The sequence below is a fragment of the Geotrypetes seraphini genome, chromosome 3 (genome assembly GCF_902459505.1).
Source record: "Geotrypetes seraphini chromosome 3, aGeoSer1.1, whole genome shotgun sequence".
Classification (NCBI taxonomy): domain Eukaryota; kingdom Metazoa; phylum Chordata; class Amphibia; order Gymnophiona; family Dermophiidae; genus Geotrypetes; species Geotrypetes seraphini.
The window spans coordinates 177591501-177663589 of record NC_047086.1 but is presented as its reverse complement, the minus strand read 5'-3'; the positions used below and the strand labels follow the sequence as shown (position 1 = coordinate 177663589).

The following is a 72089-nucleotide window of genomic DNA, read 5'->3' as shown; positions in this document are numbered from 1 at the left end:
GCAAGTACTACAGGAAGGACGGACTGCACCTCAACGAGGAAAGAGCAAGAGTATTGGCAGGCAACATGAAGAAGGCCATTGAGAAGGCTTTAAACTAAAGGACAGGGGAAAGCTGACAGTCGACCACCAGTCGATGGTCCAGGTGACAGGATGTCCCGAAGAAGAAACTACGGACAACTATTCAGACACAGGAGGGGACAACCACAAAGCATATAAGAGAGGCAACACAGGAAAAGAAAAGGATACTGTGAAAGAACCAGGGGACACTGCTAAGCTTAAAGAGTCCAAGAAGGTAACACAAAGGGAACTCAAATGTATGTATAGAATGCTAGAAGTTTGACAAACAGAATGGGAGAATTAGAAGCAATAGCGAAAAACGACGAACTGGAAATCATTGGCATAACAGAAACCTGGTGGAATGATGAAAACAAATGGGATACAGTACTACAGGGATACAAACTGTACAAAAGAGATAGAGTGGGGCAGAAAGGTGGAGGTATTGCCCTATATGTTCGTGAAGGAATAGAATCTGTGAGAGAGACTATGACGGAAGAGAAAGAGAAGCTGGAATCCCTCTGGATAAAGATTCCCAGACACAACAGTGCTGACACAAAGATTGGCCTTTACTACCAATCGCCAGGACAGGGGGAGGAAACAGACTCGGAAATGATAGAAGAAATTAAACACAAATGTAAGACAGGTAATGTCATAATCTTGGGGGATTTCAATTTTCCGGGGATAGACTGGGTCCTGGGAACCTCAAATTGTGGCAAGGAGGCAATGTTCCTGGAAGTCCTAGGGGATTGCTTCCTGGAACAATTGGTGGGAGAGCCGACAAGAGGAAACGTTACCTTGGACTTGGTCCTAAACGGCATTACCGGGCTGGCAAAGAAAGTAGAAGTCATGGTCCTGCTGGGGACGAGCGACCACAACATGATCAACTTCAAACTCAATGTCGGGAAGGGGAAAGGTACTAAAACCTCAACCTCGACTTTAAACTTTAAAAGGGGAAGATACGATAGCATGAGAGCCATGGTGAAACAACGGATCAAGAAAAAAATGGGCAAAGTCAAAACGGTAGAACAGGCATGGTCCCTCCTGAAAAATACTATCACGGAAGCACAAAGCCTCTACATTCCGCGGATGTCCAAGGCAAAGAAACCAAAGGCAAAAGAGAGCCGGCGTGGCTTACTAAAGAGGTAAAGGAAGCCATAAAAGAAAAGAAGGACTCCTTTAAAGCATGGAAACGCACGAAAGCAACCGAAACTTGGAGCAAACACAAGGATGATCAGAAGTGTCACAGGGCGGTAAGGGATGCCAAAAAGGACTATGAGGAGAAAATAGCGCAGGAGGCCAAAAACTTCAAGCCCTTCTTCAGGTATGTGAAAGGGAAAAAACCCGCAAAAGAGGCAGTGGGACCGCTGGATGACCAGGGAAGGAAATGATACATCATATAAGAACATAAGAACATAAGCAATGCCTCTGCTGGGTCAGACCTGAGGTCCATCATGCCCAGCAGTCCGCTCACGCGGCGGCCCAACAGGTCCAGGACCTGTGCAGTAATCCTCTATTTATACCCCTCTATCCCCTTTTCCAGCAGGAAATTGTCCAATCCTTTCTTAAACCCCTGTACTGTACCCTGCCCTATTACTCCCTCTGGAAGCGCATTCCAGGTATCCACCACTCGTTGGGTAAAGAAGAACTTCCTAGCATTCGTTTTAAATCTGTCCCCTTTCAACTTTTCCAAGTGTCCTCTTGTTCTTTTATTTTTCGAAAGTTTGAAGAATCTGTCCTTCTCTACTCTCTCTATGCCCTTCATGATCTTATAAGTCTCTATCATATCCCCTCTAAGTCTCCTCTTCTCCAGGGAAAAGAGACCCAGTTTCTCCAATCTCTCAGCGTATGAGAGGTTTTTCATCCCTTTTATCAAGCGTGTCGCTCTCCTCTGAACCCTCTCGAGTAACGCCATATCCTTCCTAAGGTACGGGGACCAATATTGGACACAGTATTCCAGATGCGGGCGCACCATCGCCCGATACAATGGCAGGATAACTTCTTTTGTCCTTGTTGTAATACCCTTCTTGATTATGCCTAGCATTCTATTTGCTTTTTTAGCGGCTGTTGCACACTGTGCCGTCGGCTTCATTGTCATGTCCACCATTACCCCCAAGTCCCTTTCTTGGTTGCTCTCATTCAATAATATCCCTCCCATCGTATAGTTGTACCTCGGGTTTCTGATTCCAACATGCAATACTTTACATTTCTCAACGTTGAACTTCATCTGCCATCTCGCCGCCCATTCCCCCAATTTGTTCAAGTCCCTTTGCAATTCTTCGCATTCCTCTTTAGTCCCAGCTCCACTAAATAGTTTTGTATCGTCCGCAAATTTTATTATCTCACACTTCGTGCCTGTTTCTAGATCATTTATGAATATATTAAATAGCAGCGGCCCGAGCACTGAGCCCTGCGGAACACCACTCGTGACCCCCATCCAGTCTGAGTAGTGGCCCTTCACCCCTACCCTCTGTTTCCTACCCGCCAACCAGTTTCTGATCCATCTATGTACGTCTCCGTCCACTCCATGGTTCTTCAGTTTCCGGAGTAGACGTTCGTGAGGCACCTTGTCAAAGGCTTTTTGGAAATCAAGGTATATGATGTCTATGGGGTCTCCTCTGTCCATCCGTTTGTTAATTCCTTCAAAGAAGTGCAATAAGTTCGTTAGGCACGATCTCCCCCTGCAGAAACCATGTTGGGTTGTTTTCAAAAGTTCGTTTCTTTCTAGATGTTTATCGATGTGTTCTTTAATCAGTGCTTCCGCCAGTTTCCCCGGAACCGAGGTCAAACTCACTGGTCTGTAGTTTCCCGGGTCACCTCTTGATCCCTTTTTAAAGATGGGCGTGACATTGGCTATCTTCCAATCCTCCGGGATCATGCCTGTTTTCAAGGATAGGTTGCAAATTTGCTGCAGTAGTTCCGCTATCTCCTCCTTTAATTCCTTCAGAACCCTGGGATGGATTCCGTCCGGACCCGGGGATTTGTCAGTTTTAAGTTTTTCTATCTGCCTGTGTACATCATCAAGGCTCACTTCCATGGATGTTAATTTTTCTGCTTGATTTCCATTGAAGATTTGTTCAGGTTCCGGTATGTTGGTTGTGTCTTCGTTTGTAAATACAGACGAGAAGAACATGTTGAGTCTTTCTGCGACTTCTTTCTCCTCCTTCACCGCTCCCTTCCTGTCACCTTCGTCCAGCGGTCCCACCTCCTCCCTAGCTGGCTGTTTCCCTTTAACATATCTGAAGAACGGTTTGAAATTTCGTGCCTCCCTGGCTAGCCTCTCTTCATACTCTCTTTTGGCTTTTCGAACCACACGGTGACATTCTTTTTGATACTTCCTGTGCTCCTTCTGGTTCCCTTCAGTTTTGTCCTTTTTCCATTCCCTGAATGAATTTTTCTTATTGCCTATCGCTTCCTTCACTATTTTAGTCATCCATACTGGGTCTTTTGTTCGACCCTTTTTGCACCCCTTTCTGAATCTGGGGATGTGCAGATTTTGTGCCTCGCTCACTGTGTCTTTGAAAAAAGACCAGGCATGTTCTACTGTTTGCCATTTTTTGGAAGTGTTCCTAAGTTTCTTCCTTACCATTTCCCTCATTGCTTCATAGTTTCCTTTCCTGAAGTTGAAAGATGTCGCTATGGTTCTCTTTCCGTTCGGTATGCCTACTTCAACCTTGAACTTGATCATATTATGATCACTGTTTCCCAACGGTCCCACTACTTCCACTTCCTTTGCAGGTCCCCTGAGTCCATTTAGGATTAAATCCAGAGTGGCATTTCCTCTCGTCGGTTCTCTAACAAGCTGCTCCATGAAGCAATCTTGTATAGCCTCCAGGAATTCTGTCTCCCTAGCGCATCTTGAGCTTCCAAGACTCCAGTCTATCCCAGGATAGTTGAAGTCTCCCATAACAACTGTGTAACCGCTTTTGCATTCTCGCTTCATCTCGGCATCCATTTCTGTATCGCTATCTCCGGTTTGCCCGGGTGGACGATAGTATAGGCCCATCTTTATTTCATGCCCTTTCCTACCCGGTATTTTAATCCATAGCGATTCCAGTTTGTTGATCCTCTCCGCTGTGTCCATTCTTGTCGATTGTATGCTTTCTTTTATGTATAGGGCTATTCCTCCTCCTTTCTGACCTGACCTATCCCGGCGATAGAGCTTGTACCCCGGCAGTGCTGTATCCCATTTGTTTTCCTCATTCCACCACGTTTCAGAGATTCCAATGATGTCTATGTCCTCTGCATTGGCCATGGCTTCTAGCTCCCCCATTTTGTTTCTTAAACTCCTTGCATTAGTATATATGCAGTTTAGATCCTGGCATTTTGTTGTCTTCATTTCTTTTCCCTGTGCTTCAGTCTTTGGTGTCTTCTCTTTTGCTACAATCTTTCTAACCTCCTCTTCTGGGTTAGTTGACTCCTGTAATTTGTCTCTTGTTTCTTCCCTGCCTTTTTTCCCCTCAGTATCTTCACGGGATACCTTCTTCCGAATCATCGACGCTAGGTCGACTGTCGGCTTTCCCCTTTCTCTTAGTTTAAAGCCTGTTCTAAGAGAAAGGGGAAAGCCGACAGTCGACCTAGCGTCGATGATTCGGAAGAAGGTATCCCGTGAAGACAGACTAAATTCCTTCTTTGCATCTATCTTTGCAAAGGAAGACACTGCAACAATTCCAGAAGCAGTAAAAGTGTTCAAAGGAGTAACAGAGGACAGCCTTACCACAGTAGAAGTGGACTTGGACCAGATTTACCACCAGATCGACAAACTCAAAAGTGACAAATCTCCTGGACCGGACAGAATTCATCCGAGAGTCTTGAAAGAGCTAAAAGTGGAAATCGGAGAACTATTGCAAAAACTTGCCAACCTGTCAATCAAAACAGGACAGATACTGGACGACTGGAAAATAGCAAACGTCACGCCGATATTTAAAAAAGGATCAAGAGGAGTACCGGGCAACTATCTCACGTCGGTCCCTGGGAAGATGGTGGAGGCGCTGATCAAGGATAGCATAACCCGGCACTTAGACACACATGACCTGATGAGAGCCAGCCAACATGGATTCAGGAAAGGGAAGTCATGTTGCCGAACTTACTTCAATTTTTTTGAGACAGTGAACAGACAAATTGATAATGGAGAACCAGTGGATTTTATATACTTGGATTTTCAGAAAGCGTTCAACAAGGTTCCACATGTAAGACTCCTCAGGAAACTGCAAGACCATGGAATAGAAGGAAACATACCAAGATGGATAGGCAAGTGGCTGGAGAACAGAAGGCAGAGAATGGGCATAAATGGGAAGTTCTCAGACTGGGAGAATGTGACTAGCAGTGTGCCCCAGGGCTCGGTACTTGGGCCCATCTTATTTAATATTTTCATCAATGACCTAGAGGATGGAACATCTAGTGAGATCATCAAGTTTGCAGATGACACAAAGCTATGCTGAGCAATCAACTCGCAGAAGGACAGCGAGGAACTCCAGAGCGATTTGAGCCGATTGGAGAAATGGGCAGATAAATGGCAGATGAAGTTTAATGTGGAAAAATGCAAAGTGATGCACTTAGGCAGAAAAAATAAGGAACACAAGTATAGTATGTCAGGTGCAACTCTGGGAAGAACCGAACAGGAAAAGAACCTGGGTGTATTAATCGATAGGACCCTGAAGCCATCGGCACAATGTGCGGCGGCAGCGAAGAACGCAAACAGAATGCTAGCCATGATAAAGAAGGGAATCCCAAGTAGCTCGGAGAAAGTAATAATGCCGCTTTATAGAGCGATGGTCAGACCACACTTGGAATACTATTTCAAACATTGGTCTCCATACCTAAAGAAGGATATAAAAATGCTCGAGAGGGTGCAGAGATGAACAACGAAGCTAATAAAGGGCATGGAGAACTTGGAATATGAGGAACGACTTAAGAGACTGGGATTGCTCTCCCTTGAGGAGACTGCGAGGGGATATGATCGAGACTTTCAAAATACTGAAAGGAATCGACAAAATAGAGCAGGCAAAAAAATTATTTACAATGTCCAATGTGACACGGACAAGAGGACATGGACTGAAGCTAAGGGGGGACAAGTTCAGGACAAATATCAGAAAGTTCTGCTTCACACAACGAGTGGTAGACACCTGGAATGCTCTCCCAGAAGAGATAATTGCGGAATCCACCGTTCTAGGATTTAAGGGTAAGTTAGATGTGCATCTCCTTATGAGTGGCATAAAGTGACATGAGTAAGGGTAAGCTAGATACACATCTCCTTATGAGAAGCTTAGAGTGATATGGGGACTAAAACTAAGCCAGGGTACACCTGGCGGGGCCTCCGCGTGTGCGGATCGCCGGACTTGATGGACCTAGGGTCTGTTCCAGAGATGGCACTTCTTATGATCTTATGTTCCTCAGTTTTTGACTTTAAAAAGTTCATAGTTTAAAAAATCTGCTCACACAGATAAGTGGAGCAAAAAATAATGAAATGTTTCCTGCACCTACATCTAAATATGAATCCTAACCTGTTCTATAGCCTTACATTCTTATGCACGTAAGTTGCAAGCGTCATAGGTCCTACACCTGCTCTACAGTGACCCACACATATGCCTGGCCTACAGCAATCCATTTTTAAGATATTTAGGCCCATATTCTATAAACAGCGCCCTACTGGTGCCTAACTTAATCGGTAAACGCCAATTTAAAAAGTTTTAAAAACTTTAAAAAACAATGTTTTGGCACCTAGAAAAATGGCACCTTTATCACGTCTACAAAGTCACCTTAGAATGCTGAAGATCAAAGTAGGAGTGGTTAATGCCAGAAACGACCTTAGGCGTTCTAAGGCACCTTCATAGATGTGATACTCATCAAAGATAGGTGGCAGAAATGTAGGCATGAGAGAGATTTGCCTTCACTGCCTTCTTGGTATGCAAATCTCTCTCTCATGCATATTCATTGTGGATGTCCTGAAAACCTGGCCTGCCAGTAGATCTCCAGGACCGGACTTGGGCAGCCATGGTTTAAAGAATCCGTGCCTTAATGCACCATCTGATTATGCAAGATTAAAATGAATGCATTTATAGGATTTGAAGAGCATTTCAACCAACTGTTTGAGAGCCATAATGGAGGACTTTGAGGGGTCACACATTGCAGATCTATAAACCAAGAAGAGAGCTTAGAGATGTAAATGGGATGAAATTAAGTTTGGAGGGTAGAATGTCGACTATGCACGCTAGGATTGGAGCATCAATGATATCTGTGGATGGCATAGAACTGTGGAATGCCTTGCCTGGTATCCTGCAGTTTTGTATGGGAAGGATAAATTTTAAGAAAACGCTGAAAACTCAATTATCTGCCAATGCCTTCTTATGCTAAGGTATATTTCAGTTGATAATCGCCTTTTAGAATTTTTCTGACATCAATGTATGATTTAAAGCTTGCTCGTATTTCTGAAATGATTGAATTTGTGCTCTATCCCTATTATAACAGGAACGATTAACGATGTTGTTTAGACATGTCTAGGTTACATGTGATAATCGGAGGGAAACAAGATTTTATGTATGTGATATGGAAACCTTTTTCAATTGCAAAATCTCTCACATGATCCTCAGCGAGGCCACCTCCCCACTCAATAAATCTTCATAGTAGGTGGCTTTACACCTCCTCTCGTCATCGGATCCTTATATTTTCTTAAACTTTTTTTTGTGCTTGAGGCTGTGAATTACTATTGCCTTTTTCTTTAAGAAGTTATATGAGTTGGGTGCCTTTGAGTCTAATTTGGGATATGGAAACTGCATAGTTGTATGCGATATATACAGTTTTTCATAAATAAATAAAATAAATAGATTTAATTTTGTATTTAATTTTATTTTAATGTGTACACCCAGTGTGCTTTAACAAATGAAAGGAAATAAAATAGAAAAAAACGGGATGATTTTTAAAATTTTATGTCCTATGAAAGCACATCCCCCCCAAAACAACAACCCAGAGGTGCCATAGAGCATGAACTTTTTGGGAAAGACTGCAATGTGGATTCCAAACCCTGCGCAACTATATCTTTGGGTTATTGCCTTGTTAGTCCATTAAAAGCTATCACAACTTACAAAGAATCCAGTTTTCCCCAGGACCAATATGGCAACCAGAGAGCTGTGCTTCTTAATCTTTCCTTGCTATAATTTGATTACCAAGACAGATGGTCTCTGTGAGCCTTACATTCAATCACTTTCAAGTTGAAACAAACCAGAAATCCTTTTAACTTACCAGAGCTTCTAATCAGTATATAAAGCAAACAGTTCAGAAGCAGCTGAGAGACTGTTGATTAGGAACATAAGAACCGCCAAATGGGTCAAACCAAAGGTCCTTCTAACCCAGTATCCTGTCTCCAACAGTGGCAAGCAGTGGGTGCTAAGAGGAAGTGTATAAGAAACAGGAATTTTATAGAGCTGTCCATCTTCTGTTACACTTTCCCACTTCCGGAAGTCATAATTTATAGCTGAATGGGGGGCTTAGATAACAGTCCTGACTGTTATGTGAGACTGATCTTGTAAAGTGCCTGCTGGAGCCCAATTGTACCCATTTGGGCTGGATAATCAAAAGGCTTTATATATTTAACAGCACTTTACGATAGTGCTGCTGAAAATTTTTACAGACTGCTCTGACACACTCTGGCTGTCATAAATTAAGCTTCTGAGTTGTAAAATAGTAGCTGAACATCACAGCTGGCCATAGAGACCTCCACCTAGAGTCCTGCCAGGGACAGGCAAGCTCTGGAGGACTCCAGGGAACCTGCCTGTCCCTAGTGATTGAAAGCTCAAAATTGAAGCACCCCCCTCCCCCCCCCCGGCAGCAATGTATTTCGAAGACTCCCGCTAAGCTTCGAGGGAACAGTAGCAGCCAGCAGTCTATACATATATTCACTGCCATCGTCTCAATGGATAATAATGCTAAATATATGTGCCTTTTTTAATGCTGCAGTTAGGATTAAAGAACCCCTCACCACGTCTGCTGAATATTGACTTGTTATTGTAAAATGATTGCATCACGTATTCCAGCAGAAATGGAGGGAGGGAGGGGGTCCCCAAGAAAATCAAGATCACAGGACATGAACTCCACAAGACTGTTTTGTTCTCTGTCTGGCCACTTTTAATTGTGCCAAATTATAAGAGAAGAGTTTTGGTGAAACATGTAGAGGTCACTCAACAATTTTTTAATTTAATACATAAAATGCAAGTACAGAATTTATATTAATTATCCATCTAAACTTGAATTGTGAGCAAATGCACATGGAAAGAAGCTAAAATACATACATTGTTACTTACAGCTGAAAATAAGCTCATTGGCCCTAATGATTTATTATGCATTGTTCAATGTTCAGTGATGACCGGTATCTAATGTCATTATTGTACCTTAAATACAAATTGTTTATATGCAAACGCTGAACAGTAGTCTTACATTCAGTCAGTATTCATCAGTGCGGCTTAGGAGCAAGTTGAATAGATCTTTCTGTGCTGAGCCACAAAGTGGAGCTGCTTCTGCTCCTCATTCTTTGCGAGACTTGAATTACCATATTTTTCGCTCAATAAGACACACTTTTTCCACCCCCAAAAAGGGGGTGGAAATAAGGATGCGTCTTATGCAGCGAATACCACGCGCTCCCATCCCCACCCCCGATACCTTGATGTAATCCTGGCGGTCCAGCGCTGCATTGGCAGGCCCCCTTGCTGGATGGCCGCCCGAGTCCCCATCTGCCAGGCAGGCATGAGCTCCAAGTGCGCCTGCCTGGTCCTGTGCCGTCGTCCGAATGGTGTCAGCTTGGTCCAGCGCTGCATCGACAGGCTCTCCCATCTGCCGCAGAAGTGAAAGGCAAGCGCGAGCCCTGAGCGCACCTGCCTGGTCCTGCGCCACCGCCCAAATGGTGCTGTTGGTTCTCGCGAGATTCACAGGAGCTGACTGCACCGATGCTACGGCTGGACTGAGCTGACACCATTCGGGCGGCGGTATGAGACCAGGCAGGCACACTCGGAGCTCACCTGCCTCTCACTGCCACGGCAGATGGGGACTTGGGTGGCTGTCCAGCAGGGGAGGCTGCCGGTGCAGCGCTGGACCGCCAGAATTGCATCAAGGTATTGGGGGGGGGGGGGGGAGGGTCCTGCATAAAGGTACCGGGGAAAGGGGCCCTCCTGCCAGAATTAAATTAATCAGGAGGCTTCCCAGCCCTGCAGAAAGGTACCCTGCAGAAAGATACCGGGGAAGGGGGCCCTCCTGCTTGAATTGCAGTAAATTAATCACTAATTTAAATTTACAACAAATATACAGCTGAGGCAAGAGGCCTTGTGCTGGACATGTGAATTGCCTTAAAAAAAAATTAAAAAGAGGAAATAAAAATGTAAAGGTATTAGAGAGATGCATTTTCCAAAGCTGAGCAGGAAACAGAAAGACTTCCCTGCTTGCCCTGTCCCTACCTGCCTGCCAGCCACTAGGCACTGCCCTGTGCCCTGTCCCCACCTGCCCTGTGCCCTGTCTCGGCCTACCACTAGACCACAAGAGGGGGGACAGGATACAGAGCCTGGCAAGGAGTGTGGGGTTGGGTGTAGAGCCTGGCAGGGAGAATTTGGTTCAGAATGGGGTTTTTTCTTGTTTTCCTCCTCTAAATCTAGGGTGCGTCTTATGGTCAGTTGCGTCTTATGGAGCGAAAAATACGGTATACTGCTGCATTAAGGCAATTGCTCTTTCAGTGGCGTCATTGACTGCTGTCATTGATGATGCTTACTAGTACTTCGGTAGTTCGGATTGTCTTTCCAGTTTGTAGGATCTTTAACCACTACTACTATTTATTATTTCTATAGAGCTACTAAGTATATGCAGTGCATAAGCAGTCCCTGCTCGAAAGAGCTTACAATCTAATTAAGCAGAAATTGTTGAGTCTTTTCTTGTCCATTTGTGTCAAGAACACCAAAGAAGTTCTCTTTGTTATACACGATGCCAGACCGATGTGACCAAGTGATAAAGAATGACACGGGAACTCATTTTCCCATCCCATCCCTGTGAGGTCTTTTCCTGTCCCTGCTCCATTCCTGCAAGCTCCATCCTCATCTGTACAAGCCTCAAACACTTTAAAATTATAAGTGTTCGAGGCTTGTGCGGTTAAGGCAGAGCTTACAGGAATGGGGCAGGGACAGGGACAGTGACAAAACTCACGGGGACGGGACGGGGAAATTGAATTCCTGCGGGGACAAATTTGTCCCGTGTTATTCTCTACTAAGTAACTCAGGAGGGCAGTTGAGATGTTTCACTGAACTTGTGGATTGTGGAAGCTGAAGGTTTGCCACCATCTTGGACTTTACTTCATTGCTTAGTCTGTCATAAAAAAAGGCCAGACCAGCCAACATTTCTGACAAGTACCACAGATATCTGGTGAATGTTGTTGACGCAGCCTTGTTCAGATAATTCTGGAGTTCTGAAAGCAGAAGCAAATCATTGAGTGGTGCTTTTATAGGAAAAGGTGCTTCATGCCAGTAGCGGATGTAGATGATGCTAACAAAGAGAATCAGTTCTTTGATTCCCTGCCATTCTTTGTCAGTAGAAGAGAACTGCTGCTGGAACAGAAATATCTTAAGAACATAAGAACATAAGCAATGCCTCTGCTGGGTCAGACCTGAGGTCCATCATGCCCAGCAGTCCGCTCACACGGTGGCCCAACAGGTCCAGGACCTGTGCAGTAATCCTCTATTTATACCCCTCTATCCCCCTTTCCAGCAGGAAATTGTCCAATCCTTTCTTAAACCCCTGTACTGTACTCTGCCCTATTACGCCCTCTGGAAGCGCATTCCAGGTGTCCACCACTTGTTGGGTAAAGAAGAACTTCCTAGCATTCGTTTTAAATCTGTCCCCTTTCAACTTTTCCAAGTATCCTCTTGTTCTTTTATTTTTCGAAAGTTTGAAGAATCTGTCCTTCTCTACTCTCTCTATGCCCTTCATGATCTTATAAGTCTCTATCATATCCCCTCTAAGTCTCCTCTTCTCCAGGGAAAAGAGACCCAGTTTCTCCAATCTCTCAGCGTATGAGAGGTTTTCCATCCCTTTTATCAAGCGTGTCGCTCTCCTCTGAACCCTCTCGAGTAACGCCATATCCTTCCTAAGGTACGGAGACCAATATTGGACGCAGTATTCCAGATGCGGGCGCACCATCGCCCGATACAATGGCAGGATAACTTCTTTTGTCCTTGTTGTAATACCCTTCTTGATTATGCCTAGCATTCTATTTGCTTTCTTAGCGGCTGTTGCGCACTGTGCCGTCGGCTTCATTGTCATGTCCACCATTATCCCCAAGTCCCTTTCTTGGTTGCTCTCATTCAATAATATCCCTCCCATCGTATAGTTGTACCTCGGGTTTCTGTTTCCAACATGCAATACTTTACATTTCTCAACGTTGAACTTCATCTGCCATCTCGCCGCCCATTCCCCCAATTTGTTCAAGTCCCTTTGCAATTCTTCGCATACCTCTTTAGTCCCAGCTCCACTAAATAGTTTTGTATCGTCCGCAAATTTTATTATCTCACACTTCGTGCCTGTTTCTAGATCATTTATGAATATATTAAATAGCAGCGGCCCAAGCACTGAGCCCTGCGGAACACCACTCGTGACCCCCATCCAGTCCGAGTAGTGGCCCTTCACCCCTACCCTCTGTTTCCTACCCGCCAACCAGTTTCTGATCCATCTATGTACGTCTCCGTCCACTCCATGGTTCTTCAGTTTCTGGAGTAGACGTTCGTGAGGCACTTTGTCAAAGGCTTTTTGGAAATCAAGGTATATGATGTCTATGGGGTCTCCTCTGTCCATCCGTTTGTTAATTCCTTCGAAGAAGTGCAATAAGTTCGTTAGGCACGATCTCCCCCTGCAGAAACCATGTTGGGTTGTTTTCAAAAGTTCGTTTCTTTCCAGATGTTCATCGATGTGTTCTTTAATCAGTGTTTCCGTCAGTTTCCCCGGAACCGAGGTCAAACTCACTGGTCTGTAGTTTCCCGGGTCACCTCTTGATCCCTTTTTAAAGATCTTAATACTGTGGATAGCCTTTGCTATCCACCATGTATGGCGGAAATCCCCGAGTGCTCAAAATGATGACTTCACTTTTTCTGCATATAGGCAGCCGCCAAGAAAAATTAAACATAGTTCAAGAAGCTCATTGTAGTCTTCCCTTGGATGTGATGCATTCAAGACTGCTCTGCAAAAAGTTGCAATTTCTTTTCAAAGGACTGATGTGTCTGTATCAAACATGATGATATGCACATCTGCAACAACCTCATACGAATCCTGGTCTATGTTAGGCTAATTTTGCTGAAATTGTTTGAACACCGCAACATCTGATCCTTCATTAACTCCAGACAGATGAGTGAAGACACTTCCAAGCACCAGTTCCATAATATGATGTCAACAGGCGAGCCATGCTAACTCTTGTCCTATAATAATTCAATGAAGGTGTATGCCACATTCTTCAGGCCTGTATTATTTGCAGTGGTATCAAACATTAGACCTTGTACTCATTTCTGAAGACTCCACTCATCTGGTACTGTGAGACAGGCTTCAGCTTGCTGTTTGCCAGTTCCATGGCCAATTTTTGGAACTCTGAGTCAAGTACTGTACTACAATTCTGTCAACCAGTTCTTTACTTCCAGTAATGTCCCGGAGGAGTTTTCCATCTCAAATGTAACAGTAATGGAGTTTCTGTTGTTTTGTCAAGGAATTCATCCTTCAGAATGACTGCCTCCTCATAGTTTTTACACTGAGGTCAGAGTGAGCTTCTTTTCAATGTCATTTCATTTACATCATGGCCAAGTGCTTCGTCAACAGCTCCAAAGACAAAAGCGGCACCCCTGTCTGGAAAATTAACATGATCTATAATAATAATAATAACTTTATTCTCCTATACCGCCATTACCAGAAGTTCTAGGTGGTTTACACTAAGAGAAACTGGACAATCAGCGAAGTATAATCACACAATAAATATACTAGTTACAATCTTAAAAACTCCTAAGTTAGGTAATGAATTTGTCAAACAAAGTGGACTTAACTAATTTTCGAAAAGAACAATGACATAGCTTGATGGATACATTCACCTAACCAAAATTGCAGTTTGCCTGCTTGAAACGCAAGTGTCCTGTCTAGAAAAGTCTTATATCGACAAGCATTTACCTTGGGATAGGCAAATAAATGAAATCTTCTAGTTTCCCTCAACGGCCTATATAATAATAATAACAATTTATTTCTTGTATACTGCCAAACCAATAAAATGTTCTAGGCAGTTCACAGCAAGATAAGGCTGAACATCCAGCCGATTTACAGTACAAGAAAAGCTATTTATAGAAGATACATAATGCCTATAGATTAAAACATTAACATTAGAACACTTAAGTTACAAATTTATCAAATAGTTGCGTTTTTAGGATGTGCAAGGATGTTCACCTTTGGCCGTTTTGACCAAGAACTGGAACAAGGGGTTCTACCGACTTCAAAATTAGCATCTGAATTTGAACAACTCAGGGTCAACTTCAGCAATATTCTTGAAATCAGATAATCTATTAGTCAGAGGAAGAGAAGTAGCAGTTGGCTGTGTAGAACTACTGACAATACTAAAATACCGCAAAAGGTGAAGTGGGGAAATAGAAATATAATACTACAAAAACTCCACTTAGGTAAAGCCGAGAGCCTGCTCTAATGGAAGAACAGCCTCAGGTTTTATCGGCAGAGCTCAAGCTCAAACCACCACCACCATATCATTGGCAAAAAACTTCCACAGAGTGACAATCTGCTCAGGTTTAAAAATGGTTGAGGACAGAGATTTTTGTGCAAACTGAAACCACTGTGATAAAATTAAAGCAGTCTGTAATTCTGCTGACGTTTCAAGGCACTAAGCTGTTTCTTCAGGGCTATTCTGACCTTGCTTAGATTTTCACAGAGTGGCAGCGTTGTGCTCTACTTTGGTTGCAAACTTACTAAATTGTTATTACTACTAATCATTTCTTCTCGTGCTCTCTTTCTATCTCCCTTCTTTGTAAGTATAGTGTCAATGCTGGCCATGCTGTATGATGAAACATCTTGCCTCTGCTTGATTAGAAATTGTCTGTCTTCTTCAATTTTTATTGTGATTAATGCATCACTGGTAGCAACATCAAAAAGATGGACGAGACGTTCTTTGAAGGCTTCTTGATTCAGCAGATTACATTTGTTGCATCTGTACTGGTTCTATTTAGCTTCTCATATTCACCATAAAACTTCATCAGTATGTGAATCCTTGAGTCTATTTGCTGATGTATTCTTGCACGCTACAAAATTTCTAAGACCTTGAATGTGTCAAAGCGGCTTTTTTTTGTCAGTGAGTAAGTACATCATCAATCGAAGAACATCCCCATTGGTTGGAAGATGTGAACTGGACAGCTCATCAGTGCCCTTCCCTCTTACTTTTTATTCTAAAATGTGACATCAACTTGGTTTTCAACTGCCTATTTATGACTAAACTTACTAAGTTGTTATTATTCAAATAATAATAAAACTTTTGTTGTCAATGACAACAGCTTCAAAGAATAGCTATGTAGTATCCATCCAATATTAAGTAAGTAATAGTTTCTAACCACATTGTTGTGAATAGCCAGCTACATTATGAGGATATTGTAGAACCATGAGCAACCTCTAAATTTGTCCCATACTACTTCAAATTTTAACCATATCTTATCTACATGAGGTAAAACATATTCAGACTTGTGGAGGCATGTTCTGATAAGGTAGAATTTTTTCCATAGTCTAATGGACCACCCTAGTTGGGGGGGGAGGGGGGATAAGGAGATAGAGGAGATGTTGGATACAGGGGTGGTGGTGATAGGGATGAGTAGGATATGAGATGCTGGACACAAGGGTAAGTGCTTGAACATGGCAGTGGAATAGGAAGAAAAGGGGAGGCTGGACATGAGTGGAAAAATGCTGGACAAAGGAGGATAAGGAGACAGAGAGGAATAGAGGGAGACAGATTAGATTTAGTGAAAGACTGGGAAGGACAGAGTAACAGGAAATGCAATGCCTGGGCTAACCTACCCCTAACACTAACCTTAACCCAAACCCTAAAAGTATAAGTAAGTGCTATAAAAAAGGAGGAGTGGTTGATAAGATGTGAAATCTGGATAGTGAAGCAGAAGAAATGGAAGAAAAGGAGAAGGAATAGATCAATGTTTAGAGATGGATATTGAAGAGAAAATGAAGACAGGAGGAGAGAGCCGAAATGACAAATGGATAGAAGGCCCTGGAAACAGTTAAGATAGACAAAGGAAAGCAGAAGTGAGCGCATGACACAATTAGATAAAATGGCCAAAGCTAGGTAGAAAAATGAATTGTATTTTCAATTTTGTTTTGGAATGTCAGAGCTTGAAATGTACATCTATTATCTTTGTGACCCTTTTACTAAGCTGTGGTAAGCACTAATGTGCTTACTGCACAAAAATGTGTGTGCCACAGAACATGCTGAGGCAATACAGAAACAATAATTATAGTATATGTATATTGTGGCCGGGCTTGGCCCTCGGCTAGCGAGAAGACCCGGCTTGGACTGCGGGCAAGATTTTGGGCGCCTTTGATTTGGTTGGAGAAAAGAAAAACATGGAATTTTCAGGATTCAGTTCAAAATAGTGGTTAGACTTTATTTATCTCTCTCCTCCACTCACAAGAAAACCCCCCAAAAGAATATCAGGTTTAAACCCGGTGATAATTCTGGTACAGTTCATTCCTCACTGTCACATGGGTTATGCGATCATTTCTATTGTGCTTAATTCCAGTTTAAAGTTAATTTCTTTCAGGGCCTCAGTTGCCCACAGTAATAAAGCAAAACAGTAGTGCAGCCTGTATTTGGACCCCTACCCCCAGGTAGTTGGGTCTCCACTTTGGGAGCGCTGTGCCTGCTTACTCCCCTTCCTTAATGTAATAACTAGTACATTCTAGCCAGTCCAAAACAAAAGAACAAAAATCCCACTCTCCATTGGCTTTCCAACTTCTCAGTTTCACTGCCTTTATTTCTTGGGACCTTTCCCATTTTGCCTAGCAGTGGGGGTGGAAACAAATAACCCATCCTGTGCATACAGTTGTTTTAAGCCCCACCCGAGTTTCCAGGGTCCCCTTTCTACTTCAAGGCAACTTGGAGGTCTATTCAGGGAACCGCCAGTCTCCCTGGTTCTTCTGTTCAGTCCCTTTCCCTTGTCAGCACTCTTCAGCCCTCCCCCAGCACACACACACTCCTAGCTCATTTAATATGCGGGCTGGAGAAACGTTTGAAAGAGCAGTGCTGATAAGCAGTTACATTAAAGCTCCATACTTTCCTCTGGCACATTATATTCATCCCGGGTGTTAGTATGGCTCTCCCACCCCATATTACTGGAGTCCCATTCATAATCAGTTATTTCCATACCTTCTTCATTTACATTCTCCATTTCCCCCTCCCCCCTTCATGAGAGTTAGAGGAGCTGCCATGCCAAGCTTCCCCTTCCCCCTCTGTAGCATAACTGCCTTTCCCTTACAAATCCCTCTGCCAGGTCCCAGTACTTATCTGCTTAGGGAATTTCTGTTTGTCCTTCTCTGGGTATCAAAGAGCTGCCTTTCTTTCTCTGTGGAGGGAATGTCCAGCGTGGAGCTGTGTGCTGGGCTCCAATCTCCCTAGCCTCAGCTGGGCTTAATTGATTATCCTTCTGCTTCACTCTTGAAGGATTACATGCTTGCAGCTTCCCAGGTGTAGCCCCGACCCCTTCTGGATTGATGCTCTGTTTCATAGCTTGGTTTTGCAGAGAAACTTCTTTTCTCTTGGGAAAAGAATAATGGCTATTAGACTGTGGTTTGGGAGCCCTTCCCACTGGTTTTCCTGGTAGATGGCTCTCTTGTTTTAACCCTGCTTGTTTTACTCTGCCTAAAACCCTATTCTCTGGCTGCTGAACTGGCTTAGTTCTAGGGATTGTGGATTTTAGAGCAGGATGCTTCCCTGTCACAATATAGATGGTATAAATAGGTAAGATACACATATATTTAGTTCATGTATTGTAGCACCTTTACTGAAGCTCATGCAAAAGGTATAGAAGCTTCCAATAAACAATAAACATTCCATGGTAATTTTTGCATCCTTTTGCATTTTAGCATTGGGGTGGGTCTGGGGTGGAGAGTGGGCATTATTGTTCCCTCTAAGCCAGCAGTCTCAAACTCAAACCCTTTGCAGGGTCACATTTTGGATTTGTAGATACTTGGAGGGCTGCAGAAAAAAATATTTAATGTCTTATTAAAGAAATGACAACTTTGCATGAGGTAAAACTCGTTATAGTTTATAAATCTTTCCTTAATTGCATCTGATAATTTCAGCTATGCACAACTGAAAGCAGTGCAACATTCAGAAAGTGAAGTTTAGATAGTTTTTCATTTTCTGCATGTTGCACTGCTTTCGGCTGTGTATAGCTGAAATTATTAGAAGCAATTAAGGAAAAATTTATAAACTATAAAGAGTTTTACCTCATGCGAAATTGTGATTTAGATTCTAAAGTATCAAGTGCAAGAGACAAGATTTTGGTGTAGTCCTCTAGGCTTTTTTGTAGAAGGGAGAATCAATATCTGACTTGTGCCTGGAAAACTTGTGCCTTAAGTGTCCGGTGGTCGCATCCACAACCGCCTTCAGCTCTCACCTCCTCCAGCACCGGACACGACCTCCATCTTACATCAAGCAGTCACTGCCAGGAGAGGTGCCAAATTTCACGAGAATTCACGAGATTACATATACATGCACAAGCTGCACTGCCTCCAATGGTTACTTTACGTTCTGGAGCGTTGCCTGCCTCACTGCTGTAACCTCATACAAGCGCTTTCCTGCATCTGTATGCGATTGTTCTCTTCATTCCACCTCACAATTGTGAACAGACGCAGGAAAGTGTTTGCGTGAGATTACAGCAGCGAGGTGGGCAACGTTGCAGAACAATGGTAACGTACCGAGGGCCTCAAAATAGTATCTGGCAGGCCACATGTGGCCCGGGCTGCGAGTTTGAGATCATTGCTCTAAGCGGAGTGAGAGTCCTTCAACTATTATAAAATGTATTTCCTACCTCCAACCCTATCGTTCCAGTAAGTCCCGTGCGTCTGGGCCTGGAGCATGTGTGGATGTGTGCGATATCGCCTGCGCATGCTTAGAGGCCCTTCAGATGTGACCGGAGCTCGTTGGGGCTTTCCAAAACCCAGACAGGTTTTGGAAAATCCATTCAGGCACCTGGACAGTCCTTTAAAAAGTGGATATGTCTAAATTTTTCCAGACATCTGGTAACCCTATCCATAACAATCTGTATTTTTCATGTGTCAAGACAACATGTTTGCACTGATTTCTAGTCATGGGAATAACCACTGGTATTAATGCTTCAACAGCAGAAGGTATCTTTTCCAAAATAAATTCTATGTTGGAAGAATGGAATATTCTCAGGTCCAAATGTATAGGGTTTGGAGTTGACAACACAAATGAAAATCAAGGAAGAAGAATTTCTATCAAAACCAAGAATTTCCATCAAAACATTTGTTTTATGGGATATCCTTGTCATATTGCTCATAGCACTGCATAGGAGCAGCCTAGTGGTTGGTGCAGTGGCCTGAGACCCTGAGGAATTGGGTTCAATTCCCACTGCAGCTCCTAGTGACTCTGGGTAAGTCACTTAACCCTCCATTGCCCAAGGTACAAAATAAATATCTGTATATAATATGTAAACTGCTTTGAATGTAAACACAGAAAGGCAGTATATTAAGTCCCAACCTCTTTCCCTTTAAAAGAGGTTGAAAATATTGCAAAGTTCAATAAAGAAGATATGGCAGACACATATTCTGGGACGCATATCTAACATGAGACAATAACACTTCTCCCACCCCTCCTCAGATCAATGATGAAAGTGAACCACTTTTAAGAAGCAACCCCCTCCTTCTGTCTCCTTTCCTCCCCTTTTCACCGTCCTTTTAATTTTTTTTTTTTTACTTCGATGTATTGAATTCTCCCAACATAAACCTACCTTACGTATCAAACCAGTCTAAATCCTGTCCGTCAATTACGTTATTATTCAGTAAATGACCTTTCTTTTTAGAACTATATTTTAATTTTAATATTGTAATTAACATTGTAATTTTACTCAGTAAACCATCCAGATACTTGCTGATGGTCGGTTTATCAAATATAGAATAAACTTGGAAAATTAGATGATCTTTACTACTGGTTTGAAAAAGTGAACTACATGTAAACCTTTCTTTCTGCAGTTTATCCTGTAAACCTGTAGCCAATGCTGAGCTTTTAACGTCTAGGTTCAAGCAGTGGAACTTGTTCAATGAAAGTGTGCAAGTCACAGATCAGAGGAAGCATCACCAAGCTTTTCCCATCTTCTTCACCCATCAAGATGGGCCCTGCTCCTGCTACAATGTGACCAGTCTCTTTGAGGCAATTGGAATTGCCTGTAACCCGAAAGAGTGGTGTCTCTTCATTGATAGCTCATCCAGGAGCATTAAAGCTGTGCTGCTCCAAAATGAGAAAAAGTTCTTGTTTCTTCCGTTGGCTCATTTGGTGCACCTCAAAGAGAATTAAAACAGCATCAAAACCTTACTAGGTACCTTGAAAGTATGAGTATGGCTGAGAAGCCATCAGAGACTTTAAAATGATAGCATTCCTAATTGATCTCCAAGGCGGTTTTATCAAGTTTCCCTGCTATCTCTCCCTTTGGGATAGTAGGGATACAATGGCACACTACCAAAGGTGGGACTGGCCACAGTGGACCGTGTTCTATGTGGGGAGAAATAACATCAAATGGGAACCACTGGTGGACTCTCCCGGAAGGTGCTGATGCCACTACTACACATCAAATGGGAACCACTGGTGGACTCTCCTGGAAGGTGCTGATGCCACTACTACACATTTTCCCTAATCTGTTTGAGGCAAAAGTCAAAGCTGGCATCTTTGTCAGACTACAGATAAAGAAGATTCTAGTGTGCAAAGAATTTACCAAGAAGCTAACTAGGAAGGAGAAAGTGGCTTGGAAGAGCTTTGTCACAGTGGTTCGGGACTTCCTGGGCAATCACAAGGCCAAAAACTACATGGAGTTGATTGAGAATCTGTTGAAGAATTACAGTAAAATGGGCTGTAGGATGTCTCTCAAAGTCCATATCCTCTATGCTCATCTTGTTCACCCTCTCCAAGGTTAAGAGAATGAGAGGGCACTCTCTAAAGTTGAAAGGGAATAGATTCCGTACAAACGTAAGAAGGTTCTTCGTCACCCAGAGAGTGGTAGAAGACTGGAACTCTTCCGGAGTCTGTCATAGAGGAAAACACTCTCCAGGGATTCAAGGCAAAGTTAGACAAGTTCCTGCTAAATAAGGGCTTACACTGGTAGGGCTAGTCTCAGTAGGGCGCTGGTCTTTGACCAGAGGGCCGCCGCATGAGCATACTCAGAGGAGCAAGGTTAGTGCTTCTACCATGATATACTGAACTTTGAACGCAAAGCAAAGTTTTATGGAAATAACAGACATTTTCTATACTTTTTAGGCATGAGCAATTAGGAAATTACACTTACAGCCCAGGAACAAAAATCATGTTACATACTGATATCAATCAGCATCTGGTTAACTTCCATGTCCTGGCCAAATATATTGTCATCTCCTTCCCTCTCCCCTTCTAATACCCCTTCCTTCTTCCATCCCCTCAAATAAAAATTATTATGTTTGATAACCTGGTATCCTATCTCTGGTATTATCTCTCACATTGCACTTGTAGTGTATGCAAGGGTAGATCCTCCTCCACTGCTATCCCACTATCAATTGGTGTGTATCTCAAAGCTCTGTCCTGAGACTTCTTCTTTTTCCAACTATACTCATTCTCTCGGTGCTCTGATCTCTTCCTATTGTTTTCAGTATCACCTCTTTGCTGATGACTCCCAGATCTACCTCTGCACCAGAAATTTCTACATGGCCCAGGCTGATCTTCTTATCTTTACATCTAAACCCACCTCTCCTATTCCCTCATTTTCTTTTTCTGTGGATAACTCTCATTCTCCCTGTCTCATCAACTCACAACCTCAAAGTCATCTTTAACTCCTCTCTCTCTTTCTCTGCACATATCCAACAGACTGCCAAAAACTTTCTCTACAATATCACTGAAATTAGACTCTTCCTTTTTGAGCGCACTGCTAAGTCTCTCATCCATACCCTCATCTACTCTCGCCTAGACTACTGCAACCTGCTTCTCACTGGCCTTCCACTAAACCATCTTTCTCCCCTTCAATCTGTTCAGAATTCTGCTGCATGCCTCATATTCCACCAGTGTCACTTTGCCCACATTACCCCTTTCCTCAAGTCTCTTCATTGGCTTCCTATCCATTTCCAAGTACAGTTCATACACCTCTTATTGACTTACAAGTGCATTCCATCTGCTGCTCTTCAGTCTCTCTCCTCTCTTATCTCTCCTTATATTCCCTCACAATATCTTCCTGCAGAGCAGCGTCGGACCAGCAGCATTCTAAACAAGCTGTTTCACGGCCTTCTCATCGGCGAATTCCCTCTGCTGCATCACTGATGATGTCATCAGTAATGCCACACATGGAAGGCTCCATGAAGGCCGTGAAGAGTGCTGCTGGCCCAACACTGCTCTGCAGGAAGGTATTTATGGCTAGCGGTTGGTGGGGTTTGGATGGGAGGAAAGGATGGAGGGTCAGCAGGGGTTCGGCAGTTTGGCTGCACTGCGGGGAGGTGGGGGGGGGGGGAAAGCATTGTTGCCGGTGAATCCAGGGACTAGGGCTTATATTAAGACCTACCCCGAAAATCATGCTAGGGCTTATTTTCGAGGTAGGTCTTATTTTCGGGGAAACATGGTATAAATGAAAGTAAAAGTATAAATGAAAATAATTGAAAAAAATATTTAAATTTAAATCAGACATGATATTGGGGGAGTCAGTGAGGAGTGCTGCCACACTGTATTAAATTAAATTACCAGGGTGGCGTTCTTAGAATCTCCAAGTGTGGAGAATAAGATCGTATATTCAGCATGATGTGGTAATATGGAACTCATTTTGAGGACAGCATTTTTTTTTTTTTTTTACTATTAGTGGCCATCTTTGGGAGGGCTTGAACTATTTTCATTCTGTGTGATAGATCATAGAAGCTGAATAATTTTTGTCCTTATTGATGACCTTGCATCCTGGGAAATGACATCACAAACCTCACTTTGAGGATACCAACTTTTTTTGATTGTCAATAGCCATCTTTGGGAGGATTTTTGTTAAGTTTGAACCATATTGAAATGCAACATGAGTACATTCAGCATTCTTTCTCTTTTTATCTGTCTTCTCTATTTTTCAGATTTTTGATAAAATAACTTTTTCTGTTTTGCGATCATTTGCAGATGTGACATCCTGAATCCCTGAAGCAGTGAGTTGATAAATTGTGCCACTAAGAAGCTATGGTATATATTAAACTTTTATTTTCATATTTGTTACTTAGCATATACATGTAGTTGTTTGATATTAATTAAAATTGAATTCAGTATTTGGAAAGTCTTTGAGCCTACAATTTGGGGAGGGAGTCTTAGGCTTTTTCCTTCCTTGCTGAAAAGCGTTTTGAGACTTTACTTCATATTTTGTCTACTTCTATCACTGGATTTTTGTAGGCAATTCTATGTTGGGAGAGTGGTATGAGCAATTCAGAGCTCTAGACATGGATAAACAACTTTTCAAAGAACACAGATGTGTTTGTGTCCCTGGGTCTGTGGCTGAGAATATGCATGGACGGTATAAAAAACAAAACTTAAATGACTGCATGTGTGTTGATGGGTTGAGTGGTGTTTAAATTGCAACTCCAGCTGTGAAGAGCTATGGTACGTGCTGGGCAGATTTCTAAGGTCTGTGTCCCGTATATGGCAAGATAGTTTAGGATGTGTTGGAGCGGACTTCAATAGCAACTTGGAACATATTTTCAGTCTTGAGGTCATGGTTTCTTTCTCTCGATTAGAGATGGGATCTACAAGGGACAGGAGAAGAGATTTGATAACTCTTAAATCTTCCACGCTTTCCCTTGTTTATGGTGAGCTTCTATACCTCTAGTAACGACTGGGGAGTCAATTCAGAGCGGTTTGCATGAGCTTCTGTAAAAAGGTGAGCTTCTGTAGGGGTGTTACAATACAGAGTTACAAAGAGCTTCTACGAGGTATTACAATACATGGGCTCTATACAGAGTTACAGGGGCTTCTGTAGCAGTGCTACAATACAATACAGCACTGCGATGCTCGGAAGGTATTCATGGGGGCTCCGAATTCTCTCTTTTTTGTTCATCTATGTGTCTGTTGCTCAGAATCCAGATTTCCAGGATAAACCTTTAGCATGATAGGTGATTGATTTGTGACAAGATGTTTTTATACCCCTGAGGTAGGCACCAATGCCGAAACATGGACCATGCAATGTCTACAACACTTTTCAATCCAATTTGTGACACGAGACTATATATAACTAAGACTGTTTTATTGGTTCTTAATAAATATTTATTCATTGATTTTATCTTTGGTTGATATGTACTGCTCCATCCCCACTTTGGCATTCTCTGTGTACATAAGTTCTCCACCCCCCTACACTGTACCATTCCCTTAGGTTTTTGCAGTCTAAATGCATGACCATGCATTTCTTAGCATTAAATTTTAGCTGCCAAATTTCAGACCATTCTTCAAGATTTGCTACATCTTTCTTCATATTATTCACAGCATCCGAGGTGTCTATTCTATTGCAGATTTTGGTATCATTCACAAAGAGGCAAATCTTACCCGACAGCCCTCAGTAATATCGTTTATAGTTTTATTAAATATATATATATATGTATATATGCAATCATGTAATTTTTATAAGATCTCTCTTCTGGTGCATAAAATGGATTTAACTGTGAAAAAAAATTTAGGACCTCTTTTATTAATCTGCAGTAAGCACTTAAGTGTGCTTACCTCATCAAAAAATGGCTTTACCATGGGGCATGCTAAGACACTTTCGTTTTTGCCCTGCACTACGTAGGAGCCTTCACGTTTGCTCAGCTGCTCACTGCTGATTCCAGTTTTTATCCAGTTGTTATCTATCAGGTTTCTTTGTACTGACATACTCTAGGACCCCTGAGGAAGGAGTGTTTCTTCGAAACATGGACCGTGTTGGGTCCAGGTTCATCAATCCTTTTGGATACAAACTGTTCTATGATTAGATTTTTATCTATTTTTTTATGATTGTTCATTAAAGACTTGGGCCCAAATTCTATAACCAGCGCCTAAAGTTAGGCACCTATTTCAGAGGCGCCCAACTAGATAGGCGCCTATGTAAATTGAATAACAAGCTCAATTAAGCTTTTTAATCAGCACTGATTGAAACATAGGCGCTTATCAAGAAAGCACGATTATGTGACAAGGCATCTCTAAACATTTAGGCAGCCTTCAAAAAAAATAGGCACTATGCATGTTAGGCGTGGGTGTGGCTACATGTTAGGCACCTTGTTGCAGAATCACTGTTCTTAAGTGTGCTTATGCGCTCAGCTAGGCACCTAACTTTTAGTTGTGCCTAGAGCTGGCCTATTTCTTGGACACCTCCAAAATAGGTTCCGCTCAGCGTGATTCATTAAACAGCACCCAATTTTTCTTGATTCGCGTTGAACAGTGCCTTTTGGGTGCTTCTTATGGAATTTGTTCTTTGGTATCTTGTACATCCATCACTGCAGTTTTTTTCCTTTGTCTTTCGACTCGATAGTTCACTGCAGTTTTGTTGGATCCTTTGTTTGTTGTTGCCCCCAAGGCATAATTAGGTGTCATCGACTTGTGCTCGTGTCCTAGCCACTTGATGAATTACAGATCTAAAAAGCACTCAGTTTTGCGCTAGTCCGGTAAGGCCCTCCAGCGTCATCCCCATGGTTGTTTTCAACATGTCCAGCCATCTGGTTGCAGGTCACCCTCTTCGCCTAGTTCCTTCGATCTTCCCATTCATAATGTCCTTCTCCAACGATCTTTCTCTTCTGACAGTGTAACCAAAAGAAGACAGTCATAACTTCGTCATTTGGGCTTCGAGTGACATAGCCGGTTTGATCTTTTCCATAAACAATTTGTTAGTTCTTCTGGCAGTCCACAGCACACATAAAATCCTTCTCCAGCACCAAAGCTCAAATGAGTCAATCTTCTTTCTGTCTTGTTTCCATAGTGTTCAGCTTTCGCCTCCATAATTGACTACTAAGAAAATAAGTGTGTGGGCAAGTCTGATCTTCGTTTGGAGTGTTATTTCCTTGCCTTTGAATACTTTGTCAAGAGCCTTCATTGAAGAGCGACCCAGTGCTATTCTGCTGAGTATTTCTTCCTTGCTATACTTAAATTGTTACCAAGCCAGGCAATGGAAGGAACTTACAGAGTATCTAGCATTCACAAACATATGGAGAAAAACGCCTCAAACTTAATTAGCAATTCACAAAAACCTGAATAGAAGAACAAGAGACAGACTACTAAATAAAGTTCTTCACTCAGACAGACTATAGCAATAATCCCACGTGGAACATACTTATGTTAAATAACCTACAAATATGTCAAAATGTAATAAATATTATTTTTTGTGTGTATATCCTCAGTGTGAAGTCATAAGCTATGAGAGTTTACTGGCCCAAAAGTCAAAAGCTCTTATGCTTTCTAATTGCCCCAATATCAGGATTGGCCTTTGATAGCCATATATGACACACCATCATTGGTATATACTCTCGTGTGGGTGAATCAAATAGGAAAAATAATAATAAAGTGAAACAGACTCAAAAACACAAAAGCGCATTTCCAGTGAGAGAATGCTAACACAAGTGCACAGGTGGAAGCTTAAATGCAATATTTTCACTTACCTTGCAAAAATTCATCTCTCGTGTATTCCAAATGTCAGATAAATCAATTCTCTTCCATTTGCAGCATGGGAATCACTATTGTGGCTTTGTAAAAGGAGCCCTAAGTGCACGATGAAACTATGGAATTAGTTGCTAGAGGTTATGGTGAAAACAGCATAGATAAGTGTTTTCAAAAGGGTTTAGAAATATCCATAAGAGACAAGATATTGGGTTTTATGGATTATATGTTCTTGTATGAGTGGGAAGGGGAAGTATGGTGATTTGTATGCTGCTCTTGTCTCTTTTTTGTCGGTACATTTCTTCTTTTCGGCCAACTCCTGACTCCATCCATTCTGCCTTGCTGCGCCATATGCCTGGAAGAGCGGATAACATAGCTGGTTTTAAGAAAGGTTTGGACAAGTTCCTGGAGGAAAAGTCCATAGTCTGTTATTGAAAAAGACAAGGGGGAAGCCACTGCTTGCCCTGTATTGGTAGCAGGGAATATTGCTACACCTTGGGTTTTGGCCAGGTACTAGTGACCTGGATTGGCCACCGTGAGAACGGGCTACTGGGCTTGATGGACCATTGGTCTGACCCAGTAAGGCTATTCTTATGTTCTTATGACTCTGTATATTACATTACATTAATGACTTCTATTCCGCTCGTATCATCTCTGGCTGTATTCAAATACAGGCTGGAAACTCACTTTTTTGGAAGCTGCATTTACGTTCTAACCCTACCAACTTGTAAAACACCTATAATTGTTTGGCATTCCTTCTTTAGTCTCTTACCCTCTCTGCTTCATCAGCCCCTTTTAATCTCCTACCTGAGCAGCATGATTTACCCTTTTATCCTATGTGTCAGTCATAATTAGATTGTAAGCTTTTTCATACAGGGACCGCCTCTTGCGTGTTTAATGTACATCGCTTTGTGCATCTATCAGTGCTATAGAAATAATAAATAGTAGTAGTATTTCATAAGAGAAGAGTCCTCAGGGTGATTGCCATGCTAAAGAATATTGAATTATGATCTAAAGCTTATGATTATATACATTAGTTATTATATGAGAATTGCTGGAGGTACTATTTAGTTACTGGTGAGGTAACTTCGAAATTAACTTTTTTTAAACTTTTATTTTTCAAGTTTGAAATATCATATCAAGCAATACATTTGTACCAAGAAAAGCAAAGTAAAAAATAGCTTATTATATAAAGTAACAAATCTTAAAAGCAACTTAACATCTCATTAGGCCACCATGTTTAAGTTATTAGGGAGAAAACCAAGAGGAAGGCATGATATGTAGAAAGGCCTATAACATGACAAACCGTATCTAACATTCCCTGGAGAGATCTTCTTAAGGTCCCAAAAAGATCACAACTGGTCAGGAGAAAAGAAAACATATTTGTTACCCAGAAACTGTACCATCCATTTACACTGATAGGCTAATAGAAAAGATCCTCCCAGACTCTTAGTTTCCGCTCTCATTGCTAGAAATTCTTTCTTTCTATCTTGTGCTGTTTTTGTAACATTGGGATAGATCAATACTTTTGACTTTATAGCTTTTGAGAATTACAAAAGTACAGTATAGTCTCATTATTGTGTTAAAAGTCTTGCTCATAAAAACAGTGAAACTAACAAAGTTGCTCTATCCGGCACTTCTACCAATGAAGACCCTACAGTTGCGTCAGTAATTTTGGATCATTATAAGTCGGCTCTAGATTTTGTGCATCCCTAAGCGATGTTAGGGAATTGGTTGGAGTGCTTGTTTTAATATTAATGAACTTGTTTTAATACTAGTGAGCTTGTTTGCACAGCAGAGTCAGAGGTTGCATCAAATGCACTGGAAAGTCCAGAGCCATTGTGTACATCGGTTGGTAAATTACTTCAACACTTAGGGCTCCTTTTACTAAGTTGCGATAGTGGTTTTAGCGCGTACTAGACGGTAATGCCAGCATTGAGCTGGCGTTAGTTCTAGCCACGTAGCGCGGGTTTAGTGTGCGGGACAAGTCTATCACAGCTTAGTAAAAGGAGCTCTTAAACCAGTTCAAACTGGTTTAGCGACGATCGTTAAATGCACAGTGAGTTTAGTGCATCCGGGTCTCTGTCTGTACATCAAGCTCTGTCTCTGGTAGTTATTCGAATCTAGGCTAAAAGCTCACCTTTTTGAGATTGCTTTTAACTCATAACTCCCACTCGCTTGCAAAGCCCCCATACTTGTTTTCATCATTCCCTCTCTGAGAAAACTCCTTAACCCCCTACTTGTCCTGTTTGCTTGATTAGATTGTAAGCTCTACTGAGCAGGGACTGTCTAGTAGCACAAGATAAATCATACTACTAGTAGTAATTCATGTGTGTGGTGCAGTGGTTAAAGCTACGGCCTCAGCACCCTGAGGTTGTGGGTTCAAACCCACACTGCTCCTTGTGACCCTGGGGAAGTCACTTAATTCCCCCCCCCATTGCCCCAGGTACATTAGATAGATTGTGAGCCCGCCGGGACAGACAGAGAAAAATGCTTGAGTACCTGAATAAATTCATGTAAAACTGTTCTGAGCTCCCCTGGGAGAACAGTATAGAAAATTAAATAAATATTAATAATTATCGATGCTGAAAAAGTAAGGTTTTACAAATCTTTGAATTTGTGTCTATTTTATTTGCTTCCTTCTACTTTTTGGCAAATACCTTGCCACCAGGCCAGTCAGGTTTTCAGGATAGCCCTAATGAATATGCATGAGAGAGATCTGCATATAATGGAGGTGCCAGGCATGCAAATCTGCTCCATGCATATTCATTAGGGCTATTCTGAAAACTCGTATTTTTTTGAAGAGTATGGTTATAATAGCTTTCTTGAAGGTTTTGTAGTTTGTGATCGATGATAACAGAATGGTGATTTGTCTGTCCAGTTTAGCTGCTTTGGAGGCTATTAGGTTGCCATATAGGTTTTTTCGTTTGACATTTTTGGATGATGGGTGTGTGAAAAGTGAGTGGGTTCTTCTGTGCCTGGTTGAAGAGGATTGAGTTAGTCGGTTATTCCAGTAGGTTGGACTTTCTCCATTAATAGCCTTGAAAAGTAGGCAGTAGAATTTGAAGTGTACTCTTGCTTGTATTGCATTGGTGATAGGTAACATCCTATTATGGACTGAGAACTGGTTGAAAGACAGAAAACAGAGAGTAGGTTTAAATGATCAATATACTGAATGGAGAAGGGTAAATAGTGGGGTTCACCAGGGGTCTGTGCTGGGACTGCTGCTTTTTTAACATATTTATCAATGATCTACAGATGGGAATAACTAGTGAGATAATTAAATTTGCTGATGACATAAAGTTGTTCAAAGCTGTTAAATCACAAGAGAATTGTGAAAAATTGCAAGAGGATCTTGTGAGACTGGGCATCAAAATGGAAGATGATGTTTAATGTGAACAAGTGCAAAGTGATGCATGTGGGAAAAAGGAACCCGGACTATAGCTATGCAATGCAGGGTTCCACGTTAGGTGTCACTGTCCAGGAAAAGGATCTAGGTGTTATCATTGAGGATTGTCACAGGGTAGACCAAATGACTGAGAGGGGTAGTAAGAAAACACCTGTGCCAAGTGCTAGGCAAAGGAAAATACAATCCCAAAATGAAAGAACACTACTGACCCCTCAGCCCAGAACCAGAACCAGCCAGGGAAGGTCTAGTAGTGAGCAGCTTAATACCATTTGTTTTCACCAAGGATTGGGTTAAGGAATGGAGAACAATATGCAGGTAAAACCAATAGAGCTGTGGATACTGTTCCTAGGGGGAATGTTTACGAGGTGACTCACAACATCCATGGGGGACCCAGTTTGAGGCAACACCTAGAACATTCTAGTCACCACTTTAGCCAGGAACAAGCCACACCTGCAGCTCATTATCCTGAGGCTTATAAGGGCCAGCAGCAGTGCTCATAAGGGAGGCAGCCACTGAACCAACCCAAGCTGGAGAGGAAACCTTGTAATGAAGCAAGACCAGTGCCTAGGCCCAGAAGCAGCTTACCTCAGCCAAATACACAGGTCAGATCCACTCTGGATTATTTTGAAATGCTGGATGATGTGCTTAATGAAACTTCTGTAAACAGAATGTTTAGACTCAGAAGAAGCCATGGACTTTTGTTGGGGGGTTTTGAAAGTGACCTGTGTGCCATGGAAACAGAAATGGTTTAAACTGAAAGTTATTTCGAGAGGTTTTTTCTTGTGGTGAACAAGTAAGTAAACCTAGAGTCTGGAACTGTTTGCTAAGGTTTGATGAGAAAGGGGACTGTCTGTCCTTGTAAACTCTGAATTGAAAAGTTTACTTAAAAGTTTGAATGCTTTAATGTAAAGATTTTTGCAACCACTGCCACAGAGTTATGTTGCTGTGTGTCACCAGGCCAGGCCCCAAAATGGAGGTAGCCGAAAGTGCCGACCGAGCGGATTAATCAGTTCCCATTGGAGTGGTGGACCAAATGATGAAACACCTGATTAGTTAAAAATAAGCATTGCTGGAATTCTTCACTTCTTGACATCAAACAAAAATTCAATACTGTTGCCAAAAATTCACTTTTCAAACAGGCTTTTATAGTTTCTCAGTATCCAAAAAGATTCAAAAGAAAATACTGCTTCAGAATACTTTTCAATATGGCCTCCCTTATGCCTGTGCCTACCCGGAGGCCTTACACCAGGGCACTCTTGCTGCTTAGAACTACCATTTTCTGGTCAAAAAGTCTCTCTGGCACTGTTAGGCTGGATTTCTGCCCTGAGCTTTACTGTCAGAAGAGCTCAGAGGCAAAATCCAACCTGACACTGCCAGAGAGAATTTTTCACTAGAAAATGTTTGAAATGTTTTAAACCAGAAAATGGTAGTTCTAAGCAGCAAGAGTGCCCTGGTGCAAGAGTCATCTATTTTTGTCCAGGTGAGTAGAACTACAAAGAAGCCCTGCCTCCAGGTTTGATGTCAGGAAGTGAAGAATTTCAGCAATGCTTATTTTTAACTAATCGGGTGTTTTCATCATTTGATCCACCACTCCAATGGGAACTAATTAATCTGCTCGGTCAGTGCCGTGTGCTCTGGACTCTTTCGGCTACCTCCAATTTGGGGCGTGGCCCGGCCTGGTGATACACGGTGACAAGATACATTGAAACTCTCAGCTCAATGTATGGCAGCAGCTAAGAAAGCAAATAGAATGTTAGGAATTATCAGGAAAGGAATGGAAAACAAAGATGAAAATGTTATAATGCTCTTGTATCGCTCTATGGTACGGCCTTACCTTGAATACTGTGTGCAGTTCTGGTTGTCGTATCTCAAAAAAGATATAGCAGAATTAGAAAAGATACAGAGAAGGGTACTGAAAATGATAAAAAGGATGGGACAACGTCCATATGAGGAGAGGCTAAAGTGGCCATTGCTCTTCAGCTTGGAGAAGAGACAGTTCAGGGGTGATATGATAGAGGTCTATAAAATATTGAGTGGAGTGGAAAAGGTAGATGTGAATTGCTTATTTACTCTTTCCAAAAATACAAGGACTAGGGGGCTTGTGATTAAACTACCAAGTGCATCTGGTAGCACTACAGAAATAATAAACAGTGGTAGTAGTAGTAGTAGTAGACTTAATATAAACCAGAGAAAATATTTCTTCACACAGTGTATAATTAGACTCTGGAATTTGCTGCCAGAGAATGTGGTGAAATCAGCTTAGTAGGGTTTAAAAAGGTTTGAATAATTTCCCAAAAGAAAAGTTCATAGGCCATTATTGAGATGGATAAGCAGCATAACGCTGGCATTTACATAATTCCTTCATAAGTACCAAAATTATCACAACATACATTCAAGGGTCGCAGCTTTATTGATCTCTAACAATACAAGAATGTAATTAATATGCAAACATTTGTCAATTTACAACAAATTCAGTGTAGCTTAACAATTTCAAAACCAGGAGCTATTTGGTGTTGAACTAGCTCCTATCACAAAATTTCTCACATTCTTTCCATCCCCCATTCCCAGCAGGATTTGCAGTGTCGCAGAGTCCCGCCACCATCCATGGCGCTGTCGCACATGAGCAGATTAAAAAAAAACAAAACCCAATGACCAAGTCTTATTCATAGCTACACCAATCCAAAATTCACCCCAAAAAATATGATTTTCTGCTCAAAAAACTGCAACCAACCCACAACCCAACCCTTAAGCCAAATACCCCAACCTCACTATCCCAACAAAAGAAAAAGGGAAGGGCAGGAACACATTTTTCTACCACACCTGACCCTCCTGTACTCTCTCCCACCACAAAAATATCTAAACTAAACCACTAATTCTCTTCATACCTTCTTCCAATTCCCAACTCCCTTTCTTAACCAATCCTAGCCTACTTCCTATCTTTCCAGCTATCCTCTCCTTCTCCAGCCCATGCCTCTTTTTGCCTTACCAACATTCCAACCAATACCCACCTAACAAATATTTTCTGCTATTAACCTTTCACTTATCCCCCACTACCACTTTCAGGGAGGCTCACCCAGTGTTGTATTCCTACACTATTAAACAGTACACAGCCTAAAATCTGTTCTGCTACTTGGGGGTCTTGCTTGGTACTTGTCTCCTGAGTTGGAAACTATTGGAAACAGGATTCTGGGCTTAATGGACATTCTGTCTGTCCCAGTATGACAATTCTTATATTGTTGTTTTCTTATGTAGGTCCCTTTATCAGTTGCATACTTAGACCCTCTTTTAGAAAGGCGTGCTAAGCATTTTAGCACAGATTTAGCAAGCGCTAAATCAACACATATGCTAACCGCTAATGCATCCATAGGATAACATGCATGCATTAGTGTTTAGCGTGCGCTAAAAAGCTTAGTGCACCTTTTTAAAAGAGGGGGTAAACTTTTGAGTTATGCACTTATGTAAATCCAAATTGTTGCCTATTTAACATCAATTATTAGTTGGTGTGGATGGGTACATTGCTGCTTTTCAAATGAAAACTAAACTACTGGACAGATTGGGTAGGCCATATGGTCTTTCTTTTATCTCCCTTTATTTTCTGTGTTGTATATAGATCAGTGGTCTCATACGCAAACCCTTTGCAGGGCCACATTTTGGATTTGTAGGTATTTGGAGGGCCACAGAAAAAAGTTAATGTCATATTAAAGAAATTACAATTTTGCATGAGGTAACTGTTAAAGGAAAGATTTATAAACTATAAAGAGTTTTACCTCATGCAAAATTGTCATTTTTTAAAATAAGACATTAACTATTTTTTCTGCAGCCCTCCAAGAACCCTATTTTTTCTGCAGCTGTCACAGTTAAAGTTTAACATCTTTCCTTTCTCAAAACTGACACATTTCACTATATTGAAATAAAAATCATTTTTCCTACTTTTGTCTGGTGACTTTATTTTTCTTTGCTTTTAACTATGTTTCCAGGGCCTTCTTGTCCATTGACTGTTTTTCTCTGTCTTCACTTTCTGCCTTTCATCCATCTTTGGCATTAACTTAAGATTCAATTTTTCTGCTTTCTTCTCAAAATCTACTTTTCCATGTCTTCCCTTTCCTTCCTATCTCTCTCTCCTTCCCTCCCTGTTTCCACAGTCTGACATCTCTCTCCTTCCTTTCTCTCCCTCCCTCCTTCCTTCCTTTCTCCTGGTCTGCATCTCTCCCTCCTCCTCCATGGTCTGGTATCTCCTTTCCTTTCCCTGCCTCGGACTTGGCATCTCTCGTTCCTCTCCTCTCCCTTGTCTTCCTTCTCCCTCCTTCTCTCTCTCTCCCCATTGAGTGCAGCAGCAGCAGCATTTCTCTTCCCCCTTCCCTGTGCAGCAGCATTTCCCTTCCCCTTCTCTGTGCAGCAGCAGCATTTCTCTCCCTCCTTTCCGTGGATGCGATGATAGTGTCAGCTCCCTTGCTGAAGTCGTTTTTTCATTCAAAGCCATGCAAACTTGATAGTGAATCAATCGCTGTTTGAAAATCGGTCAGAATCTGCCAACAATGATTGAGTCGCTATCTTTAGTGAATCTGGGCCAAAATCATTTCACACCGTTATCATCCATTAACTTATACATTTCTCACACCAGTGTGGGTATTATGTTTTCTGTGTCTTTACCTAAATGTTTTTATACATTAAGATTTTTGTTTTGGTCACCGTACAAAGCACTTCACATCTATTTTCATTATTTTTATGTTTTCTTACTGTTCTTTATTTTGTTTAAGTACCTCTGGAGAAGGCAAAGTCCTGCAGAAACATGGCCTGTGTAGGGTTTAGTTTTAATTACCATTCATGGGAGCAATTAGTGTATTGTGAAATCAATTTGGAATATGTTTCTTCTGCATCTAAGACCTTTTAATTTTGATGTTTTCATATGACATTTTAATTATAATAATTTTTTTAATTTGACGACTTTTGTTTTATCCAGGGGCTATTGTTCCACTTTTTTTTCTTCAAATTAGATATATTCACAGTACTACACTTCCTTAATATGGTAGAGAATTTTTTAATGTGTCAAAACTACCTCAAAGCTCTTTAAAACAGTAAAGTATGTGTTAAGTGCTTAACTCAGTTTAGTAAAAAGTCCCCTTATTTTGGCAAGATTTGGGGGTATAGAATCTGAGTTTTGATATAGATTTAATAAAGGAGAAGCACTATTGAAAACAGGATTCTAGAAACATAGAAACCTGATGGCAGATAAACCCAAATGACCTATCCAGTCTGCCAATTCTCAACATCCACTATCTCCTCCTCTCCCTATGTGATCCCACGTGCCTGTCCTTTTTCTCTATCACCTCTACTGGGAGACTATTCCACACATCTATCACCCTTTCTATGAAAAAGTATTTCCTTTAACTGCTCCTGATCGTATCACCTCTTATCTTCATCCTATGCCCTCTCCTTCCAGAGTTTTCCTTCATTTGAAAAAGACTCACTTCCTATACATTAATGCCATCTCCAGCCTATCCCCTTTCTTCTTCCTTTCTTCCAGAGTATACATATTGATGTCTTTATGACAGACTACTAACCAATTTTGTAGCAGTCCTCTGGGCCAACTTCATCCTATTTTTATCCTTTTGAAGGTGCAGTCTCCAGCAATGCATGTAATAAAGTTTTAACTGCAGGCAATACTGGAAGATTTCTATTTTACTTTCTATAAAAAAAAACCCAAACAAACCACAATGCACCAGGCCAAAATGTCCAGTCTTTTATTTATCCCTTTCCTATTTAAAGGCATTTAAGTAGGCTTTATTTCCCTGCTGGAGTGAATTGGGCTTGTTTTACAGCTGTATGCACTAGCATGGTTTCAAACACAGGTGACCCCCAAGAAGGGTTGTAGAACCAGTGAGAAGCAAGCACAGATTAATAATTATATCCCAGAGCTTTTCCATCTGTCAAGAGAGGACTGCTGTCCTCTGAAGCTAACGTTTCATAATAATTCAAATCATCTGTTAAAAGGTATCAGTCAACCGTTAGATCTCCAGGTCCCAAACTTTCCTGGAATTAACCTCTGAGCTCCATCTAATCGCCAAGGAATCATAATTTAAGGTGGCATATCTGGATTTTTAAGACTAAACATGAAGCCCGTTGAAAATTGTATTAGTCCTGTCTAATAAAAACACAGCAGGTTGAAATAAAACTGCTACACTATCTTCCCCCCATGCTTCTTTGATTTTTGTATTTCTTTTATCTGACAAATTGTCAAGATTGTGTAATCAAAACAAAGGTTATGTTAGAGCAATTAGTAAAGCCTTCAGACCTTCATAACACTCCATGCTGTTTGCATCAGGGCATATGGTTAGCAGCACTATTCAGTTAAAAGAACTGGGTGAATAGAAAATAAAGTTCTAGAGACTGATATTCAAAAGACCATATGTGGTTGGTGGAGCAGTCAATCAGATAAGTACTTTTATTTTTTTTAAAAACCAGGCCACAGATAATTTTGGCTATACACTTCTCCCTCCATATTCCCTGTGATAGGGGATTAACAGACCCACGAATACAGAAAAACTACGAATAACTTTTTCATATGTTTGCTGTTTTCTATTAAAAACCATCGTGAATATGGTGAAACCGCAAATAAAATGGTGGGAGACCTGGCTTGTTCCTGAAGGAGAGGCTGGGAATCAGCAATTTTCTCTGTAAACGCTTGGAATCAGTGATTTTTCCATGCAATCTGATGTAATTTGGGGGAAGGAGCCAACAAGCTAACAACTGCAAATAATCAAAACCGCGAATACGGAGGGAGAAGACGACAGCAGGTTGGGGGTTGCTGCTACCAGGAACATTACAGAGGTATGGGGGAGGGGAAGGGAAGCGCCACGCACATGCAGTAGTGGGAGGGGGAGGCGGGGAAGGAGCGGAGGGATGGAGATGAGGACAGGTGCCTGTGCCATCATCAAGATGGTACCCAGGGCGGAATGCTACCCCCCACTATGCCACTGTGGAGGACAATTCTATGCTGAGCCTTATGACTCAACATGTAATCCCCTGGTATTTTTCAGAATGTGACAGACTCAATGCACATTGAGTACTCATTGGACTCAGGCCACTTAAAGGATTGTAGACCCTTGGTCCTGGTGCATGGATCATTATAATCTGGCCAAAGTGCTCTAGTGCTGACATTCCCAACCCAGTCTTCGGGGCACACCTAATCCCATTGGGGTTTTAGGATATCCACAATGAATATGCATGAGATTGATTTGCATGCAAATCTAACTCATTGTGGATATCATGAAAACTCAATGGGATGAAGTGTTCCTTAAGGACTGGGTTGGGAATGGATGCTTTGGTACAAATTGTCCTTACCAGAGATGTGATCAAATTTGGTTGAGGAAACCATGTACTGTAGACGGGGTTCATCCTCCATGTACTGTCGACGGGGCTCATCCTCATGGGGAAGTGCTCACAAATGGGCTGGGGACACAATTTTTGAGGAGGAAGGTAGGAGGGGATGGGGGCGGGGAGGTGAGATGGAGGTAAGGAAGGGGCGGGAAAGAGAGGCCAAGAAATCCAGGAAGGGGGAAAATGACTGCTCTTGTCCCCCCCCTACACCCATGGTATAGCTGAAACCAATCTTGCATCAGAGGGCCCTGCAAGAGTCAACAGTACTTGCTGAGAAGATCTCGGAGATCTGCTGGAGTATAACTAACCAAATGATTCGCTAACTTAGATCTAAATTGTGCAAGGTCAAAATGAGTGGAGCATGAGTAGATAGGAAGCCAATGGGATTCATGTAATGAAGAAGCAACATGAAGCTAGGCTTTACATCCAAACAACAAAAGGACCAGTACATACTGGATGAGTTGTAGTCTCTACAGGCATTTTTGAGTTAAACCCTGAAATAATGAGTTGCAGTAATCCAATTTTGAAGTGATCATCATGTACAAAAATTGTTTCAAAGTCTTTTCTCAACATTTCATCATGGATGAAATATGGGATTCAAAAGAAAGAATAACATTTAGTACCCCCTCCCCCCCCCCAGGAAAGTAGCCATTGCAGGGGATTGCAGTTGGGTTCCATTGAAACATGGAAATACTAACAATGATGTGCGTTCTTAGGCATCCATAATAACTCACATATGTCGGGATTCACTTAATTTATAAGTATCAAGCCAGGTGTGTGCTGACTCCAGATATTTATTCAGTCTTAACAGCCTTCCCTTCTTGTTCTTAATCAGCTTCTACTTAAAGCTGGATAACATCCACATAGGCATGATAATTGATATCAAATTTCTGAAAAAAATGCTCAAGAACGGAGGAAGATAAATATTATGAAAATAACTGGAGACAGCAACGGACCCTGGAGCTGGAAAGAGTTACTCCTTTTGAAGCTGACTGTGACATTCTGATGACAAGAAATTCCTATACCAAAAGGCACAATAAGATGGCACATCTTCCCTTCACCCCTTTTACAAAACTGCAGAAGCATGAATGCTCTGCACTGCTCCAGACATTCATAGGAACTCTGAGTATTGGAAGCAGCACAGAGCATTCAGTGCGCTGACCTGCGCTAAAAAACACTTGTGCAAAACAGGGGGCTTATCTTTTGGGAGCTTCGTAAATGTTGCTAGATTGCTGGACCAGAAAAGCACTGAGATCATGACCCTAAGAGAATTATAGAAAATGAAGAGGTTTTGTTCATCTTCTAGGACATTAAAATTCCCATAAATAAAAAGAACTCAATGCAAGAAAACAACACTGATAATATTAATTAAGTCAGTATTTGGTTTTATACCACCTTTTTTGTAGAAAGACACAACAAAAGAACAAAAGTCAGGAACAACAGTCAGGAACAAAAGAATCCAAATAGCACAAAAAATAACCCTTTGGACAATATAGAAGCCAATAAATCCAATCACAAATCCAACATACAATTGGCTAACACTCTTAATCCCTTGGGGAGAATGCTTGAACTGAAAACCTACTATGGTTACTGAAACTCTTTAAATAATGGACATCAGTATGAGCCCTTAGTAGACGAGAGAATGTGGGCTCGGGTAGCAACTCATAGGTGACTAGCATCAGACATAAGTCTAAATGAGAACTGCCCCATACATCATTTAGTCCTTTTTGTTGTTATCAATCTAATCATCATTCCAAAAACATAGGGGTCCTTTTATCAAGCCGCGCTAGCGGGGTTAGCGCGGACATTTCATCACGCGCTAACCCCTGCGGCCAGCTAAAAAACTAACGCCTGCTCAATATAGGTGTTAGCGGCTAGCTCAGCAGGCAGTTTAACATGCGGTATTACGTGCGTTAAACTGCGGCTTAATAAAAGGACCCCATAATCAAACATTCACACCAAGGAAAAAAGGAAAAAATACAGGATCAATAAATACACTCCCAAGACCCGTCACAAAATCACAGTATAACAATTTTTTTTAAAAGATAAATGCGGTGTAAAGTGCAAAGTGCTCACAAAAAATTAATACCATGGTGACACAGAATGTATATGATGGTGTTGAAAAGAGAGGGTGGTGATATAATGTGAACCCTCACATTAAGCAAATTTAGGCATTCATAGAGAAGTGAATAAATAAATAAATACATATACCCAACTACAATTCATAAATAGTTCATAAAAAAAATTAAAAAAATTCTGTGTCCTATGTAAAATACATTCTTTCTTATTACAATAAATAGCACCACTTGATTCAAGAATAAATTAGTCCACAATTGAAATTCACTAGAAAATGGTTGCTTAGCTAAAGTTTGTGTTAAAAGTTATTCCAAAAATCTACTGCCACTCGAAAATTTAATCACCAATTAGTTCATAGCACTACTTTGTTCGTGGAGAAATTCATCCGCAATTATAATTCACTATGAAAAATCCATCCACAATTATGATTCACTGAAAAGTACTTAGTTGAAGTTTGTTGAAATCATCTATTGCCACAAAAAATGCTGATCACCACTTGACAGAGCTCCATTTCACCACCTTCATCAGGAGCGGAGATTACCAATGAAAATTTAGCATGGCGACAGAGGCTGATAAGATCTGTCTGCCCAAACTTCCGCAGCATGTAAAAATCAAACTGCTGGAGAATAGGAAATAAAGATGGCGTCTCATAAAATAAAGAACGCCTAGGAGATCCCATGAGAGCAGCGCACCTAAATGTCTGGGGGAATGTCAAAAAAGATGTAACCACGCAAAAATGTGAAAAAAATGTGAAAAAATGAGGCGTGTAAAGCACTGAAAAATCAAAAAAAGGGAAATGGAACAAAACCAAACAAAACAAAGCAACATAGCACAAGAGCCTCAAAAAAAAAAAAAAAAAAAAAAAGGAAAAAATGTAAAAATGAAGGACAGGGAAATAAGGCAGGGCAAGGTCCAACCAGAAAACTAGAACCAGCAAAAGTCACCATGCAGTAGGACAGAGCCAACACAGAGGGGAGACTGGTATGCATATTTAAACCGCTGCAACTAATTTTGACCTACTCACTCTGCAAAAGCAGAAGTTAGAATTTTTTGAATGAAGATTCATCACCAAATGCAAATGGCAAAACACTCCACAGAGCCAAAGACAAAAGAATGCTGATTGGTAGGTGGAGTTCCTATGGGAAATGAAGAAGGAAAAGATCCTTAAATACCAAGAAGTGTAATCAGCAACCAAGAAAAATGTGGCAGAAAAATACAGAAATATTTCCCATTGTATCAGATATCACGGGCCTGATTAAAAGGAATTTTCAAGCACATTTTGATAGATTGCCTATACATGTTACATCTTATGAATTCCATAAGGAAGCTGTATTTGGCAGATATGAAAGAATTATAGAGAACATTATCAGCCAATTTGCGAGACATTATAATCCACATAATATGGCTTAGAGTGAGGTTCATTGATGTCACGGTATGTTGAAAACTAACACAGCCACAAAAAAATCTTTGCTTAAAAGACAGAGGAATCAAAACACTACAGTAACTAAAAATTAAAAAAAAAGACGAAAGGACCTCAAACTTTAGGCCCCATAGAACCGTACTCAAATGTGGACAGCTTTCCTTCATTTAATAGTCTTATACAAATCTCCTCAGTCCTGGTGGCAACATAATGAACTAAATTTTGATGGCATGTTCCTGAGTAGAGCAGTGATTTCTTCAGAAAATTTTTTTCTTCTCTTTTTCTTTTAAATATGCCTCGCATTAAACGCAAGGGGAATGTAAAGGTGCAGCCATTACCCACCCAAGTCTGTTCCCTGCTACAGCAGACTCTGGATAGGTTCGCTGTTAGACCATCACCCCTACATATTGGTCAAGGCTGGTGTTGTTATCAAGAATCTAAGACCAGCACCATTCTTTCTTAGATTTCAGAGGAAGAGAAGCATGTGTTAGGAAACTGTAGGCTTCATGGGGATAGAAGAACAATGATAAAGCAAAGAACACATGGCTCAAGTACAGAAGTACAGACTGAATTTGTGTGTCAAAGAAGTCAGGATCCATGGTTTGGTACAAAGCAGTGGGACCTCAGAGATAGAGAGAGGTTTGATTGATTGAAAATTAATCAGAGCTGCTAAGTTAGCCAGTTGAAGGAGGGAGACTTTTTGGCTGGTCCTGGTTTATATTTCATTGAAGAAGACAATATATTACTATACAAGAATGCAAAGTGGAACAGACTGAAACTTAATGAATCCTATGTCTTCATAAAGGTATGCAATATAGCACTCTCAAATAATGTTTCTTGTAGTTATTTTTTATTCATTGAAACATTTGTTATACTGCCTTTCATTTATCACATCAGATTGGTTTACTTAGAAAATTTTTAAATGATATAATAGTTCCTTCCAACACACAAATCTGTAATGAAGATACTGTATAATAAGAAAGGAATGCTTAGGACAACAATTTCAACTTGAAGACATAGGAAACTTTGAATTAAGAGGGATAAGACAATAAGCTTATCATGAGCTCTTAATAGTCAAATATTTGATCAGTTTTCTGTTCCAAAAAATAACCAAGTTTTTAATCACGTTTTATATTTCTTATAAGACCCTTCCTTATGTAGTTCTGAGAGAAGAGAATTCCACAATGTTGGAGCCACTCAAGAGGAATCTAGCCAGTCTTTTGTGATATGACACTACCAGAGAGGTCTCCTGAAATTACCTTAAGGTGTGAGATGGTTGATAGGGAACCAGTCAAGAATGGAGATATTAAGGAGAGTCCATAGAGTAGGTTCCTTGAGCCATTATCAGTATCTTAAATTTGATCTGTTCCATCACTGGTAGCCAGTGTTCCTTAAGTAGTGATGCTACATGTTCATAATACCCAATATTAAAAAGTTTAACTGCTGTATGTTGTGTCAGCTAAAGTTGTTTTATCTGATATTGAGGACATCTAGTCAAGAGTGAATTGCAGTAGTCAATTCTACTAATTACTAGGGTATGTATAAGAATTTGGGCAGAATGTCTACCTAAAGACTATTTTAATGACCATATTTAATGACTTAAGTTATTGAATGTTCACAGAGTCAGTTTTTCTTGAACACTGCAATGATTGGGTGGTGAGGCGGAGTAATCAGCCTTCATGTCTCTGAGCAGAGTTCAAAAAAGAAAAATTGTTAACAAGCTCACCTTTGAAATTCACATTGTCTTGATGGTGCTGTAGTGACTTTTTGATACTTTCACTGGCAAAAAACTCCCTCACAGAACAGCTCAGGTTTAGAAAAGGGCAAAGTCACCCGGAGGCACGTTCAAGGACTTAGTTGACAAAAGATGACTTGAGCTCCAACACTGTCACGTCTTGTCCAATTTTCCCAAGTGACCTTGTTTCACCAATGTTTGGCTCATCGGGGGAGCAAACAATCTATTTTTTTTTTTTTGGGGGGGGCAGATGGTTCTCTAACCGGCATATATGACAGATGCTGGTTAGAGAATCATGGTTTTAGGCAAAGGACTGGTCCCTCCCACATCTAAAAGGTCTTGTTTTGGGCATTTGGGACTTGGGCAATTTTTTTGGGGGGAAATAGGGCTTAAAGGTAGACGTAGTGGTGGTCTAGGCGATTAAACGCCTGAACGTACAGGTAGGTCATTCTCTAAAAAACCCACATTTTGGACTTTTTTTTTTTTTTAGATGGGCATTTCCCTGCTGCCTACTTTAGGTGCTTAAAGCCTTAGGCCAGAAAGGGACTTAGATGATTTTTTAAATTATGCCCCTCCATACCTTTAATTGCATCTTGAAAGTCACAAATGATTTTTCAGAATGGAGATAGTATGGCAAGGAATTCCAGAGAGTGGGAGCCATGACAGAAAATCAGGAATTCCTATGAATGTCAAGGAAAAGTCATGAAAATGAAGGAACAACTAATAATTGTTGTTGTGAAGAGTGTAAGGTTCGATGTGGTGCATATGGAACCAGGTGACTAAATAAAAAGGAAGGGAGATCACATGATAGGATTTTATGAGAATGTTAAATTTAAAAGGAATGTGATAGGACACCTGCATAATATGTTCTGATTTTAGAAGTGGTGTGTCATGATCAGACTTAGAACAGTGGTGAAGTAATCTAACTGCAGTATTCTGAACTAGTTGTAATTGATGCAGTTGCTATTTTGAAAGACCAACAAGGATGGAATTACAATAATCAAGTTTAGACAGGACAAGAGAATGTATGAGAATACGGAGTGAGCTTTGTTGAAGAAATGAATGAGTCAGTGGGTTGGGAGTCTTTTCATGGAAAATTTAAGGTGGGTCGTCCTGTTTGGGGAAGAGGAGTGTTTTTTTAGGAACTTTCTGAAGTGCATGTAAGAGGTTGATGTTCTGATCAGTTGGCTCCATTCGGGGTCTTTGGAGGCTGCTTGGTAGGGTAGGAGTCTGTTGATGAATCTCATATGCATGTCTTTCCCATGCACCAAAGCCATTTCTACAACAATAGTAAAATGGCCAATTTTCTAATTTATAAATTAATGGCCATGCACTAATTTTGGGCCCCTTTTACAAAGATGCGAAAGCAATGCTGCTGCGGTAAATGCATTGAAGCCCATTCAATTCATTTTTATTTATTTAAAAAATATACATATATTTTAAAAATTTCTTCCCAGCTTAACACTCAGGCAGGTAACAGTAGAAAACACATATATTCAGGACATTCTCAAACATATTATAATATATGCTTCCTATCCCATTCTTTTGGGTGTGCTGCCAGTGCACTTCATAACTCCGCATTGTCGAATGTTGTGTTTTAAGCCAGATTTCATCATTCATATTTGGTTGATGCAATAAAGACTTCTGAGGCAGGCCATATAGTTACAAGAGTTGTGATAGTTCTATCATAAAAATTCTTTGAAAAGCAAAATGCAGATTTTCTTGGTTGTGCTTATAGATGCTCTCCTCCTGGTTTCAACTTCTGTCTTTTTGTGGTAAATGCCAATCATACCTCCCCTTCGCCATACCTCACATATTAAGGGGCCAAAAACATATGTCTATGTCAGTACAGCACCTTTTCAATAAGCTCTCCAAAAGAAGAGATAAAATCACTCTAAGAAACATTTGAATCTTGTAGCCAGGTTTTTGTCATTACCCAATACATTTTCAACATATTTTTCCTGATTACTTTAGTTTCATTCCTTGACGTGATTTCAGGTTCAGCAGTCTACTAGAGCACACATGCTGAATTCATTGCCGCCCATGATAAAAGATTGAAGTGATACATCTAAGAATTTAGAAACCAAAGGGCTAATACATTATTTTACTCTTTGATCACAAGCCTGATAAGAATGTGTATTTAGACCACATCTTTCATCTTAACCAGATACCCATGTACTTATAATTTCAGTCTGATTATCAGTGCCTTAAATGCACTAATATTTTTGGGAGCACACTTATTCTGTAAACTCCAAAACATGGGCAATGTGCTATTAAGTTTGGCAGTATGTTCTCACTTAATTGCTACCCTTTGCTTTAATACATTCAGTCAAATTAGAGTGAAGGCATATTCTCGTAGTAACAGCAACAGACTGAGCAAACAAGACTCCGGGCTTAAACCATGTTGTGGCTACGTCTAACCTTGGGCAAATCTCTTTACCCTCCATTGCCTACAATCCTAGGATCCTACATACTAAGCCATGTTATGACAATAATGCATGTTATTAGTCAATAATTCAACTTAATGCTAAAATAAAATAAAAGCAAGAAAAATGAATGACCTCCTATGCCTCTAGAGGAGTTGCTAGCTTTCCCCAGGGAGTATTGGGAAATGACTAATGCATGGGGCCAATGACCTTATGAAGCACCTTAAAGGAACCAGTGGATATAGAAAATGGCCTCAGAATGCTGTCTCTTTTTTTCAAAATCTGTGTACTGTTGTGCAAGCCTCACCCTTGATCTCTATATACAAATTAGAGCATTTCTTGGATCTTTCCCCATTACCAATCACTTTTTCACAATGAGAGCATTTTCAGCCACCTATTATCTACTGAGATATCTCTGTGGTTTAGTACCATGGGACTACCACTAGGAGCATACTGGCTCCATTTTTGATTATGATATTACCTACTTTACCAATGGCATAAAAGCTCCAACCTGATTAAAGAATTTAACTTGATATTTCACTCTCTAGCATCACCTTCCTCCCAAACTTGTAACAGTTTAGCTCCCCTGGCAGAGGTTCTCTCCTAATATTTTACTACCCAAATTCAGGATCTTCTAACATTTTACCATTGGCCTCTCCAGTTGATCCAAACTCCTCCTTTTTGATTTTCCTCCATTCCAAATTCACATACCACATGCCCAATTCAATCTTTTTCTTCTTGCTCTGAGCTTCGATGATCCTCCTGGTCCTCATTCCATCTTCATATATCGCAGTCACTCTCCAAAATCCTTTTAACATTGAGAAACATATCCTGTTCACTTGATCCCTTCCCAACCCCTTGGTAAAAAATTGTTGAGCTTCATCGCTTACCCAAAATCCTTTCCAATATCAATAACAGTCTTTCTTCAGGCTGGGCTCTGACTCTTTGTAAATCCACAACAGTACATCCTATCATAAAGAAACCCTCTTTAGACCCCCTTATCCCATCTCACTATTATCCCATCTGCAACCTTTGCTTTTTTTCTAAAGTTTTAAAAAAAAAGCCATTTACCAACAAGCAGGGCCAGATTTTCCTATAGGCTAACTAGGCTTCAGCCTAGGGCCTCAAGATCAAGAGGAGCCTACATTCAAATTGTTAGCAAAATTAAAATTACACTATTCTAAAAACAGTGAACACTAAAACACTGAACCAAAAATAAGGAGAAATTCTACGCTTCGGGATCGGAACCGGCTCCGGCCGTAACAGGGTGCCGACTTGGCTTCTCCCTTTCCTTTTCTTGCCCTGGGAGGAGGATCAGGGAGGGAAAGACGTCAGTCCAGAAACAGCTGGGCAAAGCCCAGCCCTGCGGGAAGAGAGGCAAAACGTGGATCCGTCAGGAAAGGGCAGCCCAGACTGGCATCAGGGGTGGGGTGGGGGGTTTCAGTGGAAGGGGGATGGGAGGCAGGCAGGCTGGCATCGGAAGGGGGGTGAGGGGGGGTTTAATGGAAGGCAGGCAGGCAGGATGGCATGGGGGGTGTTTAATGGAAGGGGGATGGGAGGTAGGCGGGCATCGGAGGGGGGTGAGGTGAGGAAGGATGCACTAGGGCCACTATGGACATAGGAAGGGGCAATGTTGTGTGTTATATTTGATTAGTTATTGTTACAAGTACTATATATGGTGCTGAGAATAAATGTCCAAATAAGTGTTCTCGACTTTTTTTTATTTATTATCCGTGTCACTTTTTTTTATAAAGGTTAGTACCAATAACAACATGTTTCATTTAACATATTGATATATATCACAGTAATGATGTATTTTATTATCTCTCATGTAATTTACAAACTTAAAAATGGGAGGTGAAAGGGCCTCATAAGTGGAATAGCCTAGGGCCTTTTTTCATCTAAATCCGGCCCTGCCAACAAGCCTCTTCTTTTCTGAAGAAATCCCTGGCCTTGCACCCTAATCGCAAAAAGGCAGTATATCAAGTCCTATTCCCTTTTTAAAGGACCTAAAAGAGAACTACGAATCAACAGAATTAAAAGTTTGAACGGTACTCAAGCATAAAACTGAATAGCCAGAATTAGTTGCCATTCTTAAAGCTGGAGAAGCATTCCAATGAACAGAAAGAATAAGTTCATAATGCAAATGAGAGGACAGAGCCAACAGAATTTAGATAAAGAAAAATAATTATTAAAACAATTAGGGCTCCTTTTGCAAAGCTGCGGTAGCAGTTTCTGCCATAGGCCGGTGAGGTAAATGCTCCGACGCTCATAAGAATTCTATGAGCATCGGAGCATTTACCTTGCCGGCTCGCAATAGAATCCTTGACTGCGGCATTGTAAAAGGAGCCCATAGGGGTTGAATTAAACAAGCAAGAGCAGCACCTGCCTGGTTATGGCTGATTGGATGCCAGTATGATATTCAGTGCCACCTAATTCAGGGATCTCAAAGTCCCTCCTTGAGGGCCTCAATCCAGTCGGGTTTTCAGGATTTCCCCAATGAATATGCACTGAAAGCAATGAGTGCACATAGATCTCATGCATATTCATTGGGAAAATCCTGAAAACCCGACTGGATTGCGACCCTCAAGGAGGGACTTTGAGATCCCTGACCTAATTGGACAGGGGCACAGCAGAACATAAGATAGAAATTACAGTGGACAACAAATTTTTCCCGAAGTTTTGCTTCCTTAAACTGGTGATTATGAAAGACCCCTTCAAAATAAACACAAATATAATTTCCCACTGATGGATTCCAGTTGCACTGATATCTTTTTTTTCCATAGTGGCAATGTCCATGTCCATGTTCGTCGCTGACTGCACCAAAATTTGCGGGTAAGAAGTCCAAGTGTGAATGTAGAAAGTGCTTCTTCAGTGACATGTTGCACTTCATGGATTTGCATGCTCTAAGAATACACAACCAGTTGAATACTGGCACATCTACAATGATTTGTGTGAACTTAAGGTGCCCCAAAAAAACTACCCCCCCCCCCCTTTTATGAAGCCACGTTAGGTTTTTTATCGCCAGCTGCAGTGGTAAAAACTTCGATGCTCAGAGAATTCCTCTCGGAGCTAATACTGCCGTGGCCAGCAATAATAAAAAAAAAAAAGCCTAACACAGCTTCATAAAAGGGGGCCTAACTTCAAAACAAAAGCAGCCCTGATATGATTTTGTCATGATCAGCGTTTTGCATATAATCATTTTCACTTTTTATAATTAGAACTCTACACTCATTCATTTATTGTTTGTTTCCATGTGCAATTTGCTTTCATGTTACAGGTTCTTTGAGACAGTCTAATGCCAGAGGGTTTGTTTAAATCCTTACATAAAAGATGTTGGACCCCCTATTTTAGGAGATTTTCAGACTGGTGGGGATTCTCTGCTTTAGCCCTCAAATTGGTGTCAAAATAATATTCTTGCATGAGTAGTTTTTTTATTTTAGCAAAATATCAAGCACATAGCTATTTGTTATATAGCAGGAAGGGCTGCCTTTAACATATGCAGATATTTTTTTTTTTTACTTCAAATAGAGCTAATGATTGTCTTTTTTCCCCATAATCTCATATAGTGCAATGCACAAAGAACAGACCACAAAATTATCAGCCATGAGGTCACTCACAGAACTGGTCAGCTTCAATAGTCACTTGTAAAATGATAATGGAAACGGATTAGGACAGATTTAAAAAAGAAATACAGTTGAATTGTTTCTTTCATTTTCAAAGTATTTTTGACAAGCCTGTCTTTGAAATTTCCGTCTGTGAGCTCATTGGTAATGTTTTTGCTGTTGGGAACTAAAAAACAGTCAAAAAACACATTAATGAATGTTGAATAACTTCAGTTTCATACTGGTAACATGGGGCACAAAGCAAAAATCTACAGGACCTGATGCAATTTTGGGCTATGGTAATTAGAGAATGAAATGAAAACAAAATTTTTTCCCGTCCCCGCGAGTTCTTTTCCTGTAAGCTCTGTCCTCATCCGCACATGCCTCAAACACTTTAAAATCATAAGTGTTTGAGGCTTGTGCGGTTAAGGCAGAGCTTATAGGAATGGGGCAGGACAGGGACAGTGGCAAAACTCGCAAGACCGGGATGGGAAAATTGAGTTCCTGTGGGGACAGGACAAATTTGTTCCCGTGTCATTTTCTAATGATAATCAGGCAAAACTGTAATACTGCTGGCTAAATGTATGTTGTGCAAGCAATCATTGTGGATTATCCATGCGTAGATGTGCTTTTCAAATTTTATAGTGTCCTCATTGCATGTAACGGTGTTGTATTTAGATAAACAGAGAGCTAAACCCAAATTTACCAAGCTGCGGTGGTGGCTTATGTGTGGCAAATGCTCCATCGCCCACTAAATCCCTATGGGCATTGGAGTGATTACTGCAACAGCAGCCACCACAGTGAAGTTGGGGGTGTGAGGAAAGGGGAAAATTTATAAGAGAATAGCATATGTACATGGGAACATTAGACCCGAAGATACTTATGACATAGAGGTTATGGAGGGAGGTAAAACCCAGGTATTATGGATGGCTATAGTGGGGAAGATTCCTTTTTCTCTAATACTGGGGAGGAACTGGGGAGGAATGCAGCCAATGTTAAAACCCCATGGAGTCTATGTTTCCACTAGAACCCAAGACTGGTTCATAGACAAAACCGCGGAAGACAAAGGTGCGCGCCAACAACTGAGCGCAAGACGGAGGCGCGCGCCAAAGAAAATGACAGTTTTTAGGGGCTCCGATGGGGGGTTTTGTTGGGGAGCCCCCCCACTTTACTTAATACAGATCGCGGCAGCGTTGTGGGTGGTTTGGGGGGTTGTAAGCCCCCTCATTATACTGTAAACTTAACTTTTTCCCTGTTTTTAGGGAAAAAGTGACATTTTCAGTAAAATGTGGGGGGTTACAACCTTCCAAACCCCCCACAATGCCCCCACAACGCAGCGCGATCTGTATAAAGTAAAGTGGGGGGGTTTCCCCCACCCACCCCCGTCGGAGCCCCTAAAAACAGTTATTTTCTTCGGCGCGCACCTCTGCGCTGCGCTCAGTTGTCGGCGCGCGCCTTTGTCTTCCGCAGTTTTGACCTGACACCCCCAAGACTATATAGTAGAGAAGTCCCAAGATTTCCAGTTAGGAGATATTTTTTCCTTTTTCTGGGGAAGGAGTGATAGGAGACCCTGGATAAGATAGGATGTCAAAGGGAAAGAGAGTCAGAAAATGGAGGGCACTAGTTCTCTCAGGACGCAGGTGGAGGCAGCAGGAGAAGAAGTGATGGCCAAATTTAAACAATTCCCTCATGAACAGAGACAGGATCCTTCTTTAAACCTGTTTTGGGATAAGGTAGAGGACAATCTAGGTCAAGCTCCTAAGTCTTACCCCTGCATGGGAATATGTTGTACAGGTTAACCCAAGGGGAGGTGCAACAGGAACAAACACAAGTAATGATCCCCAGTATTTTCCAGAAAACTTTGCTAGCTCTGGCCCATTCACACGTGTTGGCTGGGCATTTGGGGGAGGCAGTGACCTTTGATAGCCTCACAGCTAGATATTTTTGGCTAGGTATTCATGTGGCAGTGGTGACCTGAATGCCAGAGAGTTGCTAACAAAGTACCAGAAACGGCACCTCTTGGTCCCCTACCTATAATGGAATGGCCTCTGGGTAGGGTAGGCATGGACATAATAGGCCTGTTAGACTGAAGTTCAATTGGATACCAATATGTCTTAGCAGTGGCGTAGTAAGAGGGGAAAGGGGGTCTGCCCCGGGTGCTATTTTGGTGAGGGTGCCAGCACCCCTCCTCCTCTCAGCCCCCTCGCTCCTTCCCTCGCCTCCTCTCTGCCACGCAGCACATCTTCACCTCCCCCCCACTGTACCTCTATCTCTTCACTGGTGCGAACAGCAGCTCCAACCTGCTGCTTGTACCAACCTCAGCTCTCCCTCTGACGTCACTTCCGGGTCCCGGGCTTAAGAAGTGACGTCAGAGGGTGAGCCGACAGCAACGTAGGCAGTGAGTTGGTGTTGCTGCTCGTCCTAGGGAAGTTAAAAGAGGTATGAGGTAGGAAAGTGGTGCGTGCGATTTGGGGGGGGGGGGGGAGGCAGGGAAGGAGCAGGGAGCAGAGAAGAGGGCAGAGGCGGGGCTGACTGAACTGGACGACATGCAGTACAGTAATCTTAATGGCCAAAGGAAAGGAGGGAAAAGGAATGGGACATATATTGCTTTTTGGTAGTTTCTCACTCAAAGCGGTTTACATATATACAGGTACTTATTTTGTACCCGATGCAATGGCGGATTAAGTGATTTGCCCAGGGTCACAAGGAGCAGCGCTGGGATTCAATCCCACACCTTTGGGGTGCTGAGGCATCTGTTCTACCATTAGAGCATCACCAACTCAAGAGCAAGTTAAAACAGGAGCGAAGAAAGGGGTCACCCCTGCCTAATAACTCATTGTAGCTCAAAGGGAGCGGTCAGCCTCCCATTTACTCACACATGTAACTTATTAAATGCTAGAAATTACATATGTATCTTCAGGTTTTAGATGTAAGCACTTACACCAATTCTATGGCTGGCATACAGGGAGCAGTGATAGATATACATTACATTACATTGTACTTGTTAACTGCATAACCATAAGTTTGACGCAGTTTAAAAAAGATTATTAACAGTAAACATAATACTGGAATAGAATAAGTTAGTTAGTCAAATGCTTGGAAAAGAGATAGGTCTTCATCTGTGTTCTAAAATGTTTATAAGAGTGAGCTGTGGGCCGCCAGTGCTGTGAAGCACTTCTCAACATCGGGACAGGCTTACCGCTCCAGCCAGCTGAGAGGGTCCTTCCAGGATCTTTAAATTAACATCTAGCCGTGGAGAGAACCTGCCGTCAGTGCTGTGAAGCACTTCTCAACAACGGGACAGGCAGTCCCACAGCTTACCGCTCTAGCCAGCTGAGAGTGTCCTTCCAGGATCTTTAAATTGATCTCTAGCCACGGAGAGAACCTGCCGCCAGTGCTGTGAAGCACTTCTTAATATCGGGACAGGCAGTCCTGCAGCCTACCACTCCAGCCAGCTGAGAGGGTCCTTCCAGGATCTTTAAATTAACATCTAGCCGCAGAACGCGGCCCGCGGTCGCGAGCCTCGGGTTGCAAGCTGAAGGGGTGTAGCCAAAGGGGCTTGCCCCTTCAGAGCCCAAAAGGAGCAGGGAGTATCGAATTTTACCAATATGGGCAAGAGGAAAGCCAAAGTAATACCACCAATTTTGATGACAGGTCCGATGGATCGTCATCTTATGGCTCCCGTGTTGCCGCAAGTGAAAGAGCAGGTAAACTCAGATACTTTAACTGCTTTACTGTCCTGGGAACCTACACCACCTCCTCAACCACCATATTTTCCAGGGTTAGAAGAGCTCCACCCAGTGCAGTAGGGAACATCTTCTTCCCTACAAATATCTTTACTTTCTGGACTAAAGGATTTAGGACAATCCTTGGAGGGACCTAAAGAGCTGATCCCGCTGCAGATGGCCATAGGACAAGGTTCTGAAGTTCTCCCTAAGGATAAAGAAATCACTCTAAACGATGTATGGCTAAGTATTAACAGAATAGAGTCATCATTACAAAAAGCCGTTTTGAAACTATGTCAGTTTTCTTCGGATGTAACAGTTAAAATTAATGAATATGATGTTAAACAGGGGAAACAGCAAAAAAGTTAGAAAAAATAGATCAAGCTGTTAATACTTACAAGTTAATACTGTTTCCAATATAAAAGATGGTATGCTGATTCACGCTAAGTTAGAGAATCTAGAGAATTCTATAAGGGCTAAAAACCTTTGTTTATTAAATTTGCCTGTAACACATTTGTCTTCTTTAGAACTCTTGAAAATGTATTTGAGGGATATATTACATTATACTAAAGTGGATACTCTTGAATTAGACAACCTCTATTACATTCCAAGAGCATCTAAAGAAATACTTGAAGGTGAAATGGATAAATTTGTTTCACCTGATAGTTTGAGTGTATCACAGTTTCTCGAATCTTCTAAAGATATAATTGATAAATGAGCAACTCTCTTAGTGGTCTTCAAAACAGAGTTGGAAAAACAGGCTATTTTGAAATGATATTTCTTGAAAAAACAAGACCTGTTTTGTGGCCAACGTGTGATCATTTTTCCGGATGTCTCTAGACATACTCAGTTTAAAAGGAAGCAATTCCTCCAGCTAAAACCTAAGGTGGTGGCAATTGGAGCTACCTTCTTTTTGAAATTTCCATGCAAGTGCTTAGTCTCGTATGGAAGTGATAAGAATATATTTTTTTAACCTGTCCAGTTAGACTTTATTAAAGGAAAAACTTTGCTGAAAGTTTAATTTCTACTAACAACTTTATATATATTGGAGGAGGGTGTATGATTTATATAGATTAGCCAATTACTGCCTAAGATGTTAAATGATAGATTTAATTTCCTATTTAATACTGGTGACCATTATAATGTGGACTATATCATGGTTGATTAAGTTCCTTTATATATTATGTTGTATTTTACACACAGAACTTAGTGGATATTCGTGAATATTTGTTATTGTAATGAATAATCAAATAAAGAATTAATAATAATAATAAAAAAAAGAGTGAGCTGTGAGCAGTAGTGCTCGAAATTCTTTGTCATGAAAATATACAGGTGGCAGCATAGGCAGCGGAACACTTTCCTGTTTGGGGAGGCCCACAAGCTCCACCCAATCTCCACCCCAGACCCTGTCCTCATAATAGTACTAATTGTAATACCATTTTTCCATTCATTTTTCATATATACACACAATATAATCTTATTAACAATACATAATGGTTAACCACAAAATTAAACCACGTAAAGCACACTGTATGTTTCTCAACATTCATTCCTATTGGAACACCTGGCCTTGGTCACACATGCAGAACACAGATAACCCCTATGCAAATAGAGGACCACAAACTAAAAGTATTAACATATACAAACAAAACCCTAAGATGTAAGACTCTGCATGCAGTACACCCCCCAGAGAAATAGAAACAAATGCATTTCTTCCTGAACAGTGCAAAATATAGACAGCAGATGTAATTTCTAAAAACTAACACAATTCAATCACTAAATTTAAAATAAAATCATTCCCCTACCTTTGTTGTCTGGTGATTTTGGGTTTCAAACCATCTTTCCAAGTCTCTGGCTGCACGCCCTTCTGTCTGTGCTCTTAACTGTGTATCCAGGACCACCTTATCCATTTGCTGTACTGAATCACTCAAAAATTGTCACCTTTTCAAACCATTTTTAAGATTTGGAAACAGAAAATAGTCAGATGGAACAAGATCTGGTGATTAGGGTAGATGGTCTATGTACTGAAACCCAGCCTGCAGCAAAATATCCATCGTTTTGTGAGTCTTGTGAGCAGATGCATTGTCTTGCAAAAAGAGAACTCCCTTCTACAGCTTCTCTCTCTTTTTTTCTTTCAATGCCTCCTTTAATTGCCACAGCACGTTACATTAGTTTTCTGTATTAACTGTTTGGCTCCTTGGAAGATAGTCATTACAACACCTTCCTGATCCCAAAACACTATGGCCATGACCTTACCTGCTAACTTTTGGGTCTTGAATTTCCTTGGCCTTGGAGAACCTAAGTGCCGCCATTACATGGACTGTTGTTTTGTCTCAGAATCATAGTGGTGTAACCATATTTCATCAACAGTAACTAGTTGTTCCAAAAATTTGACACCAGCTCACTGAAAATGCTGCAAAATCAACTCGGATATGTCCATTTGACATTGTTTCTCGTCAGCATTCAAACATATAGGCACTTACATGGCTGACAGTTTCTGCATACCCAGATGCTCATGGATTATACACCCAACACATTCCCTGGATATCGTTACTATCTTATCAATTGTTTTAGCCGATATTTGCTGACCTTCCAAAATCAGGATGGACATGGTCAACAATTTCAGGAGCTGACACTATTTGAGGTCTTCCTTACCTTGCTGCATCTTTGGTCTCAAAATCTCCATGCTAAAAGTTTGCACACCACATCTTCACTGTGGAGTATGATGAGCATTTGTCACTCAATGTTTTCATCATACATTTTTTGTTTGTTTTTTTGTTTGGAATAATTTTTATTCAGAAAAAATGAACAGACAGAACAAAGAACCATGGCAAGGGCATGACTGAAGAGCAATATATTGTAAAATCTGAACAGACTACTCTGTATTATATTATGGGTGTTGTTTCGTGTCCCCCTATTGGAGGGGTCTCCCCTTGGTGGGGGAGCTTGTGATTTCTGAATATGTATTGCTGCATCATTCATTAATGGATTTCCTTTGGAGTTTTCTTCTGCAGGAATGGGAGCTTCATGACAGCTTGGAATACCACACCTGAAATTTCCATACTTTTTGTTGACATGGTTCAGCCAATGATCTAAAACTATCAAAACATAGCATTTCCATTTTTAAAACTGTCTATTGATTTTGCAAAAACAGCTTATACAAAGTGCAACAATTTACATAAACAGGAATACCATCAAAAAGCACTAATATACTATACATGAAAACATGAAACAGCCCTCCCCTTCAACCCTATGATTCTGCAAATTGGCACTTTGCAAAATAAAATAACAGTCTTATCAGCTACAGTGGCAAAATAATGCTCAGAATTTAGGAAGTTGGTTGGGCTGAGAACTTTTCACCACCCCTCGTACCACCCTGTTATTCTATGAAAGCATGTATTCATGTACTGTTTTGTCAGGATATAGGCACAGCATTTTTTTTTTTTTTTAAAGTTTATTAGGATTTTATATACCGCCTATCAAGGTTATCTAAGCGGTTTTTACAATCAGGTACTCAAGCATTTTCCCTATCTGTCCCGGTGGGCTCACAATCTATCTAACGTACCTGGGGTTATGGAGGATTAAATGACTTGCCCAGGGTCACAAGGAGCAGCGCGGGGGTTTGAACCCACAACCCCAGGGTGCTGAGGCTGTAGCTTCAACCACCGCGCCACACACTCCTCCTTGAATGGAGAATTAATGTGAGTGCTATGTAAGACTTCTGGCAAGTTTTTATCCTATTGCCTTACATAACTTATATGTTTGTCATACCTTAAGCACTCCAGAAATTGATGTGCTCACTAATTTTACCTGCCTCGATATTCGAAAGCCTAACTGGATAAAGAGAAACTAGAAAGCAACTGCTGGAAGCTTCCAGTACTGCTGGGAGCGGGTGTAAGATATATATGCAAAGTGTAAAGACAGAGTGTGCCCATAGTCTCTTAGTTCCATCAGGTGTCTATCCAGCTTGTAGGACCTTTTTGTCTGCATTGTTTTCCTGTTGGAGGCAGCTAGGAGACATAAGAATGACAGTGCTTGAGAAAAAAAAAAGAAAAAAGAGAGAGACAGTAATTATGGGAAGTGTGTGATTAGCATGGTAGCCAGAGAAATTAAATGAGTAGTCCTTAGGCATCCTCTGTTGCATATAACACCTGCAGAGGAAGAGAAAAGCTCCTCACCACAGAGTTTGGCAGGAATCCACTCCCTGCTGGGTTAACTTGATTGCTTTTCTGGATACCCACTGGGACAGTTCAGCTCTTCAACCTTCTTTTCTACAGAGCTATATTGTCCTACCATGGAGAAAGGCAGATTAAGAATTTCCAGAGATTCTTCCATCACTGGACTTTGACAGAAGAGCTAGGAAAGTACATTTTTAAGGGCCAAATAGCCTGGGGTCAGAATTCTTATTAAAATGGCTTAGTTTAATGGGGGGTTTTCTTGGGATGAGGTGGTGAGGGTGTTATAAACTATGGCATGGATAAATTCAGAGCTAAGGACACTTCATTCCCTAAGGGGGTTGGCATCAGTGTGAAAAATGTTAGGTTTGGCTAAGTGCAGGAACTTTGATTATACTTTAGCTTATCTAAGTTAGTATATAAAGCCCTTGATCACATTAAAGTAGACTTTCAGCTTAACCAATTGAAATTAGAAGATGAAACAAACGGGAAGGGGTAAAACACGGACCTCGCGGATCTAAACCCGTACGGCCTTAAAAATCTGAGGTCCGTGTCGGTCAGTATCCCTGCCGCTTGTACTTTCTGTCGCTGACAGATCTTGATTGAGATTTGAGCGCTGACGGATCCGTCTCAGCATAGGGAGGGAAAAGTGTTAGGATCCTTCAGCGCTAAAAATCTCTTCGAGGTCTGTCAGAGCCAGAGACTAGTGCTGGAGCGGCAGAGCAGAAGCCAAGAGAGCGGGGAAAAGAAGTCTCCAAACTCCAGCACTAGCCTCTGGCTCTGACAGACCTCGAAGAGATTTTTAGCGCTGACGGATTCTAACCCTTTTCCCTCCCTATGCTGAGACGGATCCGTTAGCACTCAAATCTCAATCAAGATCTGTCAGCGACAGAAAGTACAAGCGGCAGGGACACGGACCGACACGGACCTCAGATTTTTAAGGCCGTACGGGTTTAGATCCGTGAGGTCCGTCAGGTCCGTGAGGTCCGCGTTTTACCCCTTCCCGAAACAAACTGCCATAAGCATTTACACTCTTAAGGGTTCCCTAGAATTTAACAGTATAATTTTGTGCATTTCTGTCATGTGGCATACCCCTGACAGTTATAAGTCCAGTCAGACAGCTTCAAGGGTCTAACAACTTTCTGAGAGGGTTCAATACGAGGTGGTGCTGAAAAGTTCTCAGCACAACCAAGAAGGGAACGATATGGAGCAATGAAACTTATATTCACACCTAAGTTCAACACACTTGGCACATCATGTCTGAAGTTTCTGTAACCCTTCCAAAACACACTCTAATGTCCGGTCACTGAAATACTGCCCAATGCTGCAAACGCCTCCAAAATCACTCAAATTGTCATGCTTTCCAAACTCTTAAGGTTTGGAAAGAGAAAATAGTCAGATGGCGCAAGATTTGGCGAGTAGGATGGATGGTCTATGCATTGAAACTCAGACTGGATCAAAACATCTGTCATTTTGCCAGCCTCGTGAGCAGGTGCATTGTCTTGCAAAAAGAGAACTCCTTTCCACAGCTTCCCTATCCTTTTTTTCTTCCAATGCTTCCTTTAATAGGCAAAGCAAGTTAAACACAAAATTAAACTACACAAAGCTCACTGTATGCTTCTCAACATTTATTCCTACCAGAACACCTGGCCTTGGTCACACATGCAGAACACAGATAATAAATAACCCCTATGCAAATACAGGACCATAAACTAAAAGTACTAATATATACAAACGAAACCCTAAGATGTCAGACTCTACATGCATTATAACACCTGAGAAAAAGAAAGAAATTCATTTCTTCTTGAATATAGTGCAAAATATAGACAGCAGTTATAAATTCTCAAAAGTGACACATTTCAATCAGTAAATTGAAAATAAAATCATATTCCCTACCTGGTGATCTAATCATCTTTTCCCAATCTCTGGTTGCATTTTTTTCTGTCTGTGTTCTTGTGTTTCCATGGCCTTCTCATTCATTTGCTGTTTTTCTCTCCTTCTTCACTTTCTGCCCTACATTCATCTTTGGGGTTAACTTTTAACATTTAACTTTCTTACATTTTTCTGCTTTCTTCTCAAAAATCTACTTTTTCGTGTTTTCCCTTCCCATCTATCCATATGTACCATTTTCTTTTTCTTCTCCCCTATTCCCATCTATCCCATATGAAGCATTTCTTTTAACTCTTTCCCTGCCACACCCATTGCTGTGCACCATCTCCTCCCTCTCTCTCTCCAGGGTCTGCCATCAGTCTTCCTCCTTACACCCTCATATGGTCTGGTAACTTTCTCCTCTCCCATGGTCTGGCATCTCTCTCTTTCCCTCCCTCTTTCTATGGTCTAACATCTCTCTCCTCTCCTTCCCACAGTCTGGTATCTCTTTCTTCTCTCCTTCCTTTCTCTTGTCTGGTATCTCTCTTTCCCCTTCCAGTGGTCTGACAACTCTCTCCTTCCATCACCCTTCTCCAGAATCTGACATCTCTCACTTCTTTGAGTCGTCTGTCCTCCCTCCTAGTGTAATATTTTTCTTCCTCTTCTTCACCTCTATCATGTCTTAACAATTCTCCCTCTTCTTCCTTTCCCCATGTATACCATCTCTCTTTCCCTCCCACTCCATGCACCTATGTACAATTTTCTTTTTTTCTTCCCTCCCCCACTAGCAGCATCTCTCACTCTTTCCCTCACTCTTTCCCTCACTTCCCCGCACCCCATCCATGCATCATCTGTCCTTCCCAACCTACTCCTAGCCCATGCAACATCTATCCTTCCCTGCTTCCCTCAGTCTGTGCAGAATCTGTCCTTCCCAACCCCCTCCCAGTCTGAGCAACATATGTTCTTCCCTGCCTTCCTAACTGCCCTCCCATGCCATATCTCTCCATTTCCAACTATCCTATCCTCCTATTCTATATATCTCCCTCTACACCACCCCCAGGTCTACCATCTCTGCCTTTCTCTTTCCTTCCTTTCAGCTATCTCTTTCCCCTTTCCTTCATAGCACCCCATGTCCAACTACTCTCTTTTTATATCCCTCCAGACCATCACTAGTTCCCCATGTTTCTGACTCTATAAGTCCTTCCCCTTCACTTCCCACCTGGCATGTCTTTGAAACCCATCCCCCATTCTACTTAAAAAAAAAAACCAACAACCCCAGACTTGGGGGCTTCCTGGCCTGGCATGTCCTCCCCCTTCACCTCCATTTGCATTTTTGTTACAGGGGAATGCTGGCTGCGGCAGTGACTCTGAAACGCAGCCTGCGGCCTTCCTCACCGCGTTCCTTGTGCCGCATTCTGTCCAGGCTGAAAAAGGAAGGTGTGTCATTGGGGAGGAACACGGCACAAAGAATATGGGGAGGGAAGCTGCAGGCTGCGTTTCAAAGGCACTGCTGCGGCTGGCATTCCCCTGTAACAAAAATGTCAGCGATTTCGGACCAGCATGCTTAGCTGCCCTGTTTGCACCCCCCACCCCCTCTTAATGCCGGCCCTGCAGCTCCGGACTTCCCCACATCAGCTCTGAAGCTCCACCACCAACCAGCACCTCACAATTCTGCTTTGTTATGTCATGCGGAGTCGCTATTATTTTAATGGCAGCTGCGGCGCAGCATCCAGCAGATGAGACTTCTAACCTTGGCCTGCCCCAGAACTCTTGATTCAGCAGCCCCTGCCTAGGCAGGAACAGGAAGTTGCTGCTGAATCAAGAGTTCCGGGGCAGGCCGACAGCAAATATCTCATCTAGTGAATGCTGCGCCACCGCCGTCTTTAAAATAATAGCAATGGTGGAGCGGGTGGATAGGAAGGAAGGAAGAGGAGGTAAGCGTGGGGAACCAAAGCATCGGGAATTTTGGGGGAGGCCACGGCCCCTGTGGTCCCCCCTGTTCCAATGCCTATGGTCTACAGGACGTGCCTCTTACCAAGGCATGTCTTATAAGCACTGGGATCTGCGCCTATACACTAACAAAAGTCTATAGTAAATCTTGGTGCGTGAATTAGGCATGGATCCTCTGAATTCCATAATACTGCATGCATTTTGCCTACTTTGTAGTCATTAATCTTGGCCATTTAGCAGTGGATTTGATATTAACCCCCCCAAAAAAACCCAACAACATGTTTACAAGTGCTATTGACTGATATCAGCACATTTGAGTTGATCGATACTAGAAACATAGAAACATGATGGCAAATAAAAGCCAAATGGCTCATTTAGTCTGCCCATCCGCAGTGACCATTATCTCTTCTGTGCATTTTATCTTGACTATGCCTTTGCAAGGTGTAGCTTTTTATCGTGGTATATCTGCAAAGCAGTGGCAGGTATATTTTTATCACTGCCTTTTGAGCTAATGAATATACTTTTGAATCAGATTAGCTCATCGGCAGGATTTTTACATTGAAACTTACAAAAAGCCAATATATGCACTTTAAACCCACTAATCATGTAGATAATCACTTGTAAATTAAGTAGTGTGTTTATTCACTTTGATCATGTTCTAATGCTTAAGAAAGCGTAAGTGCACATTAGCATTGTGGCCTCATAGTAAGTGGATTTAATTGTTCTCAGCATGTGGCAAGTCAGCGCATTATTGCCCACATATACATGTTTTGAGCACTCTGGGCTGAGCACTTGTAAGTAGTATGCAGTTCTTAAAGCCCCATTTTTATTCCAGAGCCTTTTGATATGCACAAATAGTAACACAAAAACAGAGAAATCTAAAGTTAAAAAGAGAGTGTAAATTGAAGAAATGCTAGATTACGAAGACCAATAAAAACATTTCAGCTTTCATTGCATTACATCCTAACTAAAGTCTCATTTCTGCCTGATTGTGGGTATCCTTAGTTTGAAATTCCTCGTGTTTAGTTTTCTTACAGACCTGGTAATTCAACTCCCCATCTGGAACTTCGGAATGAATGGTATCTGAAGTCTGTCGAAACAGAGCTAAGTTACACTGTAGGCTCAGGATCTGCTCCTTTTGCCAATCTGGCAGTCCTTTGTTGTTCTTGATCTAATCCTTGTTTTCTTCTGTCTTTAAGTATTGTGAAGTTTGCACCTAAGGTCTATTTTTTTTTTTGTTGTTGTTGCCTGTTCTCTTTTCTTAGCAGTAATATTAGGCCCAATATTCAGCTGGGTTAATCATCCAATGGGTAGTGATCATAGAATGTTATCAGAGAATGAAGACTATGTGGATTCAGGCAACTGGAAGCTCCGTATATCTATCCAAATGCTGTAGAAAAACTAACAGAGCTTCCTTTTGACTGAAGCCACATTCTACGATCATTATCCATTGGATGATTAATCTACCCCTGAGGCAGGCCTTTGAGCCATAACAGACCGTTTTGAATATCATTATAATAAAATTCCTCCATCATTATCTCTGGTTGATATGTACAGTTCCATCCCAACTTTCTCTGTCATGGATTTCCAAAAGCCATCTCAATAAGGGCTTATGAATGTCTGTGTTTTAGGAAATTTTCCAAACCTTTTTTAAAGCCTGCTAAGCAAACTGATTTTACCACATTCTCCAACAACGAATTCCAGAATTTAATTACATGTTGAGGGAAGAAGTATTTTCTCCAGTTTGTATCAAATCTACTACTTAGTAGCTTCATCGCAAGACTCCCTAGTCCTAGTGTTTTTGGAAAGAGTAAACATGTGATTCACATCTAGCTTTTCCATTCCTCTCAGTATCCTATAGACCTTTATCATATTTCCCCTGAGCTATCTATTCTCCAAGCTGAAGGGGCCTAAATGCTTTAGCCTTTTCTCCTAGGGACGTTGTCTCATCCCTTTTATCATTTTTGTTGCTCTTCTTACCTTTTTTATACCTAAATAGTATCAGGGTTGAGATTTCTTAGAGGCCTGCTGAGAGGAAAAAATGTCCATCAAAGTGGAAAAGGTAGATTGCACAATTAAAGCATCCAGGATGTGTTGGCAAGATGGGTTGGCTATTGGATTAATTTAGATAGAATTTTGAAAGCAAAGAACTGCAGTCTTAACTAACAAGGCCAGAAAAAGAGTCGTGGAGGGGCATTTTCAATAGGACATCCAAATCTGAGTTTGGACATTTTAGGACATATGTCCAGATATCCAGTAAAAAAATGTCCCTTCTCAAAACAACAAGAGGTTTATCTTCATTTATTTTTTGAAAATGACCTATGTAGATGTTTTGGTCCTTAGTACATCTATCTTTTTTGGCTATTTTCGAATATAAATATGTCCACATGAAAAATGCACAAAAGTTTTCCTCTAGGCAGACTGCATTCTTAGTAAACTGTTCAGACAGCTGAGAGCACAGCAGAGGGGCTCTTCCAAAAAGTACTGTAGTGAATTTCACATTAAAAGTCCCAGGTATATCCCAGGTCACTATATTTTGCTTATATAATAATAATAATTTATTTTCTTATATACCGCCCCACCGACAGTTCTAGGCGGTTCACAACAGAAAACTGAGACATTTCAGCAGAACATACAATTTCAAAAATACACTACTACCGTATTATTTGGCACGTTAATGAGGGCCAAAATTCAAATATCTTCCCATAATAATAAACTCCTCTTTATTATGACAGGGTTGCCATTCAACTTATTTTGAGGAATTGGAAGAACTGTGATCGGTTAAATTATACTTTTTGGTGGGAATCTCTATGTCATACTTTTATGGCCAAGCAAGAGCAAAAGTGGAAATGTCCAATCAGAATGGTGCACAAAAAGTGTCTTTCAACTCATCTGATAAATCCAAATGTCTTTATTCATCCAAAATAACTCATTCATCCAAAGTAACTCAATGACTTGTTTGATTTTTGTGGATTTGTTTCCCCTGTTTTAGTGTGCATACTTTTATGGCCAAACAACAGGGATATTATAGGAAATTTATGGATATTATAGGAAATTTATGACAAAATTCTGTAAGGAGTGATTGTTGATTTTGCCCTTTGATCATACACGTCCAGGGTGGGTTAGGGGGGTGGGGAGATACTTTTAGGGCTCCTTTTACGAAGGTGCGTTAGGGCCTTAACGCGCGGAATAGCGTGTGCTAAAATGCTACGCGCGCTAGCCACTACTGCCTCCTCTTGAGCAGGTGGTAGTTTTTCGGCTAGCGCGCACTATAGTGCACGCTAATCTGGTGCGTGCACTAAAAATACTAGCACACTTTTGTAAAAGGAGCCCTTAATTTGAGTACAATTGTTGGATATGTAGAAAAGGGGGGGATGATATATGTATTTGTCATAAAATATAATTTGATAGAATTTAAGTGCTGTTAAAGTATAAAATGTATGTATAATGTGTTGCACTTTTTTTGGTTTTAAAATGAATAAAGATATATTAAAAAAAATACACTACTACATACAACAGCATTGGTTAAAATACAATTTCAATACATTGTTTATCAATTAAAACACAAGTTAAAACTAATTGAAATATAAAAACACCATCATAAATAATAAAAATCAGCATTCTTGTTTATCAAATAAGTTTTTAATAATTTCCTAAATGTAAAATAAGAGTAGGCTTGTATGGTGAGCCCTCCAAAACCCACCCAAAACTTACTGTACCTATCTGTACACCACAACAATAGCCCCTATGCCTGCAGGTGTCATCTTAATGTAGGTACAGTAGGTATTGGAGGCTCACCTTACAATATAAGCAAGATTTGGTGACATCTGTACCTGGAATTTTTAATATGAAATTCACTGCAGTAACCTCTGCTCTCTGAGCTCAAATGTCTATGCTAACATCTGAAGCTGCTTGGGCTGAGAACTTTTGAGCAGCCCCTTGTAATACAGGCTAGAATGGTTAAAAAAAAAAAAAAAAAAAAAGTTTGGGTGGTGGGAGGGGAGTTGGTGACTACTGGAAGAGTAAGGGGGCGGGGTAATACCTTAATCCCTCCAGTGGTCAACTGGTCTGTTTGGGTACCTTTTTAGCATTTAGACACTAGCTAGTAGGTCCAAATATCTAAAAAAAAAAAAAGCCCAGGATCTTTTGTTAAAGGTTTGATTATGTTTGATGAGCATCCAAGCCCTATGTCCGCCCTAAGCCTGCCCAAAACACGACTCTAACACCACCACCCCCCCTTAAGATTTGGACACACTGGAGACAAAACAACCAGAAAGACATCCGGAAAGTCTGTTTTGACTTGTAAGACATCAAAGTGCTGGTTTTTCGACGCTTATTTTTTTTGAAAATGAACCCCAAAATGTATATTTAAGTAACCAAGGATTATAAAGGAGAGAAAAGATAAAGATGAGAGGAAATAAACCCATAAAGGATCTAAATGGTGTGCATGGAAACTGTGGGTGGGGGTGTAGATGGGGGTGGGTGGAGGGGTCTGATATACTATGAAAATGTCAAGAAGATAGGGTCTAAAGACCCCCCAAAAATAAATGTTTTGGAGCTGAGATTGAATATCAAAGCTTGGTGAGATACGAAGAGAGAGATATAGGGGTAGCATAGTGTTACCATATTTATTAAGCCAAAAAAAGAGGACACATGGCCCTGCCTCCACACACATATAATGCACAGTCACCTTGCTTTATAATGCCCTGTTATTCTCCAGTCTTTCTCTAACTCTAACCTCTACCTTCTTCCATCCAGCAGGTTCTTCTGTCTCTCTTCCCACTTCCTTCCAGTGAGTCTCTCTCTCCTTGTCTCCCATCCAGTGCACCCTCTCTCTTTCCCACCCTTCCATTCAGTATCCCTTTATGCCTTTTCCATCTAGTATGTCTCGTTTTCTCTCCATATCCTTCAATTTAGCATGCCCCTCCCCATCCTTCCATCAAGAATTTCCGTTCTCTCCCTATTCTTCCATCCATTATCTCTCCTCTTCTTTTTTTCTATCCAGTGTCCCCTCTTTCTCTCATCTTTCCATCCATCTTCTATCTGCCCCTTTTCTATTCTGTATTTTATCTTTCTCTTTCCTCATCCTTCCATTTAGCATATTCCCTTTCCTTCATCCTTTCATCCAGCATCTGCATCTCCCTTCTCACTCCATCCTTCAATTCAGCCACTCTATCCCTTTTCCATTCAGTGTTCCCCTTTTCTCTCCTAATCCTTCCATTTTACATGTCCCCATCTCTTTACCCATTCTTCCATCCAACGTCTTCCCTCTACCCTTTTTCCACTCATGTCCCAGGGTTCCCTTTTTAGCTCCTCATACTTCCATCAGCATGACCCCCCTCTCCCCCCATCCTTCCATCCAGCATCATCTCATTATCCCTATCCTTCTATTCATTTGTCCCACACCCCTTCCCCCTTTCCCAGTTTCATTGGATTACCTCCTTAAGTGTGCGCCTGGGGTGTGTGCAACAGAGGACAAGTAAGAAATTTAAAAGAGCAGTTGAGCAATGTCACCACTGGGAGCAGTCTAATGAAGCAGTGGTGGGTAGAGCTAAAAACAAAATATCAAGGTGCAGGCAGGCACAGAACAAGCCTAAAAATATACTCGTATGATGACAATGACAAAGTTAGTTAAACATTTGCAATTTAAGGCGGTTTGCCATAAAAGAAACAAGGCAGACTAGATGAGTATTATTTGACATTATGGGACGAATTCTATAAATAACACTCAGAATTCAGTGCTGGAAAAATTAGTACTATGGTAAGTGCTATTTTATAAAGGGAATATTATGCCTTTTATAAAATAGCACTTAGCTTGAATTTCTGTATCTAGTTTTGGGCACCAGACTTACACCAGCTGAAACCTGATGTATATCCTGGCATTCACAATGGGCGTGATCCTCCATATTCTATACAGAGCAACAAAAGAAGAGGCACATATACTGTACTGATGGTATATCTAAATTCAAAAAACAAGTCCTTGACATGCAATGCACATGTGGTCCCAACTATGATCCAAGTTTCAGCGACTACGTTGCCTTCCTCAGGGGACAATAAGGAACTTGTAATACTTCGCAAATATTGTGCCCCCGTACAATATTTGCGAAGAATTACAAGTTCCTTATTGATGTAATGACTCGGGCAGTTTGTTACAGGCATGTGGTGCAGCAAGAGAGAAGGAATGCAGTCTGTAGTTGGCAGTAGAGGAGAAGGGTACAGATATATACGTTGTAGAAAAGCATTAGCATTGTATCGACATTATTCAGATGCTCTAATGTGTGTTTATTAGGTGTTTCATAGGTATAATGCAGACATCATATTACATCTCTATTATTTGGATGTTCTTCCATGCTGTCTTTTATGGTATTATAGCTATACACTCCTTCCTCCTTATTCACGGTTTTGGTACCCGCGGTTTTAACTATTTGCGGTTTTTAGCATGCTGGCCCCTCCCCCCAAATTACATCATCCATGGCCAATTTATACAACTAGAAACAAAAATTTATACAACTGCCACCAACACCTATTCCAAATCAAGTAAAGGGGTGCATACCTGCCATTTCAAAGGGGTGGGTTAAAGCCTCATTCCCACCTGGCCAAGTGCAACTGCAGCTCATCTCTGCCGGGACCCTCACATTTCACTCCAACTTAGATAGTAAAATAGTGCTAGATAATGTATCAATTTTTTATAAATTCTTTCTTAGTCCAGTTTCTTTACAACAGTACATCTTAGGATTCAGATATCCACCCTTATCAATAGATACAGGTGGTGGAATTCTTCATGATTCCAAGTACTGTTTCCCAACTATTTATTTATTTCAATTATTTTATATAAATATATAAATAATAAACTTAGCTTATTCAAAGTCCATTCCCCTTCCTGACGCGTTTCGACGAATTTTCTCAAGGTCGGGGGAACTGAAACATAAAGGTTAGCAAAAGAGGGGGTTACTCTACAAGGTTCTATTTCCTGGATCTCAGACAGCATTCTCAGCATATGCGTAGTATCTTTCACATGTGATTTAATTCCAGCCACTTCTTTCTGGAGGAAAATATCTAGAAACTTTGATAAAGGTTCCAGGGGTGAATTTCTCATGGATACTATAGGACGCCTTGGGGGGTGTTTCATATCTTTATGTATTTTTGGGAGGAAGTAGATTTTTGGAGTTACATAGAAGCTCAGATTTAAGTAGGCTGCTTCACAAGTAGTGATCATCTTTTGTTTGTATGCTTTGGACACAATGACTGAGATTTTACTTTTAAGTTCACTCACAGGATCTCCTGGTAATACTTGATAAAAGCGATTATCAGTAAGATGTTTAGAGCACTAGAATAATAGTGGGATTTTAATGCTTGTAGAGTAACCCCCTCTTTTGCTAACCTTTATGTTTCAGTTCCCCCGACCTTGAGAAAGTTTGGCGAAACACGTCGGGAAGGCGAATGGACTTTGAATAAGCTAAGTTTATTATTTATATAAAATAATTGAAATAAGTAAATAGTTGGGAAACAGTACTTGGAATCATGAAGAATCCCACCTGTATCTATTGATAAGGGTGGATATCTGAATTCCTAAGATGTACTGTTGTAAAGAAACTGGACTAAAAGAATTTATAAAACATTGATACATTATCTAGCGCTATTATACTATCTAAGTTGGAGTGAATTATTTTGGTGTAAAGAGTGAGATTCTCTTTATATATTCTATAAATATTGAAAGGGACCCTCACATGCCAGGCGACAACTACCACCGCCCCCTTGAGCTCCTGTTGCCATGGCCCGGATTGGAGCGCCGCCCAGCTATTGGCCAAGACCGTCACGTGAGCACCGCTGGAATTTGGGTCCACGGCTCTACGGAGACAGGCTGGGCACGAGAGGGACCCGGAGGTAAGAGTTGCGGCTTGGTGGGGTGAGAGGAGTTGGAGCAATGCAACGGGAGTTGGCGGTGGGCTTCTCTCTTTCCCCTGCTCTGTAGACGGGGTCAGGTTTAAGGAGAGACCCAGGCAGGCGGGGGGTGGAGGAGATTAATAACTTTCTCATATGTTATTTGCGGTTTTATCATATTCTTGAGGGTTTTTAACAAAAAACTGTGAATAACATATGAGAAAGTTATTCATGGTTTTTCCGTATTCACGGCTATGTTCCACCTGTAACCACCGCGAATACGGAGGGAGGAGTATAGCTAGTTTATTTGATATATTGCTTTGCTTAACAATTTGGTCAAATCAAGGCGGTTTGTGTTGTACTGACATTTATCATATTTCTGTTAAAAGATTATTCTACAGTGCTATTAAATATGTGTATTTCTAATACTGTTTCATGGTAGTCCTTTTATTAGGTTCCAGTTTTCCAGTTCCTTCATTTATTGTATTTATATTTGGTCATTATACTATTGTTATGCTGTTAACAAAATAGTATGTTTTATGTTAAACTGTTGTACATGCCTTGGGGGAATCTCTTCTTAAAGGTGGATAAAAAATCCCAGTTGTTCAAGAAATGAATACAAATTTAAATTATATACCAGACTTGGAATCAATTATGTGTACTCAATTTACCAAAATGCACAGGAATAAAGGTCAACAAACAGGTGAAGTCATCCAGTATGAAGGAATCACCTGGAACATGCTTGCTGCTTTTTTTTTTTTTTTTCTTAGTTTTGCAATCTTCCAGCTCTGATTACAAGTCTTTAACAATTTCAACCAAGCTCTCAGTAATATTAATAACAATTGTAATGCTTCTGGAAGGCTTTCATTGGTCTAGAATTCATTATCTTTGGTGCAACGATAGATTTAAAAGGAAAACATTGCTCTCCCATTGAAAGAGAAATATGAACCACATTTTTTCAATTTGGTATAACCATGAAGGACGTACATGGAAATGTTATATCAACAGACACTGGATGCCTTCCTAGCTTCTATGACTCTATGGGGACTTGTAAATTTCTCCAGCGTCCTCATTTGGAGACACAAATCAAAATCCATGCCAAAGGATCAGCTTTTTGTTCTATTTACCTTGAAGGACTGGAGCAGGTATTTGGTAACACGGCATCCAGGAGTGCAGCTGTCAAACTGTTAAACAGAGGACATGAGTCAGTGGACATAAAAACAAGCCTTGTGCTAACCAGCATTCTAAGCCTTGGATTAGAAAAGTAGCATTAGAATCTGACATGTCATCAGTGCTACTTTTATTTACCTATAGTATAAATTTCATGTACGCTAGATCTCTTTCTCAACGTCTGTTGTCTATTCCAGTATTCTTCAACCACCTGTCCAAGGACCAGTGCCGGCCCACAGAAATTTCCTGCCAGTCCACAGGGCCAGCACGTGCATCAGGCCCAAAACAGTGTTCTTCAACCGCCGGTCCATGGTGCAATCGATGTGGCGTTATCTTCGAGCCAGCTCCCTCTTCTAACTGATTCAGTGCACAAAGCCACGAGCAGTGACTCCTAGGGGCATCCTGCGCCTGAACCGGAAGCCTTCTCTCTGACGTTGCAACGTCAGAGGGAAGGCTTCCAGATGAGGCAAGGGACGTGCAAGGTGCAATTAGTACTATTATGGGGGCAGGTTCTGGGGTGGAGATTGGGTAGAGATGGGTGGGGTCTGGCCCACGACTTAGCCCAGTGTTCTTCAACCGCCGGTCCACGGACCGATGCCAGTCCACAGAATAATTTTTTTTATTTCTGCCGGTCCATAGGTGTAAAAAGGTTGAAAAACACTGGTCTATTCCCTCTTTGCGTAACACTGAATCAACAAAAATGGTAAGAAACCTCAATACAGAAAACAACACTCTAGGTTTCAGATCACAACTTTCGTAATCGATAAAGAGAGGAAAAAGATCTCAGTATGCCTGCACTGATTAGTGGCAATGATGACAGTCAGTTTTTTGCAGGTCATGCTTTCTTTTATTGATCAAAGCCTCTCGCTATAATTTTCTTGTGCTTTAGTGCAATTTTTTCAAATCATAAGTGAAAAAATAATCTTTTTAAATGGCTCGTAGCTCAGCCCGACGGGACCCGTTTCGCCAAAGCTTTGGCTTCTTCAGGGGTCTTTGAGCATGTGAGCAGCTCTTGTCATGCAACTAATTCATTTAAAAATGCACTAAAGCACAAGAAAATTATAGTGAGAGGTTTTGATCGATGAAAACTGATTTGTCGTCATTGATACTAATCAGTGCAGGCATATTGAGATCTTTTACAAAACAATATTTATGTGCAGGACGACATTCTGGTTCTTACACAGATGTGTGATGGTACTTTTGCTTTCTTCGGATATATGCATAGTGAAGCCTCCTCTATTGCAGTGTTCTTCAGTCGCCAGTCCACGGTGCGTTCGATGCAGCGTTGTCTTCAGGCTGGCTCCCTCTTCCTCAATACTGCAGTGCACACAGACACGGGCAGCGGCTCCTACGCGCTTCCCATGCCTGAACCGGAAGCCTTCTCTCCGACGTCGCAACATCATAGAGAAGGCTTCCGAATGAGGCACGGGATGTGCAAGGAGCCGCTTCCCGTGTCATTGTGCACTGCAGCACTGAGGAAGAGAGAGCCGGCCCGAAGATAATACTGGGGATGGCATAAAATTGCCAGGCGGGAGCAGGCCAGAAGTTAAGGCACAGCATGGATGGAGGGAGACAACAACGGTAGGAGGAATGATTTTAGTTTTGAATTTAGTGGTCGATTTACATTTGCTGTCTGTTCAGGAAGAAATGCATATGTTTCTTTTCCTCTGGGGTTGTACTGCATGCAGAGTCTTGCATCTTAGGGTTTGTTTGTATATATTAGTACTTTTAGTTTTTGGTCCCGTATTTGCATGGGGTTATCTGTGTTCTGGAAGGAATGAATATTGAGAAGCATACAGTGTGCTTTGTGCAGTTTAATTTGTGTTGTTATAATGATTATATTGTCTGTGTGTGTGTATATGAAAAATGAATGGAAAAAATGGTGTTACAATTAGTACTATTATGGGGGCGGGGTCTGGGGCGGAGATTGGGTGGAGAAAGAGCAGGGTCTGGCCCACGACTTAGCCCAGTGTTCTTCAACTGCCGGTCTGCAGACTGGTGCCGTTCCACAAAATAATTATTTTATTTCCGCCAGTCCATAGGTGTCAAAAAGTTGAAGAACACTACTCTATTATAGAACTTCTGGCCCAAATTCTATAAACGGCACCTATCGGTAGGCCCCTAGATCGGGATGCCTACCGATGTCAGCACCTACCATATTTCTTTAATTGGTTAATTAGCACTGATAATTGACAGTGCCATTAAAAACCAATAAGAACTGGTTTAAAATATTAATTTTCCAGTAGGTGCCTACATTGGTACAAAATTGGGGGTCTATACCAAGGTGCCTATCTGGAAAGTAGGCGTAGTTAGGGGTGGAGCATACGCATGGATTGAAT

At 41.3% G+C, this 72089-nt stretch overlaps 1 long non-coding RNA gene across 1 annotated transcript; it reads left to right on the top strand.

The window, feature by feature from the left end:
* Positions 1–30845: 30845 nt before the first annotated feature.
* LOC117357014 lies at positions 30846–49063 on the top strand. The gene is made up of 3 exons (XR_004538756.1): positions 30846–30943; positions 48162–48210; positions 48945–49063. It is a non-coding gene; the product is annotated as an uncharacterized LOC117357014 (long non-coding RNA).
* The last annotated feature ends 23026 nt before the right edge of the window (positions 49064–72089 follow it).